At 45.8% G+C, this 65,776-nt stretch overlaps 1 protein-coding gene across 2 annotated transcripts; it reads right to left on the bottom strand.

The window, feature by feature from the left end:
* Positions 1-15,649: 15,649 nt before the first annotated feature.
* On the bottom strand, positions 15,650-36,681 carry GABRP (gamma-aminobutyric acid type A receptor subunit pi). 2 transcript variants are annotated; one of them, XM_032851789.1, is made up of 10 exons: positions 36,538-36,681; positions 31,954-32,050; positions 31,363-31,481; positions 27,301-27,368; positions 26,067-26,284; positions 23,937-24,019; positions 19,911-20,048; positions 19,276-19,428; positions 18,572-18,759; positions 15,650-16,490 (listed from the first exon to the last, which is right to left on the bottom strand). In XM_032851789.1, exons 2-10 carry the CDS (start codon positions 32,004-32,006, stop codon positions 16,188-16,190), a joined length of 1,323 nt encoding a protein of 440 aa, XP_032707680.1. In that variant the 5' UTR covers positions 32,007-32,050; positions 36,538-36,681; the 3' UTR covers positions 15,650-16,187. The 2 variants fall into 2 exon arrangements, with proteins under 2 accessions (XP_032707680.1, XP_032707681.1); XM_032851790.1 differs by lacking the exon at positions 36,538-36,681 and adding an exon at positions 32,406-32,486.
* Positions 36,682-65,776: the final 29,095 nt, after the last annotated feature.

Below are 65,776 nucleotides of genomic sequence, written 5' to 3'. Positions count from 1 at the left end.
GGGGAGGGTGTATATGATTTATTATGGAGCAAGGAGAGGGCCTTGATGGCTCTGAACTATCTATTTAGAACTGCTGGCTCTAAAACCAAGTTGTACATTGGTTCCTCTTTTTGTGCCAATCTTACATTTTTTAAAAAATATAACTTTTATGAATATCATCATTAGTGCTATAAGCACAGGGAAGTATAAGTTAATTCTACAGTAAAGTGATTATTAAATCCATTAGTCATATACAGGGAATCCATAATTAACTTATTCTCCAGCATCAAGTAAATGATTCTACTGTGTGCTTTAAGAAAGCAATTGTTCACTAATATGCAAAATACAGCAGAACTATTAGATCATAAAGCTATGCAATCTTATAATTAAATTATAAATTTTACATATTTTAATAATGTGCTTTATATACTTTAATTGTTTTCTACGCAAGATTAAAAGGAGGTGCCACGGTTTTTCTCAGACATATTATATCTTGACCTGAACCGTGCAATACTTAATAATAATTGATGAGTATCTACCAGGGATGACAGCAGTCTTTCAGCAGCATCAGATATTTCTTTAGGTTATTGCCGAGGACAAAAATAAAGATACGCATTAGTCTTAAGTGGAGTCATAGCTCTACCCTTGGGCTTTCTTTTGTTTGCCCCCCTTTTGCTGTTTTAACAACCATAGGCATCCATGGCCTCTTCCCAGCCATGGCCTCTTCCCAGACCACAAGAATAGGCCGGCCTCCATTGCCACTGCCTTGGCTGTATATGTGGGTAAAGGCAACATGCGCATTAAATTCTCTGCAGGGGACTTAGCCGCCTGCATGAACAATCTATTGTTGTTATTGTATTTTGGATTAAATAATGATGCCATTCTTTTCCATGTGCACAATTAAATGTTCTTGAAAGACCTGGAAAATACCATGGATCTGTGCTGCGGGGGTTGCCTCTGTAACCTTCTGTTTTTCTGAATCCTGATTGCTGTAATGGGAACCGTAGTGCTGGTTCCCTTTATTCTGTCTGAGAGCCTTTCTCCCAGATGATTGCACTATTCCCGCCTGCTTTACAGTTTTCAGAAGTAACTTTGCATTGATGATACCTTCCACACAGGTATGTTAAGTGGTTCATTCATTCCTTCACTCCTTCAGTGAACACTGACTAAGAGTTGACCACTTGCCCAGCCCCGAGGTCAGCACTGGGTGGGGGGGTGGGGGGATAAATTTAAAAAGACAAGGTTTTTTTTATTTAGGTCCACGAAGCAGGTGCATTACTAAGGCTTACACAGGATGCTAAGTTTTTTAGTTTGCTAGGGTTATTGTAGCAAAGTGCCATAGACTAGGTGACTTAAATAACAGAGACTTATTTTCTTGTGGTTCTAGAGACTAGAAATCCAAGATCAAGGTGACCAGTGTTGGTTTCTTCTGAGACCTCTCTCCTTGACTTGCAGATGGCTGCCTTCTCCCAATGCTTTCACGTCATTTTCTCTCTGTGTGTGTCTGTGTCCTATTCTCTGTTTATGAGGACACCAGCCATATTGGATTAGGGCCCACCTGATAACCTCATCTTAACTTCATTATTTCTTTTTTTTTTTTTTTTTAACTTCATTATTTCTTTAAAGACCCCCACACCCAAACATCATCCCATTTCGAGGTGCTAGGGTTAAGTCTTTAACCTATAAATTGGGGGGTGGGGACACAAATCAATCCGTAACACTAAGGGATCGCCAAGGGGCAGTACCAACAAGCCCAACTTCAGATGGAGAACACTTCCTGGAGGGTAACTCCAGTCTGAGTGTTGGAAGATAAGTAGGAGTTGTTCAGGTGAAGTGTGGAGAAGGGGGAAAGGCAACATAGGTGGTTAGTGTGTCATGCAATGTTTAGTTTTCAATATGGTGGGATTTAAATGTGAAAGGGGTGGGCAAGGGACTGACATAAAGTTTAGTCTTGAAGGTGGTAGAAGGCCAACCTTGGAGGGCCAGGTGAATCATGTTAAGGGGTCTGAATTTTATCCTGAAGGCTGAGAAGAACCACTAAAAGATTCTAGGAAAATTGGTAGAGATAGTTTCACCTTTTACAAAGAGGTTGGTATATTTAGGGGCCCGATGGAAAGGCTGCCAATGTCCTAAGATATCTTTCCTGTGGGATTAGTCACAGCATCTGAAATTCTTTTTTTTTTTTAAAGATTTTATTTATTTATTTGACAGATCACAAGTAGGCAGAGAGGCAGGCAGAGAGAGAGGGGGGAAGCAGACTCCCTGCTGAGCAGAGAGCCCGATGCGGGGCTCGATCCCAGGACCCTGAGATCATGACCCAAGCCAAAGGCAGAGGCTTAACCCACTGAGCCACCCAGGCACCTCAGCATCTGAAATTCTTAACACCAAAGAAACATTACTTTGGGTCATTATTCTATAGATGCAATCATCTTTATTTTCTTAAGGGCACTAATCAGGATTTGTGATTATTGAATTTGCTTACATCTCTATTCCTTTGATGCTACGTTCTCTGTATATTCTCTACACCTAGTACAGTGCTTGGCACATAGTGGGTACTCAGTACATTTTTGTTGAAAGAATAATGGGTCATCCTGGTATGACTTATAACACAGTAAGCTGCTAAGACCAGTAAATTGACCCAGAGCCTTTCGGAATAAGATGAAGGTCCTGTTAAGTTTTGATAGTGGTAAGCAGGGAAGTATAGGCCAGACCTAATGAAGTTACTTAGGACAGGCCAGCAGGAGGAGCTGACACACTGGCCACTACATTACTGGGAGGCTGGGTGGGTGGGTGGGAAGTTAAGGACTGCTTGAGACAATGCATGTGGAAGTGATCTGCACATTGAACTTGGAATTGGAAGCTAGATGTCTGCTTCAGTGGCAGTCCTCTGATACTAACTGTATCACTCTGGGTTAAGTGCCTTACTGTATCTGGATCTCCCTTGCTTTGTCTTAAAAAGAGGCTAATGATAGTCTCTACCTTTTAGGTTGTTGGGAGAATTAAATGAGTTAATTTAAGAAAGCCTTGATATAGCCTTATGATAGGGCCTGGCATATCATTCGAGTTACATCAATCTTGGTTACTATTATAACGTTTTTTTAATTTTAGTTAGATCATGTTCAGTTGGTCCCCTTGATTTTGATCTCGGTTTTCTTTCTCCAGCTTCTAAGCTGCTCCCATTTACTCTCTAAAACCTAAATCGTGTTCCTTCCTTCCCTACTTAAAAATCTTAGGCTTGAGAAAAGAATTTTTTTTTTTTTTTAAAGAATCTTGACTTCAGTTTAGATTATCCCATGTGTATTATGTGACTGGCAAGTTCCAGGCCCTGGAACAGAAGATGTGACCAGGTAAATGTGGAAGCACATTCTACTGATAGCTTCATATTGTTTTGTGAAAGATTTTGTTTATTTATTTGAGAGAGAGAGAGAGAGAGTGCATGAGCCAGAGAAGCGGCAGACAGAGAGAGAGGCAGACTCCCTGGTGAACAGGGAGCCCGATAGGGGGCTGTGTCCTAGGATCCCGAGATCATGACCTGAGCTGAAAGCAGACGCTCACCAACTGAACGACCCAGGTGCCCCAATGGTTTCATATTGTTTTGAGCAGTTCTTCTCAAAACTTGGTCCACAGACCTTCCATTAGCATATCTGGTGCTGAACAGAACCATGGTAGACTAGATATGTAAGTGCTCAGAGTAGACTGAGGGCAGAAGTGTAAGGCTTAAACCTGTCTCAAAGGTACGGGGCAAGTTGTGGAAAAGAAGAGGTAAGAAGTGGGACACTGGTAGCCTCATTGTTCTTTCTAAAGATCTGGTCACCTCTTTTCTACTACAGACAGCTTTTAAGTCTGAGGGAGGTCTAGGCTCTTGGCAAAAGGGAAATGCGTGAAGAATTCAGACCTTGAAGGCCTCCTTACATGGACTGCATGGTGACCAACTGAACCAAACATGGCTTCCTAGAATTGGCTGACAGAGGAAGAGGCTGTTTAATTTGTGAGTTCTGGATACAAAATCATTCTTTGTGGCAGCTCTGATATTGGCAGATGGGAGATTTAGCTCTGTCCTGTTTATATAACAGCAGTTGATAGATAGTGACTTCATAGTTGGATATTTATGAGAGGTTTCATTTCAAATAATATAGTTTTGGCCTGTGGCAATGCTAAGGCTCTTACCCATTATTACCGAGAAGCTAAATCTTTAGGATATTGTTAACTATAACTGCAGGGTCTGTTTGATCTACCCAGAAGAACTGGAAAAGTTAATATTTTTCAAAGCAATGAAAGCTTTATTATAAAAAGTCTCATTAGGAAGTTTGTCCCTAAAACATATAGGCTATCAGAAGGTCAGGTATTAAAAAAAGCAACTTTTCATACTTTTCTTTTACCTTATGACTTCTATCACATAACAAGATAATTAAAAAGAAAAAAAGTCTACTTTCCATTACAGAAGCCAAACATCTTGCCATGCCCTCCAGCTGGGTCCCAGCTCTGAGGTGAGTTGCCAAAGTCCATTCTTCACTGTTTCAGGACAATGGGCTTTCCTGTGCTAGGTATTGAGCCCTCTGCTGACTTAGTACCCTTCCCAGACCTGCAAATGTCAACAAATCAGGAGTGTTTTCCCAGTTGGGAAAGAAGACTACCCCCATTTGAATACCACCTGGGCATGTATCTTCCAGAGTCTGTGGGTTTTAAATCTATGTAATGTGATGGGAGACCCCTTGCAGCGGAGGAAGTTACCAAGTTTGGAAAAGGTGGGTGGGTACGGTGTTACAAAATCTCTTTTAAGGATGGGCTCTGGGAATCAGCAGAGAAACAGTGTGTCACTACGACTCTTCTCAAAGGGACAGCGGATGGCAGCAAAGGGCCCGAGTCACAGGGGTGCTCTTGGTTTGGGGGAGACAGAATAAGATCTAAAATAGTTGAAGAAAAACTGGGTAAGAAATAAGAGTGATAGATAACTTAGCAGGGAGCTTAAATATTTTTTCTTTTTTATATTTGTAGTGCAGGAAATCGAGCAGGACACACAGTAACCCGGCACCCATCCTTAAAGAGTCTTTAAAGGGCCAGTGAAAGGAGTTATGCCTGGTGTTATGGGATGAACTGTGTCATTCCCCTCATCTCTGCCCTAAATTTGCATGTTGAGGTCCTAAACCCCAGTACCTCTGGGGGCAGGGGCTGTATTTGGAAATAGGCTCTTTAAAGAGACGATGAAGTTAAAATGAGGGCATTTGGGTGGTCCCTAACCCAATATGGCTGGTGTCCTTATAAGCAGAGGAGATTAGGACACCGACACACACAGAGGGAAGACCATGTGAAGGCACAGGAAGAAGATCGCCACCTACAAGCCAAGGAAAGAGGTCTCAGAAGAAACCAACCCTGAGATCACCTTGGTCTTGGACTTCTAACCTCCAGAACTGTGAGAAAATAAATTTTTGTTGTTTAAGCTATCCAGCCTGTGGCACTTTGTTAAGGCAGCCTTAGCAAACTAACACACCTACTTAAGTCATCTGGAGGGAAAGGAGGAGAAGGACAGATAACCAGGTTCCTAACTGTATAGCACCATGCACAATGTACTTCTTTTCAAAGCATGAAGCTCTACCTTTTCCTGTACTTGAACTTTTGAAGCTGCATCTGGCTTTAGCTGCAGACCCTGCTCTCAGGCACTCCAGGGGTCTCTTATCTTGGTCCAGGTGAAATATTGGGATCTAAAAGCTTAAGGCTAAATCCTTTTTTCCATGTATATCTCATTAATTGAGTTTTAAGAAAGTTACTTTCTTGTTATTGTTGTATTTCTTCATTACCTATACTGTTGAAAAATATCCAGTCTCAAATTTTGTTTCTTGTTGTTTTGCTACTAAGGAGTCTAATTCAGCATTTCCCAAAGTGTGTTCCATAGAGGATCCATGAGATACGCTAACATATTTTACTTATGAAAAGGATTCTGTTGTCAGGGCAACTGAGTGGCTTAGTTGGTTAAGCGTCTGGCTTCAGCTCAGGTCATGATCCCAGGGTCCTGGGATCAAGTCCTGAGTCTAGTCACTGGTTCCCTGCTCAGTGGGGAGCCTGCTCTCCCTTTCCCTCTGCCACTTCCCCTACTTGTGTTCTCTCGTTCTCAGCTATGTTCTCTCTCTCAAATAAATAAATAAAATCTTTTAAAAAAAGGATTTTGTTGTCAAACTTAGGAAACACTGTATATTATGCTCTCCTCTTAGACATTTATAAAGCACATTAGCATATTAAAAGCTCTGAGAAGTCCTGCATCAAAGAAAGCCCATTAACTTCATTTAATCCAGTATCTTCCAAAATTATTTGACTAAAAATGCTTTTTTTTTTTAATCTCCAGGCCATTAGCTGCAATGGTATTTCAAGAAATATAGTAATAGTAGTTACATCTGCTCAGGCATTGTTATATATAGGACATTGCTTTAAGCAATGTATATATTGTAATTCATTTTATCTTGATAACAACCCAGCAAAGCGAGGACTGTTATTATCCTCAGTTGACAGATGAAGCACAGAGAGGGGGATTAATGTGAGTAGTATCACACAGCCAGTAAATATTATAGCCAAGACTCAAACCCAGGCATTCTGGCTCCAGGGAGGGATTCTTGGGGAAATACTGCTCTAGTCTTTAGACACAGAATTTAGTTCAATATTTCTGGATTCAGTGAATGTATTCATTTACTCAACAACATTCACTGGGCACTTTTTAAAAAAAGATTTTATTTGAAAGAGAGAGAGCATGAGGAAAGGGAGAAGCAGAGGGAGCAAGACAGGCAAACTCCCTGCTGAGCAGGGACCCCCTACTCAGGGCTTGAAGCCAAGACCCTGGAATCATGACCTGAGCCGAAGGTAAACGACTGACTGAGCCACCCAGCCATCCCTCACTGGGCACTTTTTATGTGAGAGTTACCCTGTGAGGCACTGTGGGATACTCAGTGAATAAAAGCAGAGTTCTTGCCCATAAAAAGTAGCAATCTCATGGAAAGACAGTAACCAACAAATTATTCAAACAGGTGTAAAATTACAGTTACGGGGCGTTTAATGAAAGGCAGTCACTGCTATAGTCTACAGAATATGGGGATGTGAGCTGTTCAGAGAGGGAAGGCTTCCCTAGGAAATAAAAATTAAGCCTAAAGAGTTACTACTCCATAGGGACCCAGCCCTGCAGGTGATATTTAGTGAAAACTCCCGTAAAGACTTGTTTTAGTTTTGCTATGGAACTAAGGGGTTTTAATTCTTTAATGTGAAATTTTATGTGGTGCCCGCCCTTGGTCAAACTGTCACTTAAAAATCCTAAATCTCCAGGGTCACCTGGGTGGCTCAGTGGGTTGAGCCTCTGCCTTCGGCTCGGGTCATGGTCTCAGGGTCCTGGGTTCGAGCCCCCCATCGGGCTCTCTGCTCAGCGGGGAGCCTGCTTCTCCCCCACCCCCCGTTCTCTGTCTGCCTCTCTGCCTGCTTGTGATCTCTGTCTATCAAATGAATAAGTAAAATCTTTAAAAAAAAAAGATCCTAAATCTCCAATAGCCTCATTCTCCTTTTCCCCCACTTCCCTGTCCAAAGGTCTCCCATTCTTCATTCATACTGAGGTGAATGTTTTAAGGTGTTATCCTCCCAAAGGGACCCCCACATTTTTTCCTTAGATTAAGCCATAGGTGAAAAACTGAAGGTCTAATAGGAAAGGTTTCCCTGGATGGGAGACCTAGCAAAAGATGGGCCCCATTGCAGCTCTGCTCTGCACATAGCCAGGCTGTTACTTTATTTTCAGCAATCTTATTTAGAACTTTATTTTTTATTTATTTATTTTTTTAAATAAGAGTTTGAGAATGGTAGGAACAAGAGCTAAAACTTCATTATGTAAAATAAGAAAGGATGGGATGTGCATTTCAGGGACTTGACATATTAATTAGAAATTCTAAAGACTCAAGTTTCACAATCTTAAGCAGCACCAATTTCCTACTTAAAGTGGCAGGAGAAATCAAATGGGTTCTATTTTGGGCGACGACTAGACTTCATTGTTAGCTGAGCCCAAACAAAAGCATCTGTTCTTGAAAGTAGAAACCCAATGCTTTATATCCATTCTTTGTTTTTTAGTCTCTCTTAAATCAAGACTTGTAAAGCCATTAGGTGCCAACAAAAACCAATTAAGCCAGAGACTGTGAATTTTTTTAAACCAATTATGTGTCTTATTTTTATACAGCAACCTCATAGCAAAAGGTTGTAACAGCAATCTGCCTGGTGCTGTGTTGAGTATATCATACCCCTCATATTATTCAAGCCTATGAGGATGTTTTTCCTGTCTTACAGAGATGGAAATAAGGCTCAAAGAGGTTAAGTGGGGTCACACAACTAACCAGTATCAGACAGAGCCAAGGGCACAAACCCAAGCTCACTCAGGTCAGAGTCATACCTGCTAACCTTTCCACAGTCTATGTGCTTCTTCTTATCACCCTTGTGAGTTACTGCTTTGGGAGACGGAAAGTTCAGTGCATATTTCTAAGGTAGAAGTGTGTAGGAGACATGTTTTCATTACATTTGCATTTGTCTCATTTTTATTACAGTCTAACTCAGATCCAGATTCTTGGAGACTTCTAACGACTTGCTATAAGAGGGAAGGAGAATTGTGTAGTGGATGAAGCATGGGTCTTGAGACCAATAGACCTGGGGTCAAACCTTAGCTCTGACCAACTGTGTAACCTTGGGCCAGACAATCTTATTATTACTGTTCTGCTCTGCAAAATGTGTTAATAGCATTTACCTTATAGAATTATTGGCAGGATGAGAGCCAGAGTAGGGTTAAGTGCATAGTATATGATTGACACTTAATAAACCTACTGACTTGTATTTACACACCATGGACTCCTATCCTTTTATGTAACTCACAAGAACAAGCCTGTCTAAACTACCTGAGAAGAAGCAAAATGAGAAAACCCCTGATAGATTACATTGTGGGGATTATTCTTAATATTTCCCCCCAGAAGACTGAATAAAAGTTATTTTATGCCTGTGTTCTATTTAGAAAACATTATAAAACTTTGAGCAGACAATAGTGCTGTGATAGCACAGTGCTTACCAAAGAACTGGATGCTTTTCTGATAAAGATATAACTTTATTGCCCTTTATGTACTCTCTTGGTTAATACAGTAAGCAAATGGTAGATAATTTGAAATACCTTTACTACCATTTATAGTGTCAGAACATACAACTTACCTTTAAAAATGCAAAAGATTCATTGCAATGGAAGGCATTGCTTATACATACAAATGCATTTGTAAAACAATTCACAGTACGGAGAGGATTCATGATCTGAGATCTTTCAACTTTGCAGAAATGAAATAGGATGTTCTTGCTAGCTGCATTTCAAGAGCAGCTAGCCAGGTCAGAAGTATGTTTTGTGAGCAGGATGCCAGTGTTTTGGGATCTCCTCTGCCGGGGCTTTTGGAAGGAAGGGTTGAGTGGGGCCTGTAGGCTAAAAAAGAAAAGACTTTCAAAAGTCCTTCGTGGAGATCTGATTGGGGAGCAAAGACTCTAGAGATACCTTTGTCTTAAAATTTGGGGGGTAGAAGAGTCCTGGCAAATTGAAAGAGATCTTCAAGACTTAGGCCACAGATAATGCCATTAAATCTTGATGGGGTTGTGACTTTTTGTTATACTGTAGATGTTGTCATCTTTCCGTGCTGCTTCTGCACCAACAGAGCTTAAAACTGCACAGAATCATTTAAGAAATCTGTGAAAAGAAGGCTGGGCTTATAAGACATGGCTTCTAGTTCTGGCCATGTCCTGGGTTTTGGTCTCAGATGCATCCTGTCATACCTTTGACCCTTAGCTACTAATATGTCCTATAAGCAGGTTGGACATCATGATGTCCCGGCTCCATTCCAGTTGTAATTTTCTAGGGATATGTAATATGTGCACAATCTTGTCTCAGATTAATTAGGACCTGCTTCTATTACACATTTCCAAAATACTTTTATATTTATAATCTTACGTTTAACTCTGTCACAAATCTGTGAAGTAGGAAAGACAAATATTTTTGTTTCATTTAACATATTAGTAATTTAGGCAAATAGAGATTAAGTTAATGGCAGAGGCCAGATCTCTTGACTCTCATTCCAGGACTCCTACCAGATTAGCCTTTTGGGATATGCGTGAAAGGGTACACAACTGGATTCTTTGTGGAAAAAAGATAAATGAGTGAGTTATTTAAATTACTATAGGAGTAGATAAAACAAAGTCCTATTTCCCTTGTTGAGAATTTACCTTTGAATCCCTCTGTGAAATGGATTAGAATGTTTTGTTAGGATTTAAGAAAGATACAAACCTAGAGAAGGTACAACTCATATTCTTTTAAATGGATAATTTCTCCTGGGACTTCTTTACATTCTGAAAATTCACTTTATTATTGCATTCTAAGGTTTGTGCTTTAAATGCCACAGCATCTGAGTCTAACTTTTATTGGTGATATTTGTGGTTATCACTTTCTGCTGTCATCCTCTCCCATTTCCTTTGTTTCCTTCCATAGATCCGATTTGATTTATGAATGAGGGCATTTTGATTCTTCAAGATATATTTTGGTGAATTGGTTCAATAACTTGTTATTGAAAAGCAAATTCATCAGGGACATATTTGCCTACTTCCCCTAAAAAGATATCTCTCTCGTTGAGTCAACTGTTTATTCATCCGTCATGCCCCATTTCTGTATGTTATGAGGACATATCCACATTTTTTCATTTGTTAAATATGGCCATGGACATATTCAACCTGAAGAGCCAGCTTCAAGAGTACTTCTAAAATGTGAAAATTAAACCAGTGTCTTTGTCCATGACATAGAAGCACAATGTAATTCGGATTCTGGCTACACTTGCAAGGCCTTTGGTGCAGATGAAGAGAAAGTTGGCAAGCCAGATGGAAAGAAGCCTAAGAATGAGGAAGGAAAGGGAGTTTGCAGATGCTCTTTGGTGTCACAACTTGGATGATCTCTTATTTCTTAGTCGAGTCTTCTTCCTCTGTCACTTTGAGAGTTCTTGGTGAAACTTTGGGGTCATGCCCCGAACCTCCCCGAGGGCTACTTCTGAGGGGTCATGTAAGCCAGCTCTGCCCCACCTACTTCTGCAGAAGCCAGAGTCTTTGTTTGCATGAAGTCTAATTTTTGCTTTCCTATGATGATTTTTAGTTCATTTGCATGAATGTTAAGGTTGACTGTCTCAAAAACTGGGAGTTGCAGTGAAGAGCTGCTGTGTCCCCATCCACCTTCAACCACGTATTTGTCACGGGGTGCCTTTTTGTCATGTTATGGCCATATCAGAAGTAGAAGCTGTCCTGTTCCTTCTTGGCACTAACGTAGAATGCTCATTGGAAAAGTGGAAGAATTTTGCTTTCTGTCTGCTGTGTACATTATTCATACTCAATCATCATATTGAGTTGGACTCTTTCCTTCCATGTGGCAGACATACTGCATTATTTTTTTTTCCCTAGGAAATACAGCTTTCACACAGCCATTGTCTTTTCCACCAAGGCATTTGGCATCTCTTTTCCCATCTGACTTCATATCAAAAACATCTGGAGAGCTTTGCAAAAAACACAGATCTTGAGTCAATAGGTCTGGGGTGATTCTGGAATCCATCATCTATAATGCTCCACTGGTGAATCTTCTGGTCTGCTGGGTTCCGAAGCATGTGTGTCAGGAGTCCCCAAGACCACTATGGGTTCACTGATTCTCTTAGAGGACTCATGGGACTCAGCATATAGTCCTACTCATAGCTGTAATATATTACAATCAACAAAGGGAAAAAGCATATGGGGCAAAGGCTGAGGGAAAGCAGGCACGAGCTTCCAGAGACTTATCCCTGTGTAGTCACCCAAGATGTGCCCATTTACTCTGACATGGAATTGTGGCAAATGTATGGAATGTTCTCTACCAAGAAACTCTTTAGAGACTCCATGTCCAAGATTTTTATTGGGGGCTGGTCACATTGGCAATCCCAAATCCCAAATTCCAGACTCCCAGAAGGGAAGCAGGTGTTCAGCATAAAAACATGGTTTATACAGTTTAGGCAGAGTGAGCCACTATTACCAATCCGGGAGTAATGAGAACTCTCCCCAAATCCAAATTCCCACATGCCAGCCAAGGACCAACTTTGCAAACAGACCTTTTTCAAGATAACAGTCTCAGCTCTGGTATGTTAACTTTTCTACACAGTATGTTAGCCAAGTTTCTGTATTGGGTAGGAGGAGAAACTTCCAAATGAAAATGGAGACTCAGGTGATGAAATACAAAATCCTACTCCTTGAGGATTTTAATAAAATTCGTGTCATGGGAAGGCGGCCATAAATGCAGGATTCTCCAAGCCCACTTGCCCTTGGCTCTAGTCTGGCTTAGAGAAAAAGAGATCCCAGGGAGATTGGATCAACATGCAGCTAGCTACTCACTTTTTAGGTTCTGCTCCCCTTTCTAATTTTCCAAATGGGATTGTTTCTTTAATTTTTGGAAAGTCACAATTATAAGTAATGAGACTGGATAATAAAAAAAAAATTTCATATCCAAGTCACGGAAAGCTGTGAGTCACACGACCCCCCCCCCCCAAGTCCCCAAAAAGAAACTATAATTTTAGAACTCAGCCTCGCGGGCAACCAGGAATATTCGTGGATCACCTGGGAATATTCTTAGGCGTTCTTCGTTAGCAACATGAGGTATGCCACTTTAATTTTCTGCAGCTAGAGGCGTCTCCCTGCATCTACAACCTCCCAAGATTACCTGGCAGAATAGAGTCATCTGCTTTCAGATATGTTGATGGCAGAATCAAAAGAGAGAGATGATTGTTTCTTCTCATGGGAAACTTCCAGATGGAGACTAGAAGTTTATCTGAGCATTTCATTATTCAAGCACATTTCATTATTTAACTTGCACATTTTCTTCCTTCCAAACAATTAGGCTTCCTTTTAAGTTCATTTCTATTTACTTTTTATTCAGTTCACTTATTCAGGTGAATAGTAAAACAGCATGTACCTTGTATAAAGCCCTTTGTGAACCTAATAATGATAGTCATTATGCAGCATTGCTTTTCAAGGTGCAAAAGTTCCTTCTTCTTGGACCTGTTTTTTTGTGATTTTAATCTCTTCTGCCATTTTTCTTTGAGTCTTTGCACTTCTCTATATCCTTTTTAAAGGTATGATGGCCAAAGTTGGACTCAACATTTTTCAACCCAAATATACAGCAGTGTGACATATTTCTAAATTCCCTACAAAAACTATTGAAAATTATATTACATATTTTTAATTATTCAAAAACACAAAACACATGATCAAATGTTCTCTCCTTCTTTAAAGTCATTGTTATAACATGTAAGGTTCATTGACCATATATTGGGGCATAATTCCCTGTCTGTTATGACTCAATTTTAAAAACGTATATTAAGAAGCAAGGATCTTTGGCAGTAAATATATTATAGACTGATCAAAATTAACTGTGGGTCAGCAGCTGAGAAGAATGCTCTGTAAGAGTATTATTTAAGAGGGTAAGAGTAATGTATAGGATCAAGGAAGGACCACGTTTCTATCCTGGTTGTCTAACTCTCCCGAAGTACAAATTGTCCCTAAATTCAGTGCCACATACTGGCACTGAAAGCCCCTACTATACTTATTCTCCTAATGGTACCCCCCTCCCCGTGTTCCCTAATTGTTTTCAGCATGTGGTCTATTGTAATCTCTAGCTCTTTTCTCCACTTCTCCTGTCTTTCACTGGAAATTAACCTCTGTCATTTGTTACTGAATATCATTTTATGTAGATATGTGATTTCATATATGGAGACTATTGACATTCCCAACATCAAGGTAATTAAAAATCATATTTCCATGACTTAGAATATTCTCAACCTTACATAGTTTCATGTCTTTGGAAATTTGATGAGGTTAGTCTTTGTACTTTCACCCAAGAAATATTTTGAATGAAGTGAATTCTGGGACTGATCTGGGTAGGTAGGATACATGGAGCAGATCTAAAATTTTAGTTCTCACTGAGAACTCCGATGTTGTAGCCTACATAGATGTCAGAGTGATACAAAATGCAAGAATTTCCCCCCAAAGTATATTCTCAAACTTCAAAAATATCATTCAACAAAAACAAAAATGAATTCCAAAACAATGAAGGAGGCTTAGAAGCGAATCTGTGACATTTTGAGACTTTGACCTTTCAATAGCAGCGGGCCCAGCTGTTTAACTGCAGTTAAACAGCAGTTTAAGTGTTGTGGTGCAGTGATCTCAAAGAAAGACATTGACTGTGTCTCCAGTGTGTATCTTCCTCTCCAGGCAATAGTAGGGGGATGTGTATGTGTGTGTATGTGCGTGTGAATGTGTATGTGTACTGTCTCCAGTGGGGGGAAACAAGGAGATGTTAGACTGTGAGCCCACTGAGTTTACCACTACAACGTATACCTTTTCCAGATGGGATCTTACACTACTCATTCTACAGATGACCACTTGATTTGTTGGGTAGCTAGTATGGTATGATTATTTCACAGTTTCACTCATTTACAGCTTTTAAAAAAATAGGTATTGCTTGAACAGGGTTTCAGAGCAGAGATTTCCTTTTAAACCTTTAAAAAAAAAACCACAAATATGATTGAACCATACAACCACATTCCACCTCTTTTAATTCCCTCATTCCCATTAGAAACATTTTGTTAAAAGCTCAAGTGATTCCACCCATACACACTGAATTGGGAGAATTACCAAAAAGAGAAAAAGAATGAGAGCTTATGGTACAGGGGGTTATAGAAAAGAGAAGCCATGGTTTATTTCTGAAAGTAAAGGTAAACACATACATTTATTAGAAAAGGAAGCTAAAGAATTAAAGATGGAAAGATTCTCTTAATGAAGATTGAGTCTGAACTGAAGCCTTTATCATGACACACTGGCAAATCTCCACTTAATAACGCTGTTGGCTGAGCTTGACTGAGGGGCAAGGATGCAATAATGTGCTTCTTGTGTTTGGGTGAGAGTGACAGGACTTGGAAAAGCTAGCTCTTCTGCAGCCTGCACGTAGGTTCTGGAACAAGTCCCACTGTTACTCAGGAAGTTCAGGACTCAGGACCAACATTCTCCTACTCATGCAGGATAAGCTACTCCAAGTGGAAGGATTGGGGTTCCAAGCAAGGCCAAGCTTACTTGCTCTAGGCCACTTGTTTTTGGGTAATGCAGTTCATGATCTAATAAGCATCGTTCCTGGTCACTAGAGCATAGGAATAAGAGCTCCTCTTGGAAAGATGCAGGAGATCCGCTGCTGGGAAAGTGCTGCTTGGTGTCAGAGAAGCAGATAGAAATGAATTCAGTTCTGTAAGTGTTGATGGCAACAGTTCAAATTAAGACTCCTTAGAATCAGTGTTTAAAAAAAAAAATCTTCCATCTTCATCCCTGATGTGGGGAAAGGGCTTTTGCATTGCTGAGGACTGGTGTACATTTAATAGTTAAATGATAAGACATATCCAATGGGGGAATAAAGCCCCAGAGCTATTTCAGTTAGGATTCAGGGAAATGCATTATGTCTTAGAAACAAATTTATGTTAGAGATTATTGACCCATTAATGTTTTCTTCATTTACATTTGATTTTAAAATGGTGGAACTTATTGGGATTTGGGGACAATTCTGCTGTGGTATTAAATACTGTATTAAAAACTTAGTATTGCGTTAGTGCAGTGACTTCCAGCGAATTGACTTAGGCCCACATTTCATTTTAATCAAAAACAAAAACTAGAAAATGTTACTCCCTAAATAGGTAAAAATGCATTTTATAAGCACTGTAGAGAGTTAGTAAATAGCATGTATGATTAATTTAGAAACAACCACTGACACTTGAGGGTTACTCAATACATATAATAGTTTCCTTCTCATTTTTTATATGAAGTAAATGCAGACCAGGGAGCCACTGAGCAAATAGTCAACTCTGAGTAGGTTAGTAATCTTGGGCTCCATGGGGATGTCTTTGGTAAAGATAAAAAGGGAATGAGTTGATGTTTCTATTACAAGACTCTGTAATGCTAGGACTTCTACACAGCTTAAATAATGTTTGGGGGAATATTCTTTGAGGAGAAATGCTCAAATGTTATTTTAGTCACTTGTAGCTCTATTGGGTTAGCGCACACACTTGGCTTAGAATCCCATTTACATCATTACCTTGTTCTGTTGAAGAACCACAACACGCAAACAGTTCATCGTACTCTCAAAAATACATGTAGTACGCCCAGTAAAACACATTGGCTAGCATAAAAATCAAAGGAAATAGTAATTTGGAATATCGATCAACATTACTGGGGTTTTGAATTGTGAAATAATCAACAATCCTGCCCATCTTATCTCGGAAGACAAACTTGAACTTGTCACTGGTTTTCATTGTCAAGTCACTATAGTTGACATTATCACCAGAAATTTCAATGCTGGCAAAGCTGATCTTCCGTTTAAAGCTGGAGATGGAACTGTTGATGATGTTAGTAATATTGACTTCTTCTACTTCCTTTGCCGTCCCCTATATCATAGATAATGCAGTTAGCTTGAAAGACTTGACTTAGCAAAATAAGTAGCTAGACATTTAAATACTTAGAAGTCTAAGTATTGAATAATCAGGTTTAATAGAAAGTGGCACTGAATGTCTCAGATGTAGGCCAGTGGGCCAGACTTGGCAGTTTTGTTATCCTGCTTAAAGGCACCCATCCCTAGGTCATCAGCTTGTATACTGTGGAGAATAACCATTGCCCACTGTTGCTATGCAGAGCTCTGTGCTAAATGCTCAGGCCTTGAAGTTAGCTGGTCTGGGTTTGAATTCCATTCTGCCTCTTGCTATTATGAAATCTGAGTCACCCTTAATTCCTTTAAAACTTGGTTTCCTTGCCTGCAAAATGGTGATGGTATTAATATCTACCTCATGAAAGGGATGGGAAGATTAAATGGGATAAATTATGTAAAGCATTTCGTAGGTGTTTGATGAATTCCATTCTGTCCTAGTGAGGGGAATTCATTGATTATGAGAGATAATAGAAATCAGCAGTGTCTAAAAGTCTCTGCCACACAAACAGAAACAGTGATGCTCCCTACAATTCTTGGGAGCTGTCATTTTCCAACATGCTTGGAATGGGCATAGCATGTGGGGAGCGTAGTGAAGTCGGAGACAGCAGACTTTGGATCCTTGGCCAGGCTCCTTACTAGCTGTGAGGTCTTAGATGAGCCATCTCACTTCTCTGAGTGGCAGGTTCCTGAGTAGCAAATTTGGAATAACAGTGGTAGTCATCTGACAGGCTGTTGGGTGGACTGAAGGAGATGTCTAGCACATAGCAAATACCTTGTAGTGAAGCTATTATTCTACACACAGCAGAAGAAGGGCTTTCTGATGACTTAGGTAAAGGATTTTAGTAGTTCTCCAGTCCTTTATTGCCATTCTACCAAATCCAAACCTTTTTTTTTTTTTTTTTTTTAATTAACTATTGACACCTTAAGGAAGCCTACAAGGAGTAAAAAGAAATGCATATTCTTCTTTGGCTAGTACATAGGATCATTTGTCTTTGGTATTGGGTAATAGGACTATATGAAACATTGTTCACATTAGTCAGACACAAGGGAACAAGGCCACTGGGTCTTTGGGTTATTCTGATTCATTTCCTCACCATTAGACCCTGTGTGGTCCTGGCACTTTGCTGGAGGTGGGTATCTGTTCTGTGCTGAACCCTATCACTTTCTTGCTTGTTAGCATGAGCTTTAGTATAACAGTGTTTATCAAACTGGGCTTCCAAAGAATCTCAGGGTTCCATAGGCCTGGAGTGAACAACAGTTAAGAGCATGGCTATTGCCCACCACCAGTGAGAATAACAGATAAGTGCCAAGCTTTGGAGCTAGGCAGATTCAAGTTCAAATCCTAGTTCTGCCTCTTCATCTACATCCCATGGGACAAGTCATTTTCTCTCCCTGTAACTCAGATTCCACAATTATAAAGATGGAGATAGCCTTACTGGGTTGTTATGAGTATTTTAAATGATATTTGCAAAGGTCTTGTAAGTAAGTCTGGTGCATGTAAATGTTCAATTGCTAATAACGATTATTATTATTCTGAGAGCTGGACCACAGTGTTTCACTGCTAACTCAGATAATGGCAGTCTTTCCCAGTTAGCAGAAACATATGCTAATTGAGAAATTTGCTGCAATTTATTTTCCATACATTTTCCAGCAAACCATTACTTGTATAATATAAGAAAATAAATGCAACAAAAGAATTAAATAGTAAATACATATTAATCTGAAACTTTTAAGCAGCTGATTACATCTGGTTTGATACTGGGTTTTTCATGGATGGTTGTTCTCATGGTTGTGATTTCATGTTGCATACAGGCAACAGTTATCTTCTGCTAGCAGATTAAACATGTTAATATCCCATTGTACTTGATGGAAAGAGCAGTCTTTTTCAAAAGGTGCCATGACTTCCAGATGACCCCACCTGAACAAGGATGAGAACTGCTGGAGCAAAGTGAATCACTTGGGGATGGGAACCAGTCAGGGTCATCTCTACTGATCAGCACAGGGCAAGTGATGAATCATATACAGGGTCTTCAAAATTCTTACCCTATCTTTGGCTGCCATCTGCTGTAAGGAGCTGTAGTGGGCAACTGCGTATTCCAGTAGCGCCCCAAACACGAAGCTAAAGCAGATCCCCAGGTACACATCGATGGCCTTTATGAAACAGTTGGTATTGGGAAGAGAAGTGCGGGACCCGATCATCAGCGTTGTCATTGACAATACGGTAGTCACTCCTGGGAAAACAGGTAGGCAGTGTTCCCACATCAGTGGTCTGTGAACCTTTCACCTCTACCTGGCAGACTGTCATCATTCAGGATTTGGCAAAGGGGGACAGAACTCAGAGATGGAACAGCTTATTTTGAAAAATCTGTGATCTTCTAGAACAGGATTGATTTATCCATTTTGAATGGCTAGGAGTGATAGAGTTTTCTAAATGTTTTACCTTCTGTTTTCCCACTGGAGGGAAGTGTTCAGTAGGCAAAATAACAGGTAATAGACCATCCAATCACAATTCTCTCTTATCACTGTAAAACATGTTTTGAAAGTCACTGTCTCTCTCTTTCTCTCTGTAAAAGATCTCTCAAGAAACCAACTCCTAGAAGCATCATATGAATATCAGTGGGAAAAAAAGAAAACTGGTAGAAGGTAAAAAGAAACAAAGTTTTTGTTGTTGTTGTTGTTGTTGTTGTTTTGTTTTGTTTTGTTTTTGTAACCACAGTTCTTAGAAATCTCCTGTTGGAGCTACTTACCAATGCAGGTTCTTGCAGGAACTGAATCAAGGGAAATCCAAAATGAAACCCAGGATAACACCACCAGGAAAGTGGAAGGAACATAGGTTTCCAAGATGAAATACAGGACATTCCTCCGAAGCTCAAATTGCAAGACCAGTCGTGTGTAATTTCCTGATTGGGTAAAGAAGAGATAGGAAATCATGTCTCCTCACACAGCAGAGTGCTTTCCCTATGGGACATTTAATTAGCTATATTCACATTAATTTATCTGTTATTCACCAAAACCTAGTTAAGCATGAACTATCATTACAGTTTCACTGGGAGAAACTGCTGTTGCATAGAATGAGATGTAGAGGGGTGCTGGTACCCCCACCCCTGATCCTTTTCTTGTGCCTTGCTCTGTCCTAGAATTCCTGTAGCATTATACCTGCTGGTTTCCTTGACGTCTACCTCACTAGACTCCGAGCCCTTGGGGGGCCATTTCAATACTGGGTGTGAAGTAGGTAATAGTGTCAGGACCAAATCCTCCTGCCCTACCACACTGTGGAGGGGGTTCCTGAGCGCCAAAGAGATAAAGTGGAAAAGAGATGGTATTTCTGACTCAGAATGCAACTCAGTTATTTTGCTTTTGTACAATGCATCTCATGAGTCACCTGTTTCCTGTCGCGAACTGGTCACCAAGGTGAAATACCGTTGGATGGTATACTGAGCAAGCCTCAGGTTTTCCAGCCCACGCACAGAGTCATTCCCTCTCAGCCAGCTGAACTCCACGTCGTTTCCATCATAGCCCCCTGGGAAGGAAAACAGTGCCCTGGTCAGTGCAAGAAGGCGGCAGAAGAACTGGTCTGGAGACTACTACCATGTGTGGGCAGAACGAGCTCTGTCTTGATAGTGAGCCCATGCAAAACCTGGTGTGATTTCTCACATGCAACTGCAGTGTCTTCCCAGAACAGGACGACCAGCTAGGGCTATTTGCCATCAGTCAAAAACCAGCTCTGTGCTAAGCATCACAGAGACTTGGTAGGTAATAGGCCTCTAGGATGATATTTATTGAACTCATTCCTATCTGTGAACACACACAGCCATAAGCTCCACAGTGCCTTTCAGGACAGTCTAGCAGCCCCCGCTGTGTTCTCAGTGACCTTACAGTTGGTCTGTTCCTATTTCCATGTTGGCTTAAATGCAAGCACAAAAACAGAAGAAGACAAGAAACCTGCAGCTAGCCCCTATATTGATGTCTGTTAACTTAGGCATTCGATAAATCTCAAGGCTGTTTTACTAATATAGTTCATAATAATAATAATAGCTACTTTTTATGAAACATTTATGCTAAGTCTTTTATACATTATGTCTCTAATGTGCTCACAAACTTGCAAGGTAGGTATTTCTATATTTCTTCACTAAAAATTTTTTTCTTTACAGTTTTGGAAATTGGGATGGATCTCAGAGTTGATACATACATACATACATACATACATATAAAGTAGAGCTTACATTTTTTCCTAAAATGTTACTCAGTAAATGCTGTGCCTTAGAATAGAGGAACTGTAATATTTTGCCCATTTTATACATGAAAATTCACAGATTCAGAGAGATTGCCTAACTTTCTCAGGATAGCAAAGCAAGTTAAAAACAAAGCCAGGATTTTATGTTCAGAAAGTCTAAACCTGTGGGACACCTGGGTGGCTCAGTCAGTTAAGCCTCTGCCTTTGGCTTGGGTCATGATCCCAGCATCCTGGGATTGAGTCCTGCATCAGGCTCCTTTCTTGGCAGGGAGCCTGCTTCTCTCTCTGCCTCTGCCTGCCACTCTGTCTGCTTGTGCGTGCTCTCTCTCTCTCTCTCTGACAAATAAATAAATAAATAAATAAAATCTTAAAAAAAAAAAAAAAAAGAAAGTCTGAACCCAAAACCCATGGGTGATGATAGTGATGGTAATAGCTATCATTCCATGAGCAATTATGGTTTTTTAAAAATATTTTATTTATTTATTTGACAGAGATCACAAGTAGGCAGAGAGGCAGGCAGAGAGAGAGGAGGAAGCAGGGTCCCCACTGAGCAGAGAGCCTGACGTGGGACCCAATCCCAGGACCCTGAAATCATGACCTGAGCTGAAGGCAGAGGCTTAACCCACTGAGTCACCCAGGTGCCCCAGCAATTATGTTTCTAAGTTGCTTTACAACATCATCATCTCATTTAATCCTCAGAATATCTCTCTGAGAAGACAGATGAGTGGTCAATAAGTACATGCAAAGATGTCTGACACCATTAGCCATTAGGGATAAGCAAATGAAAATCACGGTCAGATACCATTTCACACCTGTAAGAATGGCTGTCATGAAAAGACAGACAATAACCAATGATGAGAATGTGGAGAAGCTGAAACGTCGCCAGCGGGAATGTAAAATGGTACAACCACTTTGGAAAACAAGTTGGCGGTTTCTTGAAAACTTGAACATAAATTTACCATTTGATCCAGCATTCCGTTCCCACGTATCTGCCCAAGAGAAATCAAATCACGTCCACAAAAAACTTGTAGACAAATGTTCACAGTGGCATTATTCTTAATAACTACAGGGTGGAAACAAGCCAAAGGGACGTGTACTACTTACTCTTTCATATGGAAGAATGAGGAATAAAGCAATAAAAGGGAACAAAACGATACAGTCTCCAACATGTATGAGCCTCAAAAACATGCTAAGTGAAGGAAGCCAGATGCAAAAGACCACATGTTGTATTGATTCCTTTTGTATGGAATACTTTTATACTCACAGAGACAGAAAGTAGAGTAGTGGGGCTGGTGATGGCAACCGAAGACAATGTAAACGGGCAGAAGGAATCTTTTCGGTTGATGGAAAAGTTCTAACCATGAAATGTGGCCACGGTTGCACTACTTGACAAATTTACTAAAAATCTTTGAATTGTACACTTGAAAGGGCTGAATTTTATGGTATGCACATTTTACCTTAATAAAACTGTGAAAAGATAACTCTTTGAGTCAGATACTGTTATTTTTCCTCATTCACTGATAGGCAGAGTGGGGGCTGGAGAGGTTAGTTCTATCACCCAAAGCCACTGCTAGTGACAGGGAAACCCAGTGATCCCAGAACCTATCATCTTAAACATGGAACTATATTGCCTTCCTTTTCCCAGGCCTCTCGGAGATAGGACCCAGTGTTGGGACTAACATTTTGTTAAGTCCTAGCTTGTGGTACGCACTGTTTAGCCATGGCTGTCTTCCCCTCCACAGGGCAGAGAAGTGGTCATGAGCTCTTAGAGTCTTTCCAGGTAAAAATTGCCTATGGGCTTTCTCTCAGAAGCACGCCAAAATTTACTGTCCAATTTAGCTATCCAAAAATGCCTAGGATCCCCAAGAAATAAAAAAAAAAGTCTAAACAGGTGAATTTTACAAGCTTCTACTTGGACACTTTACTTTTATGACTATTAAATGCTCGCAATCATTACATTATCACGGCTTTTGTGGGATGCTAGCAATTCTTTCCTAGGGATGGTGTTCAGGAAACAACAACAACAACAAAAAACAACCCTTGGTGAGGTTTCTGTACCCAAATAACTGCCAATAAACACTCAGTGAAAGCTTCCTCTGCTCACTGGGGAGGGTATTCATGCAAGCCAAGTGCTGAAGTTTCCAGGAGAATCTCACTCCTGGGATTTGAGATGAGCAGAGCCACACGTGGAGGGCAATTACTTTTTTCCGTGTGGGGCTGAAAATGAGTTCTCTTTTTGATAACCTCAAGTTTTATTCTGCCCCCAAATAGCTGTATTGCTTTAAGGAGATTTTGTATGCATTTAATCAATAGGGTAATTAATCTGCCCATCTGAGTCTTTAATTAAACGTCTACCTCTGAAAAATGACTGCCACCTCGTAACGGTTATGCTTCTTGGATTCATGTCCTCATGTCAGAAATTCCCGGTGATCCCCAGTGCTTGACTATGGTTTTTCCTCCTGGTATAAGCCATCCCTGGATGCCTGAATGAGGCATCGTTTCCCCAGGACACCTGTGGCAGGTACCATTTTCCCAAGTTTGGTTGCCATTTCAGAACAATGGAGATTTATCCAACAATGCCATTTGATACATATCAACTTAGAATAAATACTCATTCCTCATCATAGATCTTCAGAATGCAGTTTAGATGCTCCTGCATTGTTGTGTTAAGCCATATATGTGTGGGTGTGTGGGTGTGTGTGTACATATATATGTATATATCATATACATACACACACACCCACACACACCCACACACACCCCCACACACAAACACCAAGCAACTTCTTTTCAAAGTTGGAAGCAGTTGTGCAATAAATGTCAATGACTGCTTTGACCAGTTACCAATTTTAACCTCTGCTGTGTTCTTTCTGGCTTCTGTGCCTTCTCAGATTCTGAATCCCATTCCTTGTCCTATAGACTCCCACTTCCTTGGCTGTCCTGTCTACTCTTAGGTAGAAATATTTAGTGCCGATGCACAGTGGTCCTCCCCCAAATGATGTAGTGTCAGAGGGCTATCTTTGCGAGGTCTCTAAATCTCTCTGGACAGACACTCAGAAGGGCTGAATCAACACCAAGAAAAGAAAGGCTGCTGTGTGTTTCTTCATGAATACATGGCTCTAAGTCATGTCACCCAGGAAAATCATCTTGGGGGCCTGCAGGATATACACTCACAGCTTTCCAGTTGCAACTTGCATGTCTGTGTGTCCATGGGGTATTTCGACAGGTCCATGTTACACGCAACAGTCGTTGTGATTCTAAAAAAGGAAAAATGGGTTCAAAAGGAGTGATATGGGGGAAAGGATACATTCCCTTTTAAGGGCCACTCCAAGAGTACTCTGACCTTGACTCTTACAGTGAACGTGTGACTTGCAGCCTGCACTCAAAACATTCCTGAGGTTTTCTGTGCTACATAACACCTTTGAGTTGTGGTCAAAGCTGGTGTCCAGAATGGAGGAAACTGGAATGTGGGCAGTGAAGAGGCAAACTTAAAAGAACATTGCAGAAGAGAATTGCTCGTTGGTTTGACATACTTTTGCACCCAGTTTTAAAATGTAATCTTCATGACAAACCCAGGAGGAGCTAGAACAGAGAGCACTGTCACTACTGTCCCCATTTGACAATAGACTCAGGAGCTTGCCTCAGCTCACACAGCTCCTAGTAGCTGGAGCCCAGGTCTCCAGGCTGGAGATCAGCATTCTTGGAGGAAGTAGAGGATGTTGGAAGGTCCCAGGCAATGTGGCTCTTGGGGACCAACACCTAGAGACATTCACTTAATCATCAGCAAAGCCCTCACGGTGGAGATTTCAATAGGCTGACCTTTATCTTCCTTTTTTTTTTTTCCCCTTCAGTGTCACATATTTTGACTAAGCACCATTTTTATTAAGCACTGTGCTGGCTTCTTGGGGAAAGTGAAATGATGCATACATGGTGCCCACCTTGAGGAAGCTCACACTCATTTCAGGGAGACAGAGAATGACAACATCTACCATTTACTGCGCGCTTACCCCATGCCAGTCCTGGGTCGAGGTGCATCTCATGCATTATTATCCCTTTGAATTTTTACAACAGCTTTATGAGGTAGGAAATATTCTTCTCCTTTTGCTGCTGAGGAAACTGAGATTGAGAGAACCCAGCAACTTCCCTCAGGTCACAGAGCAGGGACAGAACAGGGACTTGCCCCCAGATGTGTCTGATTCTAGAGCCAGGCTGTTAACCATCATCCATAATCCTTGCACAGGACAGATTGTATTATGTGCATAATACAGACAGAAGACAGATTTATACAGGCACAGGAAGGGGGACATTAATGTTGATTGGCGTTGGGGGTCAAGGGAGCAGTCTAGTTTGGCTTCTTGAAGAAAGGGTTGGGGCTTTGGTTTTTGCCAAATTGAGGAATGCCAGATGAACAATTCCAAGATTCAGTTTATTGGCTAGCTCAGTCTTTGTTGCATAATGTCAGCTTCTTACTTGGGATCTACAATAAGTCCCATGAGTATTTGGTTTCTGGGCTTCTCCCCAAAGACTGTGGGGGAAGGTATGCTGGGTCCTTGCACATCCCTTGCACAATGATGAGCCTTCCCTGTGGGTTGCCTCTTGCTGCATCTAGAGAGCACCTTGCCTATTCTAGCCAACCAGCCACTTGATGCACAACTGGGTGGAAGGAAATTTTGGCTTCAGGGACTCGGGGAAGGGACAAAGGAGAACCCATGACTCCAGATGGCAGAGGCCTTGGGGGCACTGCACTTGGCTTCTCTGCAGAAAAATGCCTCAGCCAAGGAGAGATGCATTCTAGGACAACCGTAGCTCCACTGAGCCCCATGAAAAGAAAATCCCTAATGTGGACCTACCTCTCTGTCACTCTTGCTAGTCCCCTTATTCCCTTGTTAGCTTTTTTTTTTTTTTAACTCTTTAAGAATCAGCTCTGAGTTCTGTGAAAGCCTCCTCTAGCACCACCCCAAACCACTAACTTACTGCCCAACTCAGCTCCCTGCCCCCGGCCGCGATGCTGTTCCTTTGTTTCTCCATCTGCATCAGGACAATGTCTCTCATTCAGCTGTGGATTCTCAGTGTCCATTGTGGGTCCTGGCACAGAGCAGGCATTCTGGAGCTGCTTGTTGAGCCAAACTGAACTGAAGGAGGGCCCTTCTGTTACAGGGACAAAATTCTAGGAAGGCAGGAGCATGAGAAGGGTAAGACCTCAGGGTGCTTATCTGAGTGCTGCACAGAACCACCAGGAGATATTTATGCCTTTTCTTCTAGCCATTTCCCCATTCTGCCCTGAGGTGGAAGGGACCCAGTCACCTGAGAGCATACAGGACGGTGCCATTGGAGAAGAGGCGAATGAGCCTGTTCCCCACAGTGACCTCATGGAGGAAGGACTTCTTGGATTCCACAATGTAGGTGTCCGGGACCCAGAGGAACTCCACGAGGCGTGCATCCAGAGTGAAGCTCTTGTTGCCCTCAAAAACCAGCCGCTGGTCTGTCCAGCGCTGTCTGAGGTATATGGTGGCGGTGTAGTCCTGAGGGGAAAGCCAAGTGGTAGAAATGGATGTTGGGGGTGGCAGCGGGGGAGAAAGACTTTGAAAATGGAAGGAAAGGGGTGAAGTCTTACTCCCCTTCCAACCTTGACTTAGGTCAGGAGTACAGACTATAAAGTCTTATTCTTGAGGGAGTGGCCTGGAGCAACAAGAGAAGAAAGCACCTCATTTATTCTAGACAATAACTCTCACTGCCAAAAGGGAGCCCCACAGGAGCATGTTCAGGGCCTTAACTTGCTTGCCCTCTGTCCCAAAGGCCCGACCAAGTTGCTGAAGGTTTTGGTGAGCTAAGCAATTAGGTGGTCTAGAATTTACCAGGAAGGCAGAGCAGGACCCCTTGGGCAACCTACATTTAGTGTCACTTTGTCTTTAATGGTTTCTCTCTCTCTCTTTTTTTTATTTTAAAGGTTTTTTTTTTTTTTTTTAAGATTTTATTTATTTATTTGACAGAGATCACAAGTAGGCAGAGAGGCAGGCAGAGAGAGAGAGGAGGAGGCAGGCTCCCCACTGAGCAGAGAGCTCGATGCGGGGCTCGGTCCCAGGACTTGGGGATCATGACCTGAGCCGAAGGCAGAGGCTTTAACCCACTGAGCCACCCAGGCGCCCCTTTAATGGGTTCTCTTAAGTGAGAGCATGGTGGAGAGCAGTCATGTGATTGTCAGCTGTCAACGGCTTAGCTTCTCTTCTGCTCCGGGAGGACCTATGTGATACTCAGCCTTCCCCAGGGTACTTCCATTCTCTCCCTGGTTTCAAATGCACCCACTCCAATCCCTCTTCTTTTCCCTCCTGGCTCTTGAATCTACTTTCCTCCTGATATGCGGCAGATCTGTTTTACAAGAATCTTCTGCTACCTTGAGTTTAGGGATAGGTCTCCAGCTTCTGCCATTCCAAGTGCATGGGGGTGGTGGGTCTCTGTTCTGTTTTCGAGTAGGTAGAAAGTGCATCCCCATAAAACACAAGAAGGGCTCCTCAGGGGGAAGATGAAGAGCCGCACTTACCATGTTACTCTCTGAAATACTAGAAATACTTGCAATGTCCAGAGTCAGTGCTATCTGAACTGGTTCTCCTAAGAATGAAGAAAACACCAGAAGGACTTACACAGAAACACAAACACGCTATGTTAGCACAGTGCTTTAAAAATTAGGAAATATAAAGTAACACTGGCCTATTGGAAAATTTTAACCACTCTGAAAGTATATAAAATGAAAGGAAAATTTCTATCCTCCCCTTGTCAGGAAGAACCACTGTGTAGAATGGAAAAAAAGTATGAAAAAATTTTTGTATAAAATGCACAAATATATAAATAGCTTAACATGTAAGAGAGACCACCCTATGTTCACAAGTGCATATTTTAGAGGATGTAGTGGTATTTGTTACTTTTTTCTTGGAGGATGTTTCCTGTGGTGCTTGTAAGAGACCCAACTGTTTAGAAATGTAGTATGAGATTTGGAAATTTATGCACGGAGATCTTTTTTCCCTCCCCTCAACTAAGTAAATTTACCACAAGATGGCATTCAAGACTGCTCATGATTGAGCTCTTGCTTACCTCCTGCCACTTCCCTCCTCTTCCTTTACTCTCCAGAAATCCTAAACAATTTAGAATTCCAGAACCTTCCCCTGCGATCTGGTTTACAGATATTGGGCCTCAGGCCAAACTCCTGAGAGTGCCGGTCTCAGCTCTTGAGAAAGAGGCCTTAGGGCCACCATTCTCAGAGGCCAGGCCAGAGCAAGTCTGTTTCTCCTCAGACTGTAGATGTGAAAGGAAAGCTCAGGGGTGAGAAAGATGTGAGTTCACAGCCTGGAAAAGTTACTGAAGCTTTCAGAACTACAGTTTTCTCCCCTGTGAGTAAGGCTAATGCTAATGACATCATGGTGGCATGGAGAGGGTTAAATGAGATTAGCAAGTGACAGCTTCTTTACAGGGTGATGGCAAGAGGAAATACTTGAGAAGAAGGTGATCAAAAATAATGATCTGTACAAAGTCCCAGGACTGTGTCTGTCACATAATAATAGAGATTCAATACATGGCATTCGCCTTCCCTTCCCTATCACCTCCGTAATCCTAGCTAATTCTGGAAAAGGAACAAATTTACTCACCAGGTTAATAGCTGCAATAGCTTTCACTTGAAATAAATAAGTTGGGGTGCCTCAGGGGACTGTGACAATGCATTAACCAGGAAGAGGAGAGGTGGAATTCAAAGGAAGCTTAAAACCATCTAATTGCTAGGAATCAGACAAAGCAACTTAATTATTAACTTAGGAAACCAAGCCATAGAACGTAGGTTGGAATTTGGAAAGGGAGTTTTAGAACCAATGCAGTTAAGAATAATTTAGCTAATACTTGGTGTTAATATTCGGTGGAAGAGTGGGAGACTTTGAGGACAGACCCTGGAAGGTGATGAAGGAGCACGGTGCTAAGTGGCTTTCTGGCCCTCAAGGCAGAAATTAAGACAAGGAGTTTGGAGTCAGAGTGTTTGAATCCCCATGCCCACCACTTGGTGGCCATGTGACCTTGAGTAAATTGCTGAAGCTTTTCGTGCTCCAGTTTCTCACCTGTGAAAGAGAGCTATTCGTGTCTACTTCTGAGGGTTGGGTTGGGAAGGTAACGGGATCTATTTTTAAGTGTCTAGAGCACAGTGAGCAGTGGGTCAGTGTTATCTGCTCCCTGAGGAACATGGAGAACAGAAAGTGCACAAAAGTCCACTCCACTGTGCTGTTTCATTTGCTTCCAGCTAGTCCAGTCTGGACCTTGCTTCATTTGGCTTCTTTATGTACCAGAACTTGCTTTCTTCCCCTTGCGTTATAAGAGTGAACTGTGCCACCAGAGGGCAGCTTCCTCCTAGGAAAGAGGTCAAAGCTAGTTCCTGGACAGTGTTCCTAGGGCCTGCTTACACACCTGCACTCTGGCTACCTCATTCCCTGAAAACCCTATGGAGGTCTTGTCTCTTAAGGACCTCAAGTGGGCAGACATTACAGAGAACATGGTCCCTGTACAGAATCCCAGGCTGCCACATACGGGTAGGTTCCTTTAGAAGACAGATTGCCAAGGTCTTGCGGCCTGTGCTTTCCCCTTTTCAGCCCAGGTGGATCTGGGACTCATACTCCTCAGGTCTACCCTGGATTCAGAATGGGCACTTTGCCCAAGAACCTTGCCTCTTGTCGACCTGTGAGCAGGCAACAAGAAGGGCAGTATCCTGGCTTTATTTGGTGTTTGGGAGGCAGAAAAGTTGGACCTAACCAGGGTGTACAGACTCATTTGCTTGTCATTAGTTTTCAGCTGGGCCTGAAAACCAGGGGAGCCTAAAGCCTTCCTAGGTTTGTTAACTTAAGGATCTCAAGTCTTTATTGTGTGCCTCTGAAAATGGTTTCTCTGATCTCCAGCTGAGGTGGGTGTAACTGGGCCAGCTGCTGTGCCCTGAAATCTGTTACAGCACATGCTCTGAGGCCATGCTTTACACGGCTGAGCCCCACCAGTGCCTGAGTGTGGTGGGGATACTAAGGCACACTGTGCCTGGCAGGCAAGGGGACGGGAGACTCCTCTGATGGGAACCTGGGCTCAAGGTCTCCCTGGAGGCCCTTGCAAACACAGAGAACTGCACCATAGTCTAAGACACCTGTGCCCAACCTTCCTGCCCTCCCTCTCTCCTTCCCCCATGGTCAGCTTTCCCCTCTTCCCACCCCACATTCTGTCAGAGGTATTGCCCCAATAAATATCTTGCATGGATAATCACCTTTTGGTGTCTGCTCCTCAGAGGACCTGCACTAACCCACTAATCCTAGATTTGACCAGAGAATTTTGTCATGTGAGGGGAGGAGCAGGAAGAAAGGAAAGGGGATTAAAACAGACCCACGCACCCTGATGACGTGGCAGGCGCCATGCTTCGTGTCACCCACTTCGTCTCAGTCAGTCCCCTCTGTGAGCTGGAAGATATACCCCCATTTTACAGAAAGGGGGCAAGCAGTAGAGACAGGAGCCAAATGGAGGTTTGCTCAACTCCAAGTCTCTTTCTACCACTTTCTGCTACGTAAGATGACGCTAGCATCCACTTTCGTCAATATCGTATTTTATAAACAGAGACTGTGACCCTGTGAGGAGGTATGAGATTGGCCTCATTCCCTCCCTCCTTGTCTCATTCTGTCACCAAATACCAATTGAGATCTTGCTCTCTGCCAAGCGCTGGGCTGCTGCTGGGGTTAGTGAGGTAAATAAAGCAAGACCCCCTCAAGGGGCTGCAGCCTAAAGCTGAGACAGATGTAAAACCAGCGGCATTGCTGGTACCACCAAGTAATGGCTATGATTTGGAAGCATGTTCAAAACAAAGTATGAAGAATGGGGACGGGGCCTAAAGGAATCAGGGCTGGCTTCCCAGAGGAGGAAAACTTTGATTTCAGACATGAAAAATCGGCATTTTGCCAGGGAGTCAAGTTGGAAGAAGCCATTCTCAACAGATAAACAGTCTCAACAAAGGCATGGAGCCCAGGGAAGCCAAGGGGGTCAGGGAGCATTTGGGACACACTTGTGGCAGGGCAGAGTGGGGAGGAGTTGGGGCTGGCAACACTGGCAGACAGACAGAAGCCGGACTGGGAAGGCCTGGTGTGCCAAGGGGCTCTGGACTCTATGCAGAGGATGCTGGGACATAGGCAGGTGTTCTGAGCAGGCAAAGGGCCCAGGCAGGTCATCCAGGTGGCACAGTTGGGGTTAGCCTTGAGTGACTAGGCTGAAAGCTGGAAGGCTGGGTGGTGTGGTCCTGGTGAGTTCCTTAAATAATGACACTGGAAGTGGGGGCAGAAGGAAGACAGTGTGTGAGGGGTTGTTAGAAGCTCTGGTCCCCTCCTTAGCGGGGATGAGGATTTCTTTATCCTGCAGGTTGAGAGGCAAAGTACCTTCTGAAAAGTAGTGTGAAAATCAGTGGCTGTCCTCACCCTTCACTGCTCAACCTTAACAGGTCACAGACCAGAAAACGGAGTCAACTAAAACCTTCTGAAACCCTCCTCTGCATATTGCCTCTGTTCTTGTCCTTTTGAATTAATGTCCTGGATGGACAAAAAAGATGACTTACCACCAAAATTGGGCCTGAGAAATTTGTTATATCCTGCTGTGAGATTCTCAAAGCCTGGCAGGGAGAGCTTATCACTTCTGCTGACCTCGAGGTTGAACTGATTCCCCTGGATACATATCCTGGAAAAGAAAGTGGGTATTGGTGCATGTGCTTATTAAGGTGTGAATAAGCATGTAGACACATAAACTTGAGCTTGTGTTTGCACGTAGGTGTGTGTGCTGTACCCACGTACCAGTGGTGACTTTCCCAGAGAGAAATCTCTAATTTTCGGCTGCTAAGTTAATATGTCCCTATCCCACTCCATTTTATTGTCTGTTTGCCATACATCATCAGAACGCTGAGGTAATTTGGGAAACCCTTCAAGTGTCTTTAGAAAAAAGCACAAGGGGTTCATCCATCTATGACCATGTTGGAAGCTTGAGTTCTCCAGATAGAATATACGGCAGGAAGTTATGCTGTCTGGGTGTATCAGGAAGGTGGATAGACTAGGCTTTATCTTGCCATTGGTAAGTCGGAGGTCCTGCCACCCTTCCTACTTCATGCATATATGCAAAGCAATTCACCAAGGTCATTGTGAGATAGCAAACTCACCTTGGAGTGAAGAGACTCAGACATATGAAGGTCAAGGGGAGACTGTATTTCATGTTGATAAGGCGCTCATGCAGAGAGGGACCAAAGTAGAAATCACCTGGGGAAACAAGATGGGAGAGGTGACCCAAGGGGCTCACCTGCTCCAAGCCCAGCTCCATCCCGTGGGTCATCAGCTGCAGTATTTTCTCAGAATGTGTGGGGAGCAGGCTCTTTCCACACCATTTGGTTATAGTTCCTATTCCCTCCATGCCATCCAGGAATGACTTCATTTTGGAGGATCACGTCATAACTCCAACCCAAATAAAGGCTGACACCTTGTTTAGAGAGTGGCTCAGAAGCATCAGAAATGCAGCCAGTCATCCTTGCCTGTGTATCTGGAGAGCCCCAAGACTGTCTTTTCCCTGTCCTGATCCTGATTTTGCCAGGAAGGACACCCCCAACTGTGCACTCACCCCGACAATGCCATTAATCCAAGGGTCTAGGCCTGTTAAGCAGGTCAGGTAGACAGGAAATGAAAACTTCCCAATAACAAACAAGCGAACTTCCCAAGAACCTTCCACGTGCCAACGAATACATCAGATACTTTCCCACGGATCTTCTCACTCCGCCATCACTGTGCCTTTGTGAGCTGGGTATGTTAATCCCGCATTGTGGTGAGGAAAGACTCACAGAAAGGTCACTGTGAATATCAGAGGAGACTCTGAGCAAGGGCTGGCAGCCTTGCAACCGTGATATTGGCAGCTCTCCCAACCTCCCAGACCTGCTCCCTGGGTGCTCTGAAGCCGTTCTGCCGGTTGGGTGAGTGAGCATCGTGTATGCGTGAGGATGGTCAGGGAAGACATGGCCCAGGGGCCTGGTCTCCTCAGGCTTGGGAGTTCCTATCAGGTGTTCCTCCTGAGAGAGCAGCCGGCAGCCAGGCTGGTGAGCCTGCGACTCGTCATGCTGTTGACAGCAGAGTGGGGATTCTTGGGTGCGGCTTAGGGCCTGAGCTGAGGCAGGCAGTCCCAGGGTGGGTCACCCCTTCCTCTGTGGCAACCTCTGTAACCCAGGCCACCTTCAAAAGTCTAGCCCTTCTGGGGCTTAAGGTACCATTCAGCCATTAAGTAACTAATATTAATTTTACTTAGAAAGCAAATACATGCTCATTGTAGAAATGAAAACAAGATAGAGAGGGATAATTAAAAGTGTAAGTCCCAGTGATCTGTCAATGTAGGTTCATCAGTTTAATGAATGTCCCACTCTGGTGGGCGATGTGATAGTGGGGAAGGCTGTATGTGGTGTGGGGTGGGGAGGCTCAATTTTGCTGTGAGCCCAAAATTTCCCTAAAAAAATAAAGTGTGAAAAATTAAAAAACCAAACCCCACCTCTCCCTCACCTCTCTCTAGTCTCACACCTCAACCAGTTGTCTCTTAACAGTTGTGCATTCTATGCATATATTATTGTGTATTTATATACATCTATAGCTGCGTGAAGACAAAATTACAAAATAAAATTCAGGTGATAGTGTGCATTTTTTGATATTTACTTTTTTGCTTAATAATGACAGCCAACATTTCTTAAATACTTAATGCATGCTTACATTCTGCTGAGAACCTCAGAAACTCCTACAACAACTCATTGAGGTAATTACTACCATTCTCCTCATTTTACAAATGAAAAAACTGAGGCTTCGAGAGGACAGGAAACAGTCCCAAGGTTGTAGAGCAGGTGAGGGACAGACCTGAATCTGGGCAACATCACCCCATCTCTTCTAACAGCTACCCCATGACACATGCTCTTCTCCAATGCCAGCTTCTCAGTCCCTACAGACCTGCCTCATTCTCTTTAATGGCTCGAGGTATTTCATAAGATGGGGGTGCCTGGGTGACTCAGGGGGTTAAGCCTCTGCCTTTGGCTCAGGTCGTGATCTCAGGGTCCTGGGATGGAGCCCCGCATCCGGCTCTCTGCTCAGCAGGGAGCCTGCTTTCTCCCCTCCGCTCCCCCGCCCACTTGTGATCTCTCTCTCTGTCAAATAAATAAATAAAATCTTTAAAAAAAAGGTATTTCATAAGATCAATACACCAACATTTATATAACACACACCCTGCACATGGTACTAAATTATTTCCTCATTTTCTACTGTTACAAAATCAGTAATGACATCTTTGCACATATATAAGCTCCTGGAACTCTGCACTCATATTTCTCTTCCTCAGCCCTTTCCTTCTCATCTTTTGCTAAGTCAACATTGTCAATCTGCCAATGATCATATTCAAACCTTCTTCCTTTAGTTCATCTTCCAGTCTCTATTCATTCCCCTGTCCCTGGCATCAAGTTTAACAGTGTCCAAGGAGTGGCTCCCATGACTTCCCATCCCTTCATTCAATTTTCCAAAGGCTTAATTAACAAGCTCCTCCTGGGAATCAGGCATGTGGGAGTCATCCCCAGAGTTCCCGTCTAGTGAGAGAGAGAGGAGCCTAAGCAGTGAAGTGACACAGCGTTCCCTGAGACTGTCCTATACCAGGGACTGACGCAAAGGGGTACATGGTGTGCAAAGGAAGCAAGTGGTCAACTCCATGGGGAAGGGTGGGACAGTGCCAGGATGGAAGTCTTAGAGAGATCACTAGATTTCTTGAAGAAATTGTTTCCACCTGCCAGATGGGCCCTCCGGATGCTGGGCAAAGATAGGGAGGCTTGCCTACCAACACTCTCCCATCCACTTAGGCTCTGTCTCTCCTCTCTAGCCCGTGGCCACCTGTGACTTCTTCCTGCTCTGTTCTGGCTTAGCTTCATTCTCATTTTGGGATATTCTTAAATTCTTCCTCCTCTAATGGGAAATTGAATTTATCAGGCAAGTTGGAGAACAATCTAGCTTCAGCTCCAAGACTCCTATTGAATCGTGTTTCTCTATGTTAGGGACCTGGGCCTCTGAATCTGCTCCATGACGTCTTGTGTCTGAAAAGCTTTGCCCACACCAGACCTGGAAAAATGTCCCCATGTGACCTTGCTTGATCTGGTCAGATTGTTGAACAGGTCTCATTCTCTTAAGGAAGAAAAGAGAAGAGGAAGCCCCCTAGATGCTGTGCTTGGCGTTTAATTGCATTTAATTCTCATGACCATCAGGCCCAGTGGGAGTGAATTTCTAGAATCTCAGGTTGGTGAAGGGATTTGGCCAAGGCCACAAAGCAATTAAGTGTCGTGATTTGAATCCAAGTCTTCCAGGCCCCTGTTCTTTGCACTGCATTTAGGAAGAGGGCCCCAGCTCCCACAGTGAATAGGATTCTGCTTGACTCTGGTCCTTCTTACACCAAACCCACCTCTGAGAGAGGGTGCTGCATCCACACTATATCCCAAATGGCAACCCAACAGTGCTGGTGCCTTCAGCCTGCCTGGCAGAAGAGCCAACCGCCAAGCAATGGCTTATGTATCTGCCCTCCTGAATGAAGGCTCCGGCCACCAGTGCTGACGCAGACCTGGGAATGGCATTCGGCAGCGCCACATACTGACCCACCAGAGGGGAGTGCCCTGAGGGGTTGTCCCCAGAGCTACGGGGACCTGGAGAGTCCAGCTGGATCTAGCCCTTCCCACCTGCAGGGAACACGGTACTCAGAAGGTCTCCAGAGGTTCCTGAGTAGAGGCAGCCTAGAACTTTTACCCTACTCTGATGGGTTCTCTGCCAAGATCCCTCCTCTACATAGAAAGGTTTGAACTTTGGTATGACACACCTGAGTCATTTAATCTTTCAGAGTGTGGGCTCTCCTATCTGAGAAATGGGAACAGAAAGCCCTCCATAAATACTAATTTTCATTCTCCTCTCCCTTTGGCATCTTCTAAGGGGACTTCAGGGAGCCCACTCTGACCATGAGAGCCCAAAGCTCAATCTCATCTAATACCCCTCCGCTGCCACCCAGGGCAGGAGCTGACTGTAGTGTCCTTTTCAGGGCCCTCATTTTGGCATCAGCTCAGGAAGGACAGGGTCAAGACACAGGACTGCAGGGTCACCCAGGTGGCAGATGGCAGCTTTTTCTGGACTGGCTCTAAGAGGCAGAGGTAATTCCAATATGCGCACATTTCCGTTCCCATTCCCAGAATCTCCATTACGCAGACAGTGAGCCCCAAACTTGTCCTGCTCTGGCCTTCTTCCCATGCAGGTAGAGTCCCCTGACTTCCGTCACTTCTGCACAGACAGAATCATTTGTTGGGAAGCGGGAGTGGAGCCCAAATTAGGTCGAGGCAAGGAAAGCATTAATGCCATAGGAGCCTCCTTAAGAAAATCACAGCAGATGAAGTTGTGGGGTATGGGGGGCCCTGGTTGATAGTGCAGAGAGGAAGGAGCCCTTGTGGCTCTAGAGTTAGACAGAAGAAGCTCTAATCTTGACTCTGCCACTGACTTTGAGATTGTGTTGCTTCTCCCTGAGCTTTAGTTTCCTCCACTATAAAATGAGATGGTAATCAACAGTTTTTCAGACAGTGGTGAGACCTGATACAAAGTAGGTGCTCAGCAAATTCTAGGCCCAGCCGCCTCCTCACTCCCAGCAGGGATTGTACCTGAATTTCCTTCCCTTTCCTCCCTCCAAATACTAGAGGGCCCAGCAGTTTTCTTACCAGGATGCTACCGAGGCTCTGTTAGAGCAGGTCCTTCTGGCTTTTGGGCTGGGCATTCAGGCAGAACATGGTCTTCCGGGTCCCTGAGAGTCTCATCATCCTCAGCCCTGACGTGCGGGCTGCAGGCAAACGGCCACTCTCTGATGGAGTGGCTCTCCCCATGGGGAAGACAGAGCTGCAAGACTGGCTAGGCAGAGAAGTGGGCAGAACCTTCCATGGCTCCTCCCTTGGGTGGAGCTCTGACCTGGTCCCTGGTGTCTGTGGGAATCACCCAGCTCCTGCTATGACTCCTGGCTGCCAGGGCTTTGATTCTGAGTTGGTGTCTCGGCTGAGCTCCTGCACCACAGCCAGAAAAGAATCTTGAGATCAGAGACCCATGAAAGTCCAGGACAGTGGGTGACCCCACCCACCATGCCTGGAAGATGGGTCCTGGGCTCTGAAATTTGAGGACACCTCTATCCTGGTGTCATGGAGCAGCTCTTAGCAGCACGTAAGACCTTGGGCAAAACCACTTTACCTCTCTAGTCTTCAGCTTCCCATCCTGAAGATAGAACTTGACCATTTCTAAAATTCTCATTCCTTGGGCACTTTAAGGGCACCTTCAGAATCAACAGAAGCCTAGTGTTTGTAAAAGGAGACTTGCAGATCTGAGGCCATTGTGGGAAGTTTTCAAAAGAGGTAAAGGGCCCAAGGGAAAGGAGGATTGGGGCTGAGGCAGCCAGCCTGGAAAGAGGTGGGAGGGACTTTGGGAAAAATCTGGCTAGATTTCTCGATCTCTCCTCCTTCACCATCCCCGTCCCTCACATAGAAGGTTTTTAACTCCCTGTGAAGCCCCTTTAGGGTTCTCTGTCCTCCATAAGCAGTTGAACCTCCTACCAGAAGGGCTTCAACAGTGTGCACAGACTCCTAAATTCTCCCTGTCACCATAGGCAGTGGCCGCAAAACTCACCCCCGGCTCCAGACCCATGGGAAGGCGCAAGGAATTCCCCGGAGACGTGGCTTTGTGCCGTGAGGGAGCCAGGAGCAGGGAGTCCGATGGAGGGGCCTGGGAGAGAGTGGAGGCTGTGGCCAAGAAGCCCTGAGGTGCCTCCTGCCCTCCCGACAGCATGGCCAAGCCCCTGCCCAGACCCCTGCCAGTCTTGGAGAGGAGAAGGTGATGGGACAGGGGAGGAGCAGGACGGGGAGTGAATGAAGCTGCAAGGAACAAAAGGGGTAGGATGGAGCGGGTGGGCATCCCATAGAAGCCTCTGGCTCCAAACCAGTTTCCTCAGTGTGCCCTGGAGCCTGGCCGGCCTTGTGAGCATTTCTGTGCACCCAAAGAGAAAGCTCTTTGATTTCTCCTGAGAGGCCTCCTCACTTTCACCTGGGAACCTTGAAGGCGGCTGAAACAGGAAAGGCTGAGGAGCTGGTTTCAGGTTCCCAATGAATGGAAACTGCTTTGTGGTTTTTCTCAGGGTTTCCAAGATGTGCTCGCAGAAAACAAAGGCTCAAAAGTAACAAAGACAATGCAGAGCTGAGGGTAGGGGGGCGGGCGTGGGGTGTCCTCTGACACAGGCACGGTAAGACTTAGATGAAAGAACATGGGCCGGCTGGGTGGCTTTTGGCAAGTTACTGAAACCTCTTTGGACCTGTTTCATTTTCTGAGAAAGGAGGAGATGATTTCTGGGAGCACTGTTGAAGAATTCAGTAACAAAGCGAGTGCGGCGTATCTGAAATGACCTGGCACATTGTACGTGCTCAATAAGTCGTTCTTCTTATTCTGATGTTAGTATCTTCTCATGTCTGTACTTCTCTGGCCAATCCTCCATCTGTCTGAGTATCTACAGTCATCATTAATTTATCATATTTATCATCTCTATCATAAGTGGGGAGTTTCCATGGAAGCCAAGTCCAGTGGTCCTGGCCTTGCTCCTTGGCTCCAGAACTCCCGATAGTCTCTGCACCATTCAGGCCACCTAGCTCCCAAGTGTGACCTCTACTCTCAGGGCGCCCGAGGTCAGTGGTATTTCAGGATGTTCAGCTATGCAGACGTACTGTCCATGGGTTACTCATCCTGGTGTCCACCTCCTACACCCCCTGGCTACACACCCTCCTAGAATGTGTCCCAGAAAAACAAACGCCAGAGTGATGGAGTACGCCTTGCCTGGGGCATCGGTCACCATGCACATGAGATAGTATAAATGAAGTATAATGTATAAATAAAGCATAATGACACTGTACGTGTATATGGTGCCCTGTAGTTTTCTGAACCTTTCGATTTATCTGTGTCTTGTCTTGTTTGAGCCACATTAGAATCCTGGGAAGCTAGCAAGGCTTGTTCCTTTATTCTCATTTTGCTGATGAGAAAACTATGCCCAGAGTCACACAGGTACCACGTATGGACTGGAACCCAGGTCTTAGGATTTGGAGTCAGCTGCTTACCACCTAGGTCTGTGCAGTGATCTGGGGTGGGGGTGGGGCAGAGCAGTGGAACAGAGTCCAAGTGAAGCAAGAGACAGAGCCAGCCTTTGGATCTTCCTCTGTCCTGGAAGGCCAAGGTGGGACAAGCCTACCTTGCACCTGGGCTTCTCAGGAGATGCTGCCTAATCAGACAGATTACCGCCCCCCACCCCCCACCCCAACTTGGGGTCCCCGCTGGAAACTATAGACAACCGGGATCTCCTTATTCCCTGCCCCCCACCAACACCTGACTGATCCCCACCCTGGCCACCTTCTCATTTGTCTTCTCTGCATCTCCTCAGTTTGGACACTGGGGTCTCCAAAACGAGGCCTGCAAATACCAGGCTATGAGCAAGAGGAAAGGTGGGGAGAAAATATTAGGATTTCTAGGGCTTCAAACAATGGGACAGACAATTATATCTTCTCATATTACTAAGGGATGGGTACTGGCTGCTCACTGGTCAGTCAGACCATCTGAGGTCACATGCCAAGGTCACATACCGAACAGCCTAGCCACACTGGCCTGAGACAGAGCAGGGGCTCTAAACTGGGAGGGCTTGGCACCCACTCCTTTGCTTTCTGTGTAACTTTACTTTCTGCAGGCCAGGTGGGCCAGGTTAAATGGATCTATTATTTGTTTTCACTAAATAAACCCTGAAGAAAGGGACACATGGCTTAAAAACGAGTCCCGCCAGAAGAAACTACTTCCAGAAGATAGCATTAATAATGCAGAGGCCAGCATCAAGAAAATGGTAGTGTTGATGCTGGGCCTACTTCATGCCCAACATAATTAAACATCTTCTGAAAGAAGAGTTTGAGTGGTTTTCAAACCTTCTGGTGAAAACTAGAAAAAATACAATTGACATGTTCTTAAAAACAACTGATGGACATCAGAGAAGATGGAAATTTACCAGCTGAATTTAAACAAAAGCCTTTGTATAATTAGTGAGAAAGACGAAAACATTAATACTTTAGTAAGCACAGCCAATGAAGCACTTTTTTTTCATTTTTTTTCACTGCACCTTATTGAGGTTATCTTTTTTCAACTCTGAAAGCTGTAAGAATCAAGTATCAAAATAATTTGCACTTAAAACCAGATCTTCTGAATATTGAACTGCAAAATGTTAATATGCAGGTAGCACAACCATCATAGAACATATTGACCACATTGCACTCACTAAAAACATTAGTACTCATAATAATTCCTTTCCGTGCAAAGGTGTTTTTGTACGATTAACCAAATAAAATCATTAAAATTAGTGTTATTTTATCCTTAGCTCACCCATGTACATTCTTCTTTCTGTCTAGGTCTTAACTGTGGTATTGTGATTTGTAATATGACATCTGTAGTTGGCCTTTGTCCTTAAGACTGGCACAGAGCTGAAACCCAGGGATTTTCCAGGTGATGAGCTCCAGATCATATCTTTGTTATGTTAATGCAGCAACTTTTGGAATGCCCTGGGGTCACCTAAGGATGGGGGTTGGTTGCCAAAGGAGACCACCAGGTGACTGGAACTTTCAGTCCCACCCCCTATTTCCAGGGAGAGCAGAGGGGTTGGAGGTTGAATCAACCACTGGTGGTGGCTAATGACTCAATCACATTTAAGTGAACGAAGCCTCCGTAAAACCCTAAAAGGATGGGGTTCAGAGAACTTCTGCACTGGTGAACACATGGGGGTGGCAGGAGAGTGGCGGGCATGGAGAGGGCATGGCAGCTCCATGCCCTTCCCCAGCCCTTGCCTGTGCTTCCCTTTTATCTTCCTATTCCTGAGTTCTAGCCCTTCTAACAGACAGGTCATCTAGTAAGTAAAATATTTCTGAGCTGTGAGCTGTTCTAGCAAATGAATCAAACCAGAGGAGAGGCTCTTTAGAGCTTCTGATCTCTAGTCAGTTGGTGAGAAGCACAGCTGACAAAATGCACTTGTGATTGGCATCTGAAGTTGGGGGCGGGGGCAGTGTGGGGGGACTGTGAGATGTGATGCACTCTCAGAGTAGGTAGTGTCAGAATTGAGTTGAATCATAGGACACTCAGCTAGTTTTGGAGGATTGCTGGCTGGTGTGGGGGAAAAAACCCACACATTAGAGTTGGGTGTAGAATCATTACTTATACCCATAAGTAATTGTATTACTAGTATTACATGTATTAGGACATGAGACATGTATATGATTTCTAAGTACATAAATACATGTATATTGAAAGTATATGGAAACAGTTGGGCCAGAGTAGTGAGGAAGTTCCTGGCTATCCTTTTAATTTCCCATTATATTTTGTCTACGGCATATCACCAGACTGATCTTCATAAAAACCCAGAGGAGAGCCAATTCCTACTCTGATTTCTGCTCTCCTTTGAATCCCCTCTCCTAGAAAGAGTGGCAGAACCCTAACTGCCTTCTGGGGCTGGGCAGCTAACGAGATGTAAGAAGAGGGTTGAGTGCAAGGCATGTAGGAAACCATGTGGGAACCACAGAAAATAGGAAAGTTCTTTGCCTAAAAATACTCTAATTCAAAAGTCTTAAACCCCAGACAGGCAAGAGAAAACCCTGTCGTGGCCTGCATGTAACTTGGGGGCTGGCATCTGTAACCCCTGAGCAGGTCAAGGCCAACCTTGGAGGATGCTGTCCATCTCTCCAGACAGGTAATTTTCTGCCTGCTCCCAAATGAGTTCTACACTGTGGTCCTTGCTAATGGGAGCTGATCTTGGCCCTCTTCTAGACCCTCTTCCTGGCCGAGGAAGCCCCAGCTGAACATACCTTGTTCTGATGCCGCCCCCTCTGGGGAGCCACACGACTCTCCTTCCGGTCCTTACATGTTGCTCTTGTTGGGTTTTACTGTTCTCAACTCATCACTGACCACTAAGCTGGCTGCTCCCTGAGCTCTTATTAATCCATGCGTCCCCAATACCAAGGTCAGTGCCTTGGTCCCACAGTGGGTGAGTCTGCTGAGCCACTGAATGCATGCAAACAGTGGCACCTGTACGTGGGGTAATAGCAGTGCTTATTAACTTTAGTGTTTGCTTCTAATTTTTATTAATAATAAGCACATGCCTACTCCTTTCACCCCTTTGCCCTTTCTCCACAACTCCCTCAGCTCCGATGCATAAACTTTCAGACCTGATGTGCTTAAAGGACCAGGAAGGAAAAGAAAGGGCACGTGGTGGACATGTCTTTCTTGGCCATGTCTTTGCAGTGGAGACAAAACCATATGGCCAGGGCAGCGGGTCCTAAAGTACAGTCTGCCCAGACGTGCCTGTGTCAGCTACACCAGGAGGGCTTAGTAAAAATGCACACTCCTGGGCCCCTCTCTTGACCTACTGCATCAGAATCTCAAGCAATGTGGCCTAGGAAATCTGAATTCTCATAAACTCCCCGGGTACTCCTTCTTGGGTCTAACATTTGAGGACTGCTGCTCTAAGGCAGAGCTCCTGTTTCATTCACTCCGTGATTCGGAGAATCCACCGTACAGAATCCCTACCTGTTCTGGGTCAGGCACTGTGCTAAGTGCTGGTGGAACATTACTGACTCACACCCGGTCCTCCTTTTTTGGAAGCTCATAGTTCAGAAGTGGAGGCAGACAAGAAATAAGAAGGCTATTTAGCTACAGGAGCTCAGGAGGAGATGAGCAGCCAGTAACAACAGCGAGGGGGCTGGCCAACTTAGGCAGAGTGACCCTGGAATGTCCCTTTGAGATGTGACATGGAAGCTGATCCCCAGAGGGACAGGAAGGAGTTGGCCATGTGTCAGGAGAGCCAGGAAGGTAGGATGGGGCTGAGGGACCCCTGTGGGTACACCCCCTGGTTTAGGGAAATGAGTCTTGATGAGGGAAGAAGCTGAGGGCTGGCCTCATGCCTCCCCAGGAGCTTCCCCCTCTCAAACTCGTAGTTTGTAATGTCTATGGTAACATAAACCCTGGCTTCGACTCTGACCCTTCACATCTCCTGGGGTTTAGCCAGACTCCCACAGTTTGAGAATTCCGCAAGCCAGGGAGCTTTCACTCATTCTCTCCAACCCCGACTGCTTCGTTCTTTTTCTCTCAACCTCTTCTTTTGAGCTGTTAAGTCCCTGGCACCTTTACAGGACTGCCAGAGCTGTATTAAAGTATTAAAGACCACAGAGCTCACTCCCAAGCCGCAAAGACAATTGTTGGCTCTGTTGGCCATGGGGGCAGGTGGAGAAAGGTGGGCCGGACTGCAGGAAGCAGTGTTTAACAAGGACAGACCATCCCCGCCACTTACTGTGTGCCTGGCGTGCAAAGCCAGTCCCAGGAAGGTGGCTGCAGGAGACATTTGCCAGAAGACGGCAACTCTCTCACCAAACCTCTGCCTTCACTTTACTGTAAGAGACCATGCCTTATCATACTGCCTGTGCTCAAAAAGCAAAACCAAACCCAAACCAAACCCATCTGCCATTGCCAGAGGGCCAGGCTATATACATTACCTTTATTTGTCGAACTGTTTCATGCGTCAGTTTCCAGGAATCCTTGAGTTCAGGGTCCTTGAATGTTGCTTCAGCTTCTGAGCCCAGGGTGGCCTCTCACCGCTCTGAATAGGTCCAGGGGAATAAAAAAGTTATTTTGAACATCAGGCATTTGAGCTCCTGAAATCTCTTATCGGCCTGAAAGCATTGCTTCATGTAAAAACTCAAGACTGGGGCGCATGGGTGGCTCAGTGGGTTAAAGCCTCTGCCTTCGGCTCAGGTCATGATCCGAGGGTGCTGGGATCGAGCCCTGCATCGCATAGGGCTCTCTGCTCGGCGGGGAGACTGCTTCCCCACCCCGCCCACCCTCTGCCTGCCTCTCTGCCTACTTGTGATCTCTGTCAAATAAATAAATAAATAAATAAATCTTTTTAAAAAAAAAAAAAGAACTCAAGATTGTCCCAAAGCCCGCCCTTCAGAACAACCAAGAAATAATGATTCTTATCACCTCAGATAAGAAGTTTCCACTTCACACCTAAATAGGCTTTGTCACAAAAAGGGTCATGTCTCCCATCTATTCTCCTCAGGGCCCATTTATCTTTCCTGAAAGTCATTTGTTTTCCTGTAAGTGCTCTCTCTCCCCTGCCCCCACCCCCACTTCTAAGAGGTCCCTGGTTTTCTCTTAGTGTCCACCCACCCACCCCTTCCCCTATTAAGTTGGCATATAAGCACCAATTCTAACTGCCACTTTGAGCCACATTTCTTTGTGAATTCCCATATTTATGTAAATAAAATTCTGTCTTTTCTCTTGTTAAATCTTTTGTCTGTTTAATTCATAGGCCCCCATTCACCTACACAAGAGGATACAGGAAAAGTGTTTTCTCCCCAACAAGCTCCATTTCATTTACCAGCTTGCCCTGTCCCACCCAGGATCCTTGGCCCCTTCTCCCGGAGTCAGGAGGAGTCTCTCTGGATGAGAAGGGCAGGGGCTCTGTTGATCGTAAGGAGATGCCAAGACTCCGTGGTGAGGCCATCAGAACTCAGGGCGTTGGGTCTGGTTTGGGATTAGCAAGTTCAGTTTACATGGCTGAGTATAGTAGAGCACAAGTTTGGAGTGAAAAGTGGGTTCCAATACCTTAGCTCTGACAATTCCTACTCTGCGATCTTGGGAAATCACCTAATCATCCTGAACGTCAGTTTTTATCTGTAAAATGGGGATAATAATACCTATCCCGTGGCATTACCATAGGTAGGGTACCTTGTACTTGGCTTGGTATGCAGGTGGTGCTTAACATTTTTCATGTGGGATTTCAGAGTCAGGGCCCTCAGGAGCCAGTCACACCCTCCCTGGCAGTATTTTGTGTTACAAGATGCCGACGTGGCACCTGGCACCAGAAACCTTCCAGCCCCAAGGCACTGGGAGCGGCTAGCACAGAAGGGATCTCTGTAGGGACCCGTTGGCAGAGATCTACCAGGCCACCGGCCTGACCTGTTGGTGGCTTCGGAGCCTTGCAGTACAGATATCATACGTGTGGAGCTCACTTTACCGACCTTCAGAGCAGCTCCTCGCCACCCTCAGGGCCAACCCAACTCTGAGCTGCCTACCGCTTCTGATAAAAACAGGCCCACAGCTAAGTCTTCTGTGTCTTAGAGAGTCAGGGTACAACTTCAGAGCCTACCATGTGTCAGATGGTCTTTGCATTGTGAACAAAACAGGTAGGGTTTCTGCTTTCCAGAACCAGACGTTCTAGTGAGGAGAGACAAAGTAAATAAACGCATAGACGCTAGATGCAGAATCAGGTAGAGATAAGGGCTAGGAAGAACTACAAAGCTAAAGGGAGGGGGAGTGGTCGGGGTCTATGTTAGATGCCGTGGTCATGGAAGGCCTCCCTGAGGAGGTAACATTAGAAGGGGGCCTGAAGGAAGGGATGCTGTCCCATCCTGGCTTCCTTCCTCCCAGCCCCATTCCCTGTCAATTCTCTTTTGGAACTCTGCTATCATCAGGTGACTTCCCGGCTTGAAGGTCCTTAAATGGAGGTTTTTGTTTTTTTTTTTTTTTTTTTTTTTTCCTAAATAAGCCTTTTTGGCAGGGCATTCAAAAGCCTTCGGGGTCTGGCCATCAAGGTACTCACCTACCATTTCTTCTTCACTCTGCAATTGTCAATCCATACCGAACTGTCCACAGTTCCCCAAATCTCCCTCTCTCTCCTCCCGGACCCAGCCTTGCACATGCTGTTCCCTGCCACGAACATCCTTTGTCCTCCTCTTAGTGTCCATCAGGCCAACCCCAGCAGGTCCCTCCAAGTCCCTCTTGTTCCAACCAGGCTTTCTCCCCTTCCTCTGTGCTGACCATACACCAGAGCACTGCCTGGCTTCTCCCAGCATCATCTTCACCGCAGACCACAGAGTACACAGTTTGTTTCTTGCCTGACCCCACACCAGATGATGAGCTCCTAGGGAAATTATTTGCATCCATCCTTAATGCCTAGCATAGAACTGGATACTTTGTAGGCATTGGATGTAGTAATGAATAGGGAAAAGAATCCATTCTATTCATTCTCCGTCGCCTTAGCGGGCCCTTTCCAGCTTGGCACATTTTATTTAGTAAGAAAACTAGATCCAGTCTCTTTCTCCCAAGCAGTCTCCTTTTTCTCCCCACTGTCTGCTTAGGAGTCCTTTCCATTATTGTCCCCTGTTCTTCTTCATGCTGTCTGTCTCCTCTCTTGACCCTCCTCTGCAGGCTTACACCTGCAATTGTGGGTCTGGAGCTTGGGTGCACATCTGTAGGCCTGCTCCAAGTCCTCCCAGCTGACCCAGACCTTTTTCCTGATCTCCTAGATCGCCTCTCGGATCCCCAGCTGGAGATGGGCTCTGGGTCCTGGTTGGCTAGAACCGAAGCCACTTTAAGCTAGGAGGCCTCGGCTGAATCAGGTGGAGCCAACCTGGAGGCCACCCCAGGCCAGAGGACAAAGGTGGCAATGGAGCCGTCCACGTCACTGTGACCCCCAGATACTAAAGGGTCAATTGCATTGACCATATTGACTTAGAGACCACACTTGGCTTTGGGGATCCCTTGGCCACCCCCTTAAATACACAGCCCTGCTTTACCTTCTACTAGATTGAGCTTTAGACATTTAAATACTCCGACCTAAAGTTTGCTTCATTCACTACTTTGCCTGGAACCTGGTGATCAGACTGTCTGGTCATTCTGTCAATGAGAGACCACATACTCACGCATGCTTTCAGCCATTTAGGATGTATTTCTTGGTTTGGGTCCTTTCCAAGGCTCTAGATCGGAGTCAGCAAATGTGTTCCATGAAGGGCCAGATGGTGCCTGTTGAAGGCTCTCTAGCCATGCTGTCCTGATGTCCTAGAGCAGAGGCAGCCACCAGTAATACGTAATGGAATGGGGGAGGTGATGTTCCACTGAAAACTTACTTACGACACCAGGCATTGGGCAGGATTAGCCCATGGCCTGGAGTTTGCTGACTTCTGCCCTCAACTGTTGATGACTCATGAGCAGGAGCATGTACCGAGAGTGCTACTCATGTGTGGGATTGGGCCCCGTCATCCATCTGTTACAAGATTTATTTATTTATTTATATTAGATAAAGAGAGACAGAGAGAGAGAGAGCGTGTGTGTAAGATGGGGGAGAGGCAGGGGGAGAGGGGGAGAAGCAGACTCCATCGCCCAGAGCCTGACTGGAGGCTCGATTCCACGACTCTGAGATCATGACCTGAGCTGAGGCCAAGAGTCTGACGCTCAACCCACTAAGCCACCCAGGTGCTCCTGATTGGGGCCCTTTTAATGAAACGTTTTGAAAACTGAATTCATTTCTAGAATTTCCCCCACCAAATCAACACCTGTTCCCTTGTTCTAACCTTTTCTGTGATATAATGTTCCATTAGACTTTTTCCTTGAAACCTCCCAATCCACTTTCCTTCTTTCTTTTATGGCTTCCTTGCTTCCTTGAGGATACACTCTCAGGACTGTCACTTCTCTAGTCTGTGGATGACTGACTGGGGTCCTCAGGACTTCCTGCTGGAGTTATTGCAGCAGAGGCATCCCAACCACAGGCAGCTGGAATTTACTCCTAGGCTCTCAAAGCTGGCCCACCCAAAGTCCACTGCAAACCCAAACTAGAAGGTTTTTCCTGTCTACGCAGGTCATAGATTCCAGTGTCCCTCTAATTTTAAAGATTTATTTATTTGAGAGAGAGAAAAAGAGAGGGGTTGGGAAGGGCAGAGGGAGAGGGAGAATGAGAATCTCAAGCAGACTCCCCACTGAGCATGGAGCCCAATGGGGCTCGATCTCATGACCCTGAGATCATGACCTAAGCCAAAATGAAGAGTCAGACGCTTAACTGACTAAGACATCCAGATGTCCCTCCAGTGCCTTTTTGAGGCCAGGCAACCACTCTTCTCTCATCAGAGAGGTGGGAGATAGCTAATCTATGGTCCCTACCTCCCACAATAGGTACCTCCAAATCCTCCTTCCTGAAAACCCACACCCAGCACTGTGCTTTCCTTCCACCACTGTTATGGAATTTGTGTGTTACTCATCACTCAGCATTCATCCTTCAATACTTACTCAAAAGTCTTAATCAGGTGCCTCTTATGTTTCAGGTGCAAAATAAACATGGTCCTTGCCTTTATGAGCTTCCAGGTCAGCAAATGCTTTCTAAAAAGGGTCACAGAGTAAACATTTTCAACTTTGTGATCCTCATGGTGTCTCACAACTACTCAATTTTGCTGTAGTAATTCAAAAGAAGTCTCAGTCAATACATAAACACAGGCTCATGGCTGTGTTCCAATAAAACTATTTATAAAACTAGGCAGTGGACAGGATCAGGCCAGCCATGATTGTTGAACATTTATCATTTCATCCCTATGCTGTCTAAAAATTGTGATTCTGCGAAACACCAGCACATGGGTACTGAGAAATACCTGAATCCTTAACAAAATCAGGTAACATGAAACCTCAGAAAAGTATATTTGATGAATGAAAAGTAAAATGGCGTCCAGTTTAGACAAAATGGAGGTTGGAGGTTTGAGTCGTAGAAGGGAAGGTAATGAGACATGAGAAATTGTCACTGGATCTATCTGAGATGAGAAGCGGGGTTCAGAGAAATTTCTAGAAGAGGTGATACCCCAGCTGAATCTTGAAAGGTGAGTAGGTGTCAGAGGCAGGAAAAGCATTCCAAGTGGAGGAAACAGCATGAGTGAGGCACAGGTATAGTGTGGAAGTTGGCAGGGTGCCGTGACGATCTCAGAGTGCCATGCTCAGGGGTTTGGACTTCATTTTGTGGGAACAGCGAAGCAACACGATCAAATTTGTATTGTAGAAAGATTATTCTGGCAGCTGTTTGGTGGAAAGATTGCTGTTGGAGATACTAAAGGCAAGGGGTCCAGCTCGGAAACCAGAGCAGTGGTCCCGGCACACACTGCTATGGGCCTGAAGAGTCAGGCCTGGGCCGGCCACTTCCCCAGCTGTGCCTCACATGTAAAAGGAAGACGGTGAAATGAGGTGATCTCTAAAGTTTATTTGCTTTGTCCAGGGTCCCAGGGAGTGTTCATCTTCCCTGGAATGGGGGACAGGGTTCTCAAGATACCAGGGAGGACACAATGTGCTGTCAGGCCAGGTTAGAGGAGCGCCGTGTTTTTGGTGGGTGCAAATGTCTGGGACAACTGCCCGTCTCCAGGAGGGTTCCAGGATTGCTGGAGACACAGAACAGGTCTCAGTGGACAGAATGAGGACCGTGAGACTTGCCTCCTGTCCCTGAGACACTGAGGCAGGCTGGGAGCCTGAGCACCATTCTGAACGATTCAAACCTTCAGAGAGGCAGGCACAGACACCTCATGGCGTCATCAGATGCCCACTCCAGCCCAGCCACACCATCTACCGCCTGGTCTACACCAAGTTCTGCCTAACCGCTTCCACCCTGGTGGCCGTATTCATATCATAGTGTTTGCCTCCCTGGCTCCCCATCTCCTTGCCTACTCCTTTCTCTTCTCCATATCTTAGCTATTTCTACAACCCTCCAGAATTCAGCCATTTACTATGTTTATTGCTTATTATCTGTTGGTCTCTTTGCAACCGAATGAAAGCTCCACGTAGGCAAGAGGCTTTACCTGTTCTGTTCCCTGGTGTATTCCAGAGCCTGTAAAAGGGAGACGGATTTGCTGAAGGAGCCACAGTGACTCAGTGCCGTTGGCATTTTAGGATTCCTGTCTTAGGAAACAGCTAAAGAGCTGGAATGCCTTGCCCAAGGACACAGCCAGCAAGTGGTTGACTGCCAAGTCATTGTCCCCTCCACCAGGCCTGGCTGAGCCCCAAGCTGAAGTGGGCTGTGTGATGTGGTCTCACCCCTGGGATTGCTGCTCCTTCCCTTGACTGGGCTCCTTCAGCCCCACAGGCAACTCCCAAGTCCGCCTCCCACTCTCAACATCCCCCGTTCCAGATTGAAGGAGGATACCCCTTTGGTAAGGAGATGTGCCCTAGTTAGAGCCTGGAGCCAGAAGATGCTTTTGGGCTGTGGTAGTGGGTTGTGCTGAATTTTCTCATGCTCAAGGGTATAGATGTTAGAGACACTTGGCTCAGGGTTGGGGGGAAGCAGAGGCAGGTGGAAGGAAGGGGAGTGATTTGGCAGAGGCGTGAGGCTTGCATGGAGCAGCTAATTCTGGAGGTGCCTGCCTCAGAGACCAGTCCTATGAGACTCAACCCCACCCATTTTTGCCATGGGCTCTGGCTTGCTCCCACCCCCTTTCTCCCTGAATATATGTGTCACTTAACATCCTTAGAACTCAATGTGCTATCTAATCCCTCTAACATGCATTTGTTTTGTAAACATTCATGCAGCCAGGTCAGGTGTGGCCTAGCCTGGCCATAGCCTTGCCAGTCCTCTTCTAGGACACCTGAGAAATGTCCTGTTGCTACTGCTATCTCCCCCAAAGGCCAGGGGACCCCCACCCCTGGAATGCTAACGAGTGCCAATGTCTCGAGGAAGGACCCTCTACTGTGGAACCAAATTGACTCCTCATCTTTTCATCTTCTTCCCTTCTCTGCTCTGCTGCCACCATGCCCCAAACATACCACATTCATTCACGCCTCCCTGTTGCTGCACACCCCATGCTCTCTTCCTGGATCACCTGCCCTGCCCTCTCCACCCACTGAACTGCTCCTCATTCTTCCAGAGCCACACTCAACACTGGCCTCTCTGGGAGATCTTCCTGCTTGTTGACTTTCTACACACACACACACACACACACACACACACACTTCCATATGCACACACACATGCACACACAAAGATACACAAGCACATACACCACACACCCTATTCATACATAGACATATATATCTATACACTTAATAAATACACAGATATTCATAATTTCCTTTTCCTAAATATATACATACCCCTATTCCCTTCCAAATACCCCACTCACATACACAAACATACCCCACTGTCCCACCTTTCCAACACACATTCATATACCCACAGTGCCCTCTACGCCCTCCTCTGACCTACAAAGGAACTAACCACCCATCCTCCATGCTCCGTAGCCTCCCATTCCAGGCCATGATTGTTCATTTCCTGTTCCTCATCTCTCAGCCAAGAGCCCTTTGTGGCCAGTGGGAAAGTCTCTTCAGAAGATTCTTTAAGGCAAAACCAGAAATGCCCAAGCAAAACTACTTATCAGAAACATTCTGGCTCAACCTGTCCTCAGGCAAAAGGAACACTAAATGAATTTAGCTCAACGGGTGAAAGCATCTCTTATCCTCCGAGGTCATCTTTATGAGATTGCCAAAAAGCGCACTAATTCAAATCCCTACTTCTTCCTGTTGGAGTCTTTCAAGAACTTCTCCCTTATCTTCTTGCCTCCATTTTCTCCCGTCTACCACACACTGCCCCAGCCCTCTTTCTGAAATGCAGATCTGGTCATGTCACTCTCTACCTCAAAAGCTATCAATGGCTCCCTATTACCTCTAGTAGAAGGTTCTAAATTCCATATTATGCCATTTCAGGCCCTCTGTGGTCTTTCCCAAATGACTTCCCTAGCCTTACTCCCAGTACACGCTCACTCTCAACAGGCTGCACCCTGTGTCCCAGCCACCCCAAACATCTTCTGCCTTTTATTCGTTCTGCAGTTTTGCTGCTGCTGCTCCCTTCCTATGGGATACCATGCCTTGCCCATGCCTCTCCTCTTGAAAGCTAACTTATTCTTTAAGACTTCAAATGCATCTTCTCACTAAGAGAAGGTAAGAGCAGGTAAACTGTCACTCCTAGTTGGAGTGAATCTCTGTCCCACAACACTTTGCCTCTGTGATCTAGCAAAGCACAAGAGTTGATTGGATGCACGTTTCTCCACAACGGTGTGGAAAGCTCCTTGAAGTCAGGAACTGTGTGTTATTAATTGTTGTCTCTAAGCCCTCTCCCCCTTCCCTGCATCCAAGTGCTTGGCCCAGACGAGGAATTAAATCAGCCGTGGAACTGAAGGGTTTTCTACAAACTCTTGTAGGAAACACTGATGCTGACGGATGGAGGTAGGGGCTCTGTGATGGCTGGCAACCATCCACAGCCATGCAAATGGGGCATGGTAGAGTGGTTAGCAGGGGGTCACTCAGGGATGACACTGAGATTTCTCAGAGAGCAGGTTCCAATGGTTGGGGAAGTTGACTCCAGCTGGTGCCATGTTATTTCCCCATTTGTGAGAACCAGGCAGTCTCTTTCCTTTCTAAGCTTCTTCCTCTTCTGTCCAGTTCCCAACTCTGGCTCTTCTCCAGGGGAAATTTGTGTCCATAATGGTGGAATAATTAGCTCCCAGTCCTGGCCTGCATTAACCTTGACTTGATGGTGTCAGCTAATGAGAGAGAGGGAGTAGGAGGGCTCAGGCATTAGGGTACCTCTAACTGAACTCCTTTCTCTAGGACCTGGCTGGAGCTGAACCACAGCTAAGTGGCCCCCTGGCCCTAAGAGGGTCCTTGCACATGTCTTCACTAAGTGAAGTAAGAGAGATCATGACAGATTTTCCCATGTTCTATGTCAATCCCTCCCCAAACAAACAAATAAATAACAAATTAATTAAAACGTGTATGTCTGTACCTTTACCTGGTATCTTTGCAGAACTTCTGGTTGCCCTGGCAACAGAGAGACAAAAGTCATAGGCCTTGCTTACTAACTGAAGCTGGACAAGCTGCATGGCTCATTTGAGTCTGTTTTCTTATCTATAAAATGGAGATAATGATAGTATCTGCCTCATAGGGTTGTTGTATGGATTAAATGACCTATTGCCTGTAGGCGCTCCATGATTGGGCTGCGTTCAAGAATGGGAGCTGTTGGGATTAGTATTTGGTCCTAATACTGTGGCCCTGTACCCTCTCTGGGCCTCAGTTTCCCTTTTTCTCAAATAGGGGCTAGGACTTGTTCATCAGTAATTCTTTAGCGGAATGCTAAGATGGGATAGGTCTTTAGGTCTTTGTTTCTTATCACTTATAGTCCTGCCTGTTTGAAGTTACACTGACGTAAAAATCTCCTGTCATAGTTGTATTATTAGTCCTGGTAACATGCTGATGTGAGTTTCTTAATAGTGTCCATTGGAGCTACCCCAGGCAGCTGGGAGAAGTCACCACACTTCACCAGCTGCTCCTCCAATGGCTTCTGTCTCTGGCCGCCAACTGTACCAGTCCATGTAGTAACCCTCATGTCAGCACGGTGTTTTAATTTATGGAGCTTTTTCACATTTGTGATCTCAATTCCCCCCTCCCAGTAACTCCATGGGACAGCTGGACTAAATGCCGTCAGTCCCAGGTTGTGGACGGAATGTTCACTCTTCCATCTGCTGGCTCATCTGATGAACATCGAGGGAGCACATTTGGTACAAGTGGCCGCGGCTCAAACGATTTCGGTGGATGTGGCTGAGGTGTCCTTGCTCTAAGTGGAGGCTCTGGGTCAGCGTTCCAGGCCATTCTGTGCCGGGTCCAGATGGTATCTTTACTGACTGAGCAGGTAAACTGTCCATACCTGACAGAGGGGCTGCTCCCTCACCCCCCAGTAATTTAGAACTGACGTAGCCCCTTGAGAGTTATAGAATCATATTCGCACAAAACAAATGACATCATCTACAGACGCCATCCAGGAGGATGACAGGTTGTGTTTTGAAAGGTTGAATTCCAATGGACAGGATCTGGGTACTGTCTCCTGGACCAGGCCCTAACGTGGGACTGTGACTAAGGAGGCTGACAGGTCCACAGGAGGATCACGTGCTCTCTGAAGAACGTGGGAGTTATCCAAAGGCGAGGGTCAGTCAGCAACCTTGGAAAGCAGAGCTCACAGAACAAGACCTTGGCCTTGTTTATCCAGGACGTGCCAAGGGAAAGAGGCTGGAATCTGCCAGATGTGTTTTCAGGTCACTGGAGTGTCTCTTGCTGGAAGAAGATAGTTTATGTGGCCTCGGCACAGTTCTGGGTGCTCCCTGCACTGTCCACCTCCCCCCCTCCCCACACACACACTGCTAGCTCATTTCTCTTGGCTTTGATTTCAGCATAAGAAGAGATGTTCTATTTATAATTTGGTTTCCCTTTTGTATTTGTTTACAGAGACACCAGCACTGACCATGTAGCATACTTATTCTGGCTTCTTCCCTGACTTAACCTCCTTCTCTACCTTCCTTCTTTTCCTCCCTTTTTCTTCTTCACCTCCTTTTCCCTGTGCTTCCTCCACTCCCCGTCTTGCTCTTATTTTCCTATAGATCTATTTCTCAAAATAAATTCATAAAGTGGAGTGAATTCTAGTTGGTCCATGAGTCTTTTGTGAGTGTGGGTGGTATGAGCTGCTTCCCCGAGAGCCTTGGTGGAGTCAAGTGGCTGGACTGGGAACACTGGGGCCAGGCCCTAAAACCAGGCCGCCAAACCATGGCGACCACCACACCACGGCCTCTGCCCCTCAGCCCAGCTCAGCAGCCTGCCTGGCGGCATCTCTGAGTTTTTTTCAACTGCAACATCCCTGGGCAAATAAACAATCAGTTTCGTGGTTTATAACCAATCCTGGTTCCATTTTATTTCTGTAAACACTGCCTGTGATTTTCCAGAGCCTTTTAATCTTATTGTCTGCATGCTTATAGACTGATACTGCTCTCTTCTGCAGTGAAGGAAGGTATAAAGAAAGAAATGCATGGTTTGACTATTAGGCACGGAACAGGAAATATGAGTTGAAGAGAACGGGAAATATCCAGTTGAAGATTATTCTTTAAAAAAAGACTAGTCATCTTCAGGCGCCCTGAGGTGGAAGAAGCTGATGTAGTATAGAAAGCAGTGTCCCTGCGAGTAGAGAAGACAAGACCCCTAAAAAATGGGCCCCAAAGCCTTCATTTCAAGTGACTCTTCACTGCTGCTTCCCTTGGCGAGATGCCAACTAACTGTCCTTTCGGCCTTGCTCTAGGAAATGTGAGTAGCTGTTTGCAATTTCAAGGGCATATCAAGCAGGTGCACTTCTGTAATCATCTCTTGTACATAGGATATATTATGGGATGAAGCTCTACACAGAGGCAGGGGCTCTTATGGCCGGTGAGGACTGGCTGTCACATCAAATGCCTTTGCTCTCCTTCCTGGACATTGTGTTTGCCCTGTTGACACTGAGCCAGAAGGAATGTCCTGAGTGACATTTCAGGTTCCTCTCCTTTTGGTTATATTTTTGAGTTGGATGGCTCAGTTCTATTGCTTCAACAATAAAAGAAGGAGGCAATTCATTTAGTTTAAAGGAAGGCTCATGCATTCCTTAAGTAAATATTAGCAGTATCCCCGGTGCTGTAATCCCCTTTCAGACTCACAGGTATGAGCCTGAGAAATAAACATGCTGTTTGCCGGCTCAGTGGTGACGGGCATTGTGCGGTTTGGTGGCCTAAGCCTATGTCTCGTTGTGCACATTACAACTACAGGTCACTACTAGGTCATGGAAATGGGAATGGAGCTGAGCATGGGACAAAGCTGGGCGGGGAGGGCAGGGCAGGGCAGGGCTGATCTGAGAGCTATGTGGACCTGGGCAAGGATCCAGGATCACTCCCCACATTCACATCCCAGGCCCCGAGACAGAGTATTTGTATTTTATTATCTGCATCATATGGCTTTACCAGGTAGCTAGCTGATAAGGGAAGTGGATGACATCTTGGATACAGGGAAGCCATGGGGATGGGATGGGCAGGGTCCAGTAAGACTGTCAGGAGGAGAGAAGAGAAACATTCCTCCATCCCTTCACTTATTCATTCATTCAGTCACTCAGGTCACGTTTATCAGCACCTGCTCTGTGACACACAAAGATAAATGAAACATGCCGTCTAGTCTCAAGGTGGGGGAGAAAGGCAAGTCAGTCATAATGATGAGAGATACCAACTGGGTCCTGCTCTGTATGGTACCTTTTTGTCAACCCCTCCTTTCCTCAGGTGACAGAAAGAGGGCTGGGTGCCCCTTGCACACACTGGGGGCTGCATCATAGGAGAGGAAACCTGAGCTTGGGGAACCTGAATCTTTTATAGTGGACAGTAAGCCTACCTGCCCTTTGCTTCGGAGGGGAACCATACCTATTTTCTGAGGCCCTTTGTTACACAAACTTGCTGGAAAAGGTAGTCCATAACTAAGATAATGCCCCTGCTCTTAAGATATACAGAAACATGAGAAACTCTGGGAAAACTGTGTCCCAACATGGATCAGTTTTATTTCTTTAGGAGGATAGTTTTTGTAGAGACTGAGAAGGAGGTACTGAGGGAAGGCCTTGGCTCTGGTACCAAAGCCTTTATTCTCCTCTGGTAGAACTCAATCCTGGGGCAGGGCCACAGCAGAACAGATAAAAGAGGTTAGCAGCAGGAATGGGGGGAGGGGGGTGGAATCAGGTGCCCTCTCTGTTGGACAGTGATAAAGGCTTTGCTTTTTGGAAAATGTGTATTCATTCTATTAGCATTCCTGAGCAGGTATCTGAGGAGAAATGCAATCAGATTGCCCCAGCTTGGCATGAGGGAGAGTGCTGTGTACAGTTCAACGTGATGATCTGAAGGAAGGAAATTCAAGTACCTTCAAGACCTACCAGGTTCTGTGACCAACATTTCTACACCCTGCGTTTTATCTAATCTGATAATAACTTTTCTTTTCCTTTTTTTGTTGTGGTAAAACACATAGGACATAAAATTTACCACTGTAACCACTTAAAAGTATACAATTCAGTGGCATTAAATTCATTAACAAGGTTGTGCCACCATCACCCCTACCCAGTTCTGGAACATTTTCGTCGCCGCAAACAGAAAACCCCAGATCCATGAAAGCAGTCACTCCCCTTCCTTGCCCCTGGTCCCTGGCAACCACCAATCTGCTTTCTGCCTCTAAGGATTTGCTTATTCTATATGTTCATAACAATCATTTGATATATATATTGTTATTCCCGTTTTATAGGTAAAGAAGCCATAGCTCAGAGAAGTTCATGTCCCATCTAAATTCGCAGAACGGATAGATGATGGGTGTGATGGGTTCTCTACTGAGCTCCCCACAGAGAGGAGAGAGGTCGGTCACTCACGTGGCCACTAGGAGCATCCCCGCTATGAGTGTGGCAGGGTGTGGGGCAGGGCAGAGCAGGGGGAGCAGGAGTCCCGTGCACAGGCCTGAAGCAGGAGGGGAGCAGGAAGAAGAGGCCCTCCAGGTCGAGGAAGGGCCCAAGGTGCTGAGGCCGCTGCATCAGGAGGCTCTCTCTCGTAAAGGTGGTGTCTGGAGTAGGGGAGACACTCCTGATTCTGGGGAAGCTTCCAGCAAGTACGTGGCCTCCGTACTTCAGACCTAACGGCTTTGTTCATTTGGGTGAGATCACCAAGGGAAGGCAAAGGGAAGTCAGCTGACTCAAGTTTCTTTTTCTCCAGGGAAACCCAGACCTGTCTTTGGGTGAAAGGCTCCCTGTCAGCTGCCAACACCCCCAGGCTGTCTGTGGGGGGTGCTGAGAGACTAAGCGGGAGTTCATGAATGGCCTCCAGTCAGAGGCAGCTGCCAACTGACGCCTCCCGAAGAAGCACTGTGTGAGCCTTTTGTTCATTTCCTGGGAACCCACGAGAAGCTGGGCCAGGGCGCTGCACACCATGGCAGCCTGGACCCTGCGGCTTTCGCCTCCTCCAGCCATATAGGGTCATTTTCTGGGTCTTCCTCTAAGCCTTTCAGGTTCAGGAGCCCTTCTTCTTGCTTTGGGGTATATAGTAGCTGTTTGGGTGTGTTCCTTCCTTAAAATTCCTGAAATCTGAGAGGCTCATGGTCTCTCCCTTCACAGAATGTTGGCCTCTCCCCTCCCAGTGCTGCCCGCCCCACCTTGGCTCCCCAGGAAACAGAAGCGGGTGGGGGGAGTGGGGTTCCTCTAGGGTGCCCGGACTCATCCTCGGTGGAGGGGACCCTCTTCTCTTAAATCTGTCTCTCGTGGGGCTTATGGCATCCTTTGGCCTGAGGGTCCTCAGAAGGGTTAAGTGTTCAGCAAAAAGAGCCCTTCCAGATGGGCTGTGCTGTGACAGCTGTTGTGAAGGGACTCTGCCAGCCCCTCAGGGCCTCTGGGACACGACTGTGACAGCATCTGGCTGTGTCTGAGTCCAGTCAGATGAGCTGGGAGGTAAGGCATGTGGCTTCCTCCTGGCAATGATCTGTCTGTCTGTGAATGTGACCCCCACAGATGTCCGTCTGTCTGCCTTCCTCACACCACACCTCTCTGGAAGGAATTTCCATCAGCAACCTGACTCCACGGGCGAGCCTGCTCCTTGGTGTCAGGATGATGACCCCGCAGTGCCTGGTGGGGGCGAGTGGGGGTGAGGGAAGCAGGGTAAGCACAGGAGACATCTGGCTGCCCGGAAAGGTGGCCCCGGGGGTAAGTGGCCTATCCCTGCCTGGCAGAGCTGGCGCGGAGGCAGAATGGATTTGGGGTCACCGAGTGCTGCCAAGCGCGGCCGTGTGAACTCACATTAGCCCTTTGCCACAGTGAGGCTTCACGTCCTCCTTCGTGATGGGGATAATGCCTACCGCACTGAGTTGTGAGGCTTCACGCGAGAGCGCATGTGAAGTTTCCAGTTGATGGGCAGTAAATATCAGTTTATTAGAGTCTAGTTATTTTAGAGTTTGACCCTTTCATTTAGCATTAATACATCCTAACAGAAAGGTGGATTGGCTCAGGGACCCCTAGGTCAGGAGAACCCTTGGCCTGCCTGAGCCTTTTCTGGGATGGTTATCTGATCACTGTGCCTGGTGGTGGCCTCTGTCTGACTCAGGAGAAGACCTGAGGCTTTGACTCTCTGTCCTTTCCCAGGAAGGAAGGTCCTCCTGCTGTGTGACAATTTTCCCTTCAAGGCTGTGAGCTGCACATCCCTTCCTTAAGTGAGGAAAGCCAACTTCTAATCTGCTACTTGTCTCTCAGACTCCCACCCTCTCCGCATACCTGCTCTTCAGGCATGTGAGGCTTGAAGAGAGGAGCGACTGGGGGTGGACACTCGGGACAGCTGCCTGGAGCCAGATGCTCCTGTGAGTGGAGAATCCATGTTTGGGGAACACAGGGCTTCAGAGGAAGGCAGAGACCCAGGCCCTTCCCTTGGGGAGGCCCCCTGGGGAACGCTGATGTCAGCGAATGCCGCCGGAAAGAAAACTTCTGTGTTCAGTCCCATCTGAGCATCCCTTCATCCTGGAGGAGAGAAGAGGAATAGGTGGGAGGACCTTCTGTGGAAACAGAGAAGCTTTCCCAGTGCTTATTATATAAAGGACAAGGCCACAGTGAGTTGAAGTAGCTCACTTTATCCTCTCTTCACAGTCATCTGGCCCTCACTCCTCTTTCTGTTGTCCATTGTCCCCAGATGACAAAAACAATGGCTGGGCCCAGCCCTCAGGGCCTTCACACACACCCAAGAGCCAGCTTTCTCAGAACAGAGTGGGTGACAAGAAAAGACATGGCTGATGACAGGGGCTGTTTCTGTGGCGACACAGGCAGACAGATGTCCTTACGCTAGAGCACTATGGTTGGGTGAGACCACAGAGATCGCCCTCACCAAGCCTCAGAGGGAAATGGTCAGTCTCAGGTTGGGCTGTCCAACTTGTTGATCCAGCAGTAGAGCCAATGTCTCTGGTCAAAGGTGTGAGCTACTCCTTGAGTAGATTCCTTCTGACTTGCTGTAAATACATGCATCTGAGGGAGGTGGTTCTGGTAGCTGGGCTCACAATGGCTGAGGAGGAATGGGAAACACCATCTTTGAGGAAGATTCCATCATTTTCTCTAGGTTTGTAGGGGAACACCGCAGATATCTCTGCATGAGACAGTTCTGTGAATGGCTGTCATTTGTAGCAACAGTACTAGCTAACACTTGGGTTGTGCCACTGTCCTGGGCAATTGCATGAGGTAATGCGTTCCCTCCTCACCACAGCTCTGGGCACCAGGTACTGTTGTTACTTCTTGTGCTAGTGATGGTCTTTCAAGAAGCACAGGCGGAGATGTGGTTGGATGTGCCAGAGGCTTACAGGGCAGGTGGTCTGTGAAGGGTAGGGGGTGGGGGGAGGGTCACTGATAAAAGGAGAGAGGGCAGGAGAGTTCCGGTAGCAAGAGCCTTACACAGCAGTGCAGTTCTGAGAAGCACTCCGTAAGGCTGATGGGAGCCTCTGTGTAAAAGTTGCTCCTTAGAAGGATTAGGTATCCTGTAAGAATGGGATGGAACTAATATGTCCTCCATGCTCAGTTCCGGGCTGAGCACAGCAGGGACCAGCAGCCGCCATCCCCAGGGGCTTCTCTCTTGGGGTGGAGTGGGATGGTTCCATTAACATTACTGCCTGACTCTGAACCCTTACGCATGAGGTGGTCAGGCGAGTTCTCTTGAAGGAGGTCCGAGCAGCACATCTCCATGGCTGCCACACCTGCATTTTACAGATGAGGAAACTGAGGCACAGAGAGGTTAAGTTTCTGGTCTGTGGTCCTACGGTTAGTAAGTAGCAGAGCTGGCACCGAAGCTGGCTTGGGGCTAAATCCACCCTCTTAACCACCAGGCCACACTGTGGGCTGTTAGATTATCTGCTGGTGTGTGGGGGAAAGTACTGGAAAGTACTGTCATGTAACCTTTGGAATCCCGCAGACCTGCATGGAACTTCTCCCTCGGGCATGAGCTAGTTGTGGGAAAATGGAGACTGGCATGTGTAAAGTGCCTGGTGCAGTAGCTAATGAAAAATAGGTGTTCCTGCCCTCATTCTGTCTCCTAGGGGTGGAAAGACTCACAGTCTTGCATTGTTGATGTTGCCTGCTTATTGTCCCACTCTCTGAATGCCAACTCTGTCCCCCAAAAGGGTGCAATCAGCTGGCTGAGCTGATTTCTGAAAGGATGTGGGCACCAGATCGGCCTGGGGCCTTGGAGAGGATGGATACTGGGGCAGGAGCCAGGCCTGGCCTTGGGGTGTCCTCCCCACTGAAATGCAGCAGCAGCCACCCCGGGGCCTCCGTCTGTCCTGGGGAGATTAACATTATTGACTTGACTAGAGAGGCCAGGCAGAGTGTCTGGTAGTCTACGGCTTCATCTCTCATCTCTACAACAACCTTAGGCAAGAGGTCTTAACATTCTCATTTTTTCAGATGAGGAAACTGAGTTTTAGGGAGTTGAAGACGCTTGTCCAAGATCACACAGCTAATAAATAGCAGAGCTGGAATCTGAACCCAGTCTGACCAACTATAAAACCCACTCACTTTCCCCCACACCATGTTAATCTCATGAGGTAAAGCCCTTGCTTTATACATGAGAAAACAGAGGCTCAGAGAGGTGGAGTCACTCACCTAAGGTCACACAGCAGGTACCTGGCCGCAGTGGGGTTGGAGCCCAACCCTGACTGAATCCAAAGGCTCCAGGACAACCTTTCATTCTGGACTTAGCCTGGACTCTGAGGAAGGCACAGGTCCTAGATTTAGGAGAAGCTTTTGTGTTCTCCAGTCTCCAGTCTGCAATCCCAGCACCCACTCCTTGCTTTGTGGGTCTGGGAGATGGAGAAAAGAAGAGGGTAACTCTGCCTTTTCTGTTCCTTCATCCCATGGCCTGGAGGCCCTGACTGTGCAATACCAGCCTGATCCCTGAATCAAAACCCAAAAGACTGGGTCAAGCCCTTGCACCATCCTCTTGACTGGGAGCAGGCCACTCATTGTAAAGTGGGGGTGATGAGCACCCTGTTGGGAGGAGAATCCAGCAGCATGAAGGACCAGAAAAGACTCTGAAACCAGCCTAGAGTTGTATGACCACCTGGGCGGCGGGAGTGTTATTGTAATTCTGTGGTTTTCTTCCTATCCTCTGCGCCCCCTGCTTCCCTGAAGCCCTGACCAGCATGGAAGGCACTGTGCAGGCCTCTTTCTAGACACACATTGGTCAGCTCCCCTGTGGTGCCTGGCCTGGCCTGTCAGACCACGTTTCTCCCAGTTCTCCAGCCCTCCCACCCTAGGCCTCCTAGCCAGCAGAATACTTCATTCCCTGAGGGGGAAATTCCAGAGCAGATAATCCAGCTGCCTTCCTGACAAAAACCAACAGCAGATAAAGGAGTATTTACTGAGTACCTGGAACTTGCCAGGCGCTTCAAGTATTTTATCTTCTGCAGCGAGCCTGAGAATTTTTTCCTGTTCACTTTTGCTGAGGCAGGCTCATGCTTAGGGGCATACAGCTGGAGAGAGGGGGAGCCAGGATTCCAGATCTGGGCTGTGTCATTCACTGGGAAGATAGACCCTTTCCTCCCTATCATGGTGCACAGGCCGCTGATGGGCAGGTCCTTCTGATGGCCAAGGGCCTCGTCTGCGACGGTCTGTCCGTGCAGGAGGCAGAAGCCAGGATTAACAGCTTGGGTTGTGAGGGCTGCCTCTTCCTCCAGGCTGCCCAGGATTTCTCTATCACCAAAAAAGACACGGAGACTCTGGGGACAGTTATGCACAACCATCCTTCATCCCAGCCTCCTCTCAGCCTCTGAGCACCAGGTGGGCCTGAAGGAAGCTGCGTGGGGGCAGTGGTCAGAGGCCTTTGTCTGGGCCTAGGAGGAGCTGTGACTGCCGTGGCTGTGACAGCTCCCAGTGTGGGCACTGCACTTGGGGTCCCAGGAGCCGCCTGCAGGTGGCACATCAATGCCCGGTATGTGATCTTGGACAGGTCTCATCGCCTCTCCGAGCCTCAGTTTCTTGGTCTACAAAATGGAACCATATCCTCAGCTTACAGCAGCATGGGACAGAATCAATGAGTCAGGATGGGAAAGTGCTGAAAGCAGAAAGTTCCCGGTAGGACCTGCTGTAGAATTTGCAGGGCCCGATGCAAAGATGAAGAAAGTGCCGATGTTCCCGTTCGCACATTTTCGGTGGTAGCCAGAGCGTGACACCAGGCGCCGGGCCCTTGGAAGCGCGGGGCCCTGTACCCGCGCAGGCGGAGGTTCCCAAAGCCGGCCGTGGCTGGGGGTTAGGAGAAGTGGGGTGCGTCCTTCTCCCCGCAGCGGCTCACCCCTGCGGCCCTTCCGGACGTGAGGCTCGAGCAGAGGGTCCGGCGACGCGTTCGACGGGGCGCCTACGCCATCTAGCGGCGCCAGGCCGCGCAGCACCCGCCGCGCTCTCCCAGCCCGTGGGCCTCCCAGGCTCCGTCACCCGGCGTGGGCGGGCCGGCGGGCGCTTGCAGGTCCCACGTGCCGCCTGCGTCTTCATCCCTTAGCTCCAACCCATCACCACGTCCTCTGCATCGTCCCTCAGGTCTCACACCTTGTCCCACTCCGTCGTTAGTTCCTGGGTCCCCTCACCGGCCCGCTTACCACCCCCCACCCCCGCCCCCGCTCCCGGAGCTTTCCCCCTTGGGCGTCTGGAGGCACTCTCCCCGCTCCGCTCGTTCCAGCCTGCACTTCGTCTCTCCTCTGCAGCTCCTTGGAGCCCCGCCGTGGCTCTCTGCCACCTCCAGGGAAAGCCCAGTTTCCTTAGCCTGGCGTCCAATGCCGTCCACCCTGGGTCCTTGGCCTGCCATTGTCCTGCAAACACACCGTCGCTTCCTGATACCCCTCCCGACTTGGGGTCCTCTCGTGTCCCGCCAGTCGGTCTCTCCAGCTCCCACCTCTGAATGAAAGCCTTCCAGGACTGCTAATCCTCAGGGTGCCCACAGCAGTGCCCAGGAGTCGTCGGAGTCAGAAGTGGCCAGGTCAGGAGGGCGCGTAGAGTGATTTGGGGTTGTGAAGATGAAATGAAACGACGTGTATTAGGCACTCAGAATGGTGTCTGGCTCATTATAAGCACAGTAAATGCTGTCTCTATCATTGTTATTTTAAGTTCTATACCTATTAATTATTAATGACCTTGGTCATGTGATTTCACCTGGTTGAGCTCTTCCCATCAGGAAAATGGGGATATTATTTATATTCTTATCGCAGAGGTTTGTTCCAATACTAAATGAGGTGCTGCTCCAAGGTGCTAAGTAGGCATGTAGCAGGTGATTGAGAGAGGTGATCCTCTCCCTTTACACCATGCCCTAGGTGCTCAACAGAGAGTCCCCTTTCATAGTTCCTTCTTCCTGATCCAAAATTATTGAATTCTCGTATGCTCTGGAGGCTGAATTTCTTCCCAGGACTTTAGTCTTTTCTTTTAAGGTATTTCACTGATTGGATGAGGCCCACCACATAGTGAAAATTGTCTGCTTTACTCAAAGGCTACTGATGTTAATCACATCTACCAAATACCTTTGATCATGGTACCATGGCCTAGCCAAGTTAACACATAAAATTAGTCCTCACAGTGGGCCTATATTTACCACACAAGGACTTCTATCCTTGATAGAATCCATGATAGTCTGTCTTTCTCCATCTCTCCCCAAGCATATACCTATTCTGTGTTGGCATTAACAGCGAGGGGCTTTGGTGCCTTAGACTGCACGGGGAGTGAGGGGTTAGGAGATAGAGGGATTGGATACTCTTAGTTCACAACCCTCTGCCACAAAATCCTTGCCCCTCATCAGACCTTCTAGTTTGGATAAAGGGCCTTGACTGGGCTTTGGGAGGAGAGCAGGAGAGATGGGACTGGATTTGGAACTTTCCTGGTGTGAATGGGAGTGATGTGATGTAGCTGGAGGAAATTGGCTGGGAATGAACTGACCAGAAGAAACACCAGGAAGGGTAGGATGATGAGGCCAATTAATGCAAAGTACTTCTTATGGAGGTCAGGGGTCCCAGTTCGGTGGGTAGCCCATGAAACATGAAAGGTGTTGGTGGTGTGGTGTGGGATCCCAGATTAAAACTTTTTAAACAATTTTAAGTTGACATGGAATCAACTACACATACTTAAAGGGTATAATATATCTGATACATGTATCCATTTGTGAAACCATCACACAACCAAGACGATAAACACAACCATCACTCTCAAAAGTCTCTTCTTGCCACTTGGTAATCTCTTTTGCCTCTCCCCATCCCCAGACAATCACTGATCTCCTTCCTGTCACTATGGATTAGTTGGCAATTTCTCGAACTTCATATTAATGGAAACACACAGTACATACCTTTTGCTTGGTCCAGTTTCTTTCATCAGCATAATTATTTTGGGATTCATTCATGTTGTTGTGTGCATCAAGAATTCATTTTTCTTTACTGCTGGGTTTTATTCCATTGTAGGGATATACCACAGTTTGTTTACCATTTACTTGTTTTCTTTTTTTAAAGATTTTATTTATTTATTTGACAGATAGAGATCACAAGTAGGCAGAGAGGCAGGCAGAAAGAGAGGAGGAAGCAGCCTCCCTGCTGAGCAGAGAGCCCGATGAGGCCTCAATCCCAGGACCCCGGGATCATGACCTGAGCCGAAGGCAGAGGCTTTAACCTACTGAGCCACCCAGGTGCCCCTACCATTTACTTGTTGAAGAACAGTTGGCACTGGCCTGATGTATTACCAGGGGAATATGTAGTAATAGAATTTAGTGAGAGGTTGCAAATTCTGGAATGCTCTGTGCCACCCCTGTGCCAAGTGCATCTGCTACCCTTGTTTGGTTGGGTCTTTCGGCTGTCACTGGATGAGTTGCCAGACTACAAAAGTTAGGGGATTTCACATGCAAGTCCAGATTTTCAACTTTACTTGAAGAATTGTTAGGTCCAATAACTGGACCCACATTTCGACAACATGACATCAGTCCCTAGAGCTGTGACGTAATTGCCTCCTTTATCCTGGGCATGTATTCTCTAGGTTGCCACTAATTTCTTTGATCTCCTGGCTCCATATACTCATTGAACCTGGCAGTTTCTGGCTTAGTGGTTAAGTGCAGCGGTCAGAAAGTCGTGAGTTCAAGTTGTTCTGTCACTTACTTGTTATTGTATCATGGCTAAGTTACTTAAAATGTCTGAGCTCCAGTTTCCCCATTAGTAAATGGGATTAATAAC

This window comes from Lontra canadensis, unplaced genomic scaffold (assembly GCF_010015895.1).
Source record: "Lontra canadensis isolate GAN:19392208 unplaced genomic scaffold, GSC_riverotter_1.0 scaffold5, whole genome shotgun sequence".
Lineage (NCBI taxonomy): Eukaryota > Metazoa > Chordata > Mammalia > Carnivora > Mustelidae > Lontra > Lontra canadensis.
This window is presented reverse-complemented; position numbering and strand designations above follow the sequence as displayed.

Bases quoted from the DNA above. Each gene is read 5' to 3' on its own strand.
- GABRP (XM_032851789.1), bottom strand. From the start codon at position 32,006: ATGAAATACAGTCTCCCCTTGACCTTCATATGTCTGAGTCTCTTCACT. The intron at 27,369-31,362 runs GTAAGTCATCTT...CTTCATTCTTAG, and splicing joins TCTCAGGCCCAATTTTGGTG to GAGAACCAGTTCAGATAGCA. The intron at 26,285-27,300 runs GTAAGTGCGGCT...CTTTCCCCTCAG, and splicing joins GTATTTCAGAGAGTAACATG to GACTACACCGCCACCATATA.